This window comes from Urtica dioica, chromosome 8 (assembly GCF_054948205.1).
Source record: "Urtica dioica subsp. dioica isolate 48M chromosome 8, U.dioica_male_clone48M_v1_H2, whole genome shotgun sequence".
NCBI lineage: Eukaryota > Viridiplantae > Streptophyta > Magnoliopsida > Rosales > Urticaceae > Urtica > Urtica dioica.
The window spans coordinates 28,873,826-28,944,211 of NC_142763.1; the positions used below are offsets into that span (position 1 = coordinate 28,873,826).

Genomic DNA, 70,386 nt, shown 5'->3' on the forward strand with positions numbered 1-70,386 from the left:
AGAGTTCAGATGATTTTTTGTGACTTTTTCGAGTTTAGGGGGCAGTTCGTTACCGACCCTTGAGTTCAGGGGGTATTATCAAGGATAGTCCCATATCGACTGGGTATTACGATCTTGTGCTCTTTATAAGGCTTGTGGGTTACTCCTCTAATTATCAAGTTTGGTTTTAGATGGAACCCCACACCTTTAAGATGGTATCAGAGCGGGGCCCATTCTCGGTTGTGGGCTACCTGATCGGGCCTATAATTCACGCTTCCAGTGCCTGTGCCAATGTGTGCATGTGCCTGTACGCGTGAGGGGGTGTATCAAGGATAGTCCCATATCGACTGGGTATTACGATCTTGGGCTCTTTATAAGGCTTGTGGGTTACTCCTCTAATTACCAAGCTTGGTTTTAGATGAAACCCCACACCTTTAAGAGGTATTCTTGTAATTTATCCAAATAAAAATGATTCAACGCTTGCCCCCCCAAAAATAAACAAATCAAGTATTTGCCGAGCATTGTGCTGGTACAAACAATGTGATTGTTTGTTTAAATTAAAAATGATCAAGTGTACCAAAACGACTAATGGAAGAGAATGGAAATAAAGAGTATTTATTCATAGACTGACTTATTTGTGCAATAATATTAAAACGACTAATGGAAAAGAATGAAAATAAAGAGTATTTATTCATAGATTGACTTGATTTGTGGAAAAATATTTGAGTGAGGTCCCCTTATTGCATCTAAAATTTTATAACATATTCTTATCCTCGTAGCGAGGTGTATAAGATCGAATATTTATTTTTCAACATTGGAACTAAATAGAATGAGAAATTGAATCTAAATGTCTATTGAAAATTACATAAAATTATTTTTAAAAAATTAGATGTTTTGTGAATGAGTGAGCATGCAAAAGTACCACATGAAAAATATGTGGATTTTGTAGAGCTTATTTAGAATTCCCTTGACTAAGAGTTTGAGTCCCCAAGAGCGACCCAATTTAAGGGCTAGGATGCACACAAGCTATCTCAACTACATACATAAAGTGAGTGGATTGATTTAATTTAGGTCTATCCGAAAGACAAAATATTTTCCTTCCAATTTTAATTATTTAATTTAATCTTTGTTTTAGATTAATAGCTACGACTTTGATTTTTTTTTTTTTTTTTTTTTTTTTTTAACTAACCTTGTATGAATTTAAAACATTCATTGTTTTTAATTGATGAAACTATTATTGTTGAATGGTTTTGATAATTTGTAACACTGAATGGCTTTCAATGGGCCATAATGTGTGAAACGGTTTAGTTCAAAATCGACCAGGGTTTTTCACGTATATAAAGTGGTTAGTAGCTATCGTTTCTCTACACTGAAGCAAGTTTTTACAAGCTATCTTCTCCTAGTTCTAGAAATTGTTTCTCTCATTCCGTTGTAGTTCGGTAGCACTATTCAAAAACATTGTTTCAAATCGACAAATGTTGCTTCTAATTCACCTTTATAAGCGACATATGTCGATTTTAACCTTTAGAAAAAACATACCACTTCTAAACCTCGCTCAACTCGCATGAACACAAGGTTGAGAAGCGACATGTGTTGGGGTATCAATCCAAATCCCACATCGAAAGAATAGTCAATGATTGTCATGAATATAAGTGTTCCATCAACTCCATTAGTATGAGACATTTTGAGAAGGTGCAAAAAAAATCGTGTAGGTTTGGGCCCAAAACGGATAATATCATTCTAATGTAGAGTTAAGGTGAGGTGGCAACGAGGTGGAAGAACACTTATATTCATACAAATGGTATTAGAGCCAAAGGTTCAAGAGCACTGGGAGATTGGTCTCCGTTTGCAATGTGGTGAGAGAATCCCTCATTGTGATGATCTCGCGATGAGAGTGTCTTGTGTCGAAGTCCTCCTGACAATGATGAAAGTCAGGCGGGGTGACACATTGGTGATTAGCGGCGGTATAAGATGATTTCGCTATAGGGGAAGCCGTGTGTATGTGGTCCTTGTTTTGAGGGGATGATTGTTGGGGTAACAACCCAAGTCACATTTCGAAAATATAGACAAGGATTGCCTTGGATATAAGTGTTCCACGAACTCCATTAGTATGAAACATTTAGGGAAGGTGCCCAAAAATAAATTGTGCAGGTTTGGGTTCAAAGCGGACAATATCATAGTAATGTAGAATTAAAGTGAGGTGGTAGCCCAATGAGGTGGAAGAACGAGGGCCCCACAACATGTCTCTCAACTTGCCATTTCACGAAAATAGTTGTGGAGGGTCGGGGTTTCGGGTGGTGGGGTCGGAGTTCGAGTGGTGGGAGTCGGAGAAGGGGGTCACGGTGGTCGGTCGGAGGCCAGGGAAGGTGGTGGTTAGTCGGGGTGTGGTGCAGTGGTGGTAGAAGAAATTGAAAAATTTTAAAAGAGGGGGAGAGAGAAAGAGAGACTTACATGGTGGTGGCCAGAGTGGTCGTAGTAGTGGAGCGACAAAGCTCATGGAAGCGCGGCGGAGGTTGCAATGTAGTGGTCCGCTGCAGGTTCCAAGGGGGAGAGAGAGAGAGAGAGAGAGAGAGAGAGAGAGAGAGAGAGAGAGAGAGAGAGAGAGAGAGAGAGAGAGAGAGAATCCAAATAATAGAAATATTTTTTTTAAGAGAACTTAAATGAATTGAAGAGGAAGAAGAAGGGTGTGTATCGGGTATGATGAGGACAAATTAAATGTGAGAAAAACACATCGTTTTTTTTATTGGCCAAAATATAGAAGCAACATGTCACTTAAAAGTGTGGGAAACTTTTAGAACAAATGTCACTTTTGATCTTAAATTATTTAATTTTCAATCGCCGTGTTTTTAATATCTTAGTGGTACCTTTAGAAGTGACATTTCACTTCTAAAAGAGATTTTTTTTTTTGCTTATAATTAGAAGTGATGTGTTGTTTCACTTCTAAATGTGATTTTTGTAGGAGTCTGGTAGTTCCTTACCGTGTTCTTTTCGCCGGAGTAAGAAACTCTCATTTCTCTACGCCGAAGTAAGTTTTCATAATCTACCCTATCCCTCTAGAAATTGTTTCTCTATTTCTCTTGTAATATGGTGGTAGTTTCTGACCGTCGGAGTAAGAAGTTGTGGTGCTTCTTTTCGTACTCATCACCGTTGTATCCTTGAAAGCATTTACCATGATTTTTCAGCATATGTAAAAGAGCAATTATGCTTTCAATAGATTGTCCAACATGCCTCGATGAATCCCTCTCGTCTGCTTTATGTAATCGGTCAAGGTTGATTTTAGGTGTCATATATATTACGTTTCTACTATACATATTATTCAACTATAATTAGTTCAATTTAATTTCTTCATTTAATATTTTGCAAATTGTCTATGATCAATTCTCGCAAATATTATATGTAATATTGCTAACAACTGACTTGTTGGTATGACAAACCACCGCGAAGAGCTCACTAATCGAGCCGGTCCCGTTCTCGTTCTCACCCGATATCATGTGACATCATACTTCAAGTGCGCCTATAAGGCGCCATTCTCAGATGTCACCGCGACCATCATAAATGTCGCTCCCGTACACACTTATAAGCTTGTTTTACGATATCGTATTCGTATTTATAATCGTTGTTGACATGAAGATTTATTTTTATGAGTCAAATTAACATGTGACGCTTAATACTCTTACAGCACAAGTCATAAGGTTAACACATGCCAATATAAAGATATTCTAGAAACTAAGACAAGTTCTAACCAACTTACGCATACAAGATGAATGCCAAAAACTATTTTTTAAAGCACCGAGCATCCTAAATCATAAAATAGTTTGAACATTTAAATCAATTTGAACTCTCCTTGTGAGTTGTGAGAAATACCATTTCAGCCGAACTTAATTGTTTGATAAGTTTTCACTTTTTACTTAACAAAAGATTAATAATAGAACAGATGGAAAAGAAATTGGCGCTCATCCCCTCTACTCCAGAAACACCATCAATGAACCTTCTAGAATTATAGATTTTCCAAATATGTTACACAAATACATTGCAAGTAAAAATATTTATTTATTTATTTTAAAATCATCGGCGATGAGATGCGACAATATTCCAGAAGATAATTTTTAAAAATAAGTATATTTGTTTCTCAACTGTATTTGCTTAGTTTAGTTTATTTTTTAGTCTTTAAATTTCTGTGTAGATTTTTTTTGCGGTTCAATTGTAGTAATTGGGATTGCTACGGCGTTTCACCGTAAATATTTTTTTCAATGATTTTGGGATTTTGATTGATATCAATGATTTTATATGAAATATTATAAAAAATATATATTTTTTTATATTTTCTTAAAACTTTTTGCGATGAAATAACTTCGCAAATAATTGCATTTTATCGCAATTGATGGAACTTGATGCTATCCCGGCACAAAAAGGAGAATTGTCATTTCTCAATATATTGATTTCGGTCCAAGAAAAAATTACAAGGTCCAAAAATGCCAAGAAAACTAGAACTCATCACGACACAACAAGACAGTGAGTGAGTCTTACACTCTTACTCTTATCTCTTCCTTTCATTTCTTATACGAAATATAAGGAATCCATTAATTTGCCAGGTTGGTCAGTTGACCAATAGATGAATTTTTTTAATCTCTCTCTCTCTCTCTCTGATTAGTTTATTTATATCTCATCACCGATTACATACACTGACAAATATAATTCTTTGGCTCTCGCTCTCAAACCCCACTTCTTATATACAAGAGCGAAGAGAAAAGAAAAAGAAAAAAAAAAGACGAGAAGAGAAAAGAAAAGGCAAATTCTCAATCTCCATTTTCTTCCAATATTACAGGTAATCTTTATATGCAGAGGTCGTCTTTTCTTTCGCCACACAACTCAGCACGTGTCTTTCATAAACTCTGTATTGCTTTCAACACTTTCATATATAATACACACATTTATATATAAATATATAAACATATATGCTTGGTTTTCTATGCGTTACTTGCTTTTCCCAGCAACTTGTTTGTGACTACAAATTTCACCCAAATTAAAAAATAAAATAAAAAATATTCACTGATTACCATGTCTCGGGGTTGGTGGCGATACCGGTGAGTATTATTAATAAGAGATTTGAATAACATATTCTGATTTTATTATTGCTTGCCTATAAGTTCTGGTAAGCAATAATGAATCGAGTTTATAACTATGAATCGGCTTTGCGTGTGTGTGTTCTTGTCTTTAGAGATAATATCTATACCAACCTTTTCAAATCTCAGTAGCTGTTTTCTCTGCCAAGAGAAACATATTTTATAATCATAAATCTGAACTACTGTTAACTATTTTTTTTTTTTGTATTGGTGATGTTTGTTTATTACTACAGAAATAAAATAAACTTTAGTTTAAGACGGCAAATATATAATAAAATTCCAGTGTTCAAGATATTTGGGTCTCGTGCGAGGTAGGTTCATGATGTATATATATTTGTAAATTTTTTATAGCAAAATAATTTCCCATTATTTTCCCATCTTGTATAATGACTTATCACTAAACAATGAACAATAGTTACAATAAATATTAGCTAAACAGTAGCCAAGAATTTGTCTTACATATATGTAAACCTGGCTTACCGGGAGTTCCCGCGCCTCCCGTCCCGCCCCCGCCCGGACTCCCGTTAATTCGCCGAACGGGAGTCCCGTCCCGTTATATAACGGGACGGAGGCGGTAAATGTCTAACGGGATCCGCGGATCCCGTTAGGCAGTATAAAAAAAAAAAAAAAATTAAAAAAAAGAATTTAATAAATAAAATGAAAGGATTAAAGTGAAAAGATTTGGAATAAGTGGGTAGAAATGAAAAATATGAATGTTGTTAAATAATTAAAAATGGGTAAAAAAAACAATAAAGAAGAATGTGAAATTAAAAATGGGCCTCCTAAAAAACCTCACCGACCCCTAAAAAGGTGCGACGGCGAGGAAAAAGAGCACCCCTTTCCTCGTTAAATGTTTGAAAATGTATCCCGGACAAGGGCCGGGATATCCCTTTGTTATACACGATACTTTAACCATTTATGTTTACGTTTGCAAAATCAACTTCAAAATCGTCTAGAATATCGAAGCACATGAATGTTTCTTGTGCTCGATTTCGATGTTGAATCCAATCTTTTCCGCACGTCAATGCTTCGACCATCTCCGGTTTCAGGCTGCATCTTCTATCGTCGATGATCCGGCCCGCGCTGCTAAAAGCCGCCTCAGAGGACACAGTTGAAACTGGGATGGTGAGGATGTCTTGTGCCATAGATGACAAGATCGGAAACCTCCTCGCATTCTGCCTCCACCAAACCAAGAGGTCGATGGCTTCGTCGTCCGACCTGACCCAATCGTTCCTATCGTACTCTTGGATCTCCGGATGGGACCGTGCGTCGGTTGCGCTTGACCTCGTCTGACTTGTCCCAGCTTCTTGTTGTTGAGGAGACGGGCTGTACGCGGGCGCGTTGACGAAGACATTCGTGTATTGGTGTCTTCTCGGATATTGCGTCTGTGATTGAGAAGGTTGCGCTCGGTATTGCGGTAGAAGTTTCGCCTCGTAAACCTTGAAAAGATCAAAAAAAGCTTGCACGATCCTCGGAAGATCAAGTGCAACGTAATCTTGGTCCACAAAATGGTTTCTTATGTATTTCAAAAATTTTTTTAAACCTCCAATTTTACATCGGACGTCTAGAATGGCTCCAAAACCGTATAGTAATGGAACCTTTCCAGCCCCCCAATATTTTAAAAACTTTGCTGTCATTGCTTGAATAGAATCTTGAAAAATAGTTTCGTTTTTATTTTTATCAAGATGCACAGCTATTGCGGTCATAGTATGAAGACCGAGAAAAGAAGTGGGAGTGTAAACAGCAGAAAGATAACAAGTTTCTTTATAAAAAATGTCGAGAAAAGAAACAAATGATTCAACCATCCTAATATCCAAATCAGATATAGCGTTTTCGCCATGTACGCTGTTAATGTAAGAAACAATAACATCGACGTAACGCTCGGATAAGAAGTTGGTCAGCATAAGAAAGGTTGAATTCCACCTAATTTTGTTATCTAGGTGAAATGTGCGTTCTTGAAGGCCGTTTAGTCTAAGCCGTCTCTTAAGCTCATCTACTCTAGAGGTTGAACTATTTATCCAACTTATGTAATTCCTAATCTTGTTTATCGAAGGGTCGTAACTAGCGGCTCCGGCTTGAACTATGAGGTTGATGATGTGGGTAGCACAACGTTGATGTATAAGGGTTTCGTCTGCGTTAAGTTTTTGGGTCAACTCCCTAATCATGGCGTTGTTGCTAGTGGCATTATCTAAGGTCACAGATATAACCCTATTGTTCAAACCCCACTCAGCTAAAACACTAACTATGATATCTAAGATGTTCTCACCAGTGTGCGAACCTTCTATCCTCCTAAACGCTATGATTCGTTTGTTCAGGTTCCAATCGTCGTCTATGTTATGGACTACAACGCTCATAAAGTCCATCTTAGATTGACCGGTCCATATATCCGATGTTAAGGCTACGCTATATCTACCAGAGGATATTGAGTCTTTCATTTGTTCCTTTTCTCCTAAAAACCATTTTAGGATATCGGATCTCAAGGCTTTCCTAGACATTAGTTGTACGTTTGGAATAAAAGAACTAATGAATCTAACAAAGCCTTGAGATTCGATATGACTAAAAGATTGATCGGTTGATACAAAATATTCAACTAAATCACGTCTAAATCTTAAAGGATCGATGTTACTTACTTGGGTTGTAGAGGCTCCAGATTGTGTCCCCCCCTGGCAGTGTCTGTGATGACTCCACAATAGCGACGTCCCAACTCTAGTGTTATGAGCGCTAAAGATTTTGCCACAAACGTGACATTTTCCGGCTTTTTCACCGTTGGCAACCACCTCTTCAAAGAACGTCCAGACAACAGACCTCGCTCGACGTCGTGATGCTTGTGCTTGTTGAGGTTGTTGTTGTTGTTGCGGTGGTTGTTGTTGTTGAGGTGGTTGTTGTTGTTGTTGTTCTTCTCGGGCACGTCGTCTTTGTCGGGTCTCCTCTTGTTGCTCACGTTGTCGAGGTCGTGGAACTTGAGTTCGAGGCTGAGGTGGTGGCGGTGGGACGTCTTCTTCTTCATCCTCCTCCTCCTCGTCATCATGTTGTTCATTTGGATCTTGGGTTTCGTCGTCGTCTTCTTCTTCATTTGGATTTTGGGATTGATGATAATGTTCCTCGAACACTTGAAACTCTTGAAAAGCGGCTTCGGATGGCGGTATTTGTGCTTGATATGCTTGCTCGGGATCCATTTGAGGATAATATGGCATTTGTGTGTTTGGAATTTCGGTGAATTCCGTATTGTGGAAAGTAGGAGCAACATAATTTGGATCGAAAGAGTATTGGGTGTTTGGGTCGGGGGCGTTTTGAGACAAATGCAACCAATTTTCTTCAAAACGGTGCATTCGTTCACCTCGGGAAGTTCTTCCCCTTCGACCTCCTCGGTTGTGGGATGATGATGCCATGAGAAAATGAAAGCTTTAGAGAGTAAAATTGAGAGAGTTTGAGAGAATTAGAGAGAGAGATTGAGAGAATTTGAGAGAATTTGAGAGAGTTTGAGAGAGTTTGAGTGAAAGGTGTGAAGAAAATGAATGAAATGGGGGGTATTTATAGATTTTAGAAATAAGTGGGAAAAAAAAAATAAATAAAAAAACCTCATTTTCGCCTCCAACGGCTAAAATCCAACGTTCATATTCGAACGGCTCTTTTTTTTCGGCCGTTGGATCTTTGATCCAACGGCCGAGATTTAAAAAAAAAAAAAAAAATAAAAAAATAAAAGCAACGGTCGCTAACGGGATCCGCGGATCCCGTTAGCTACAGTAACGGGACGGGACTCCCGTCCGTTAGTCTTAACGGGACCTCCCGTCCCGTTACCTTCATTACCGGTAGCGGGGATTCCGTCCCGTCCCGCTACCGGTAAGCCACGTTTACATATATGTATAAAAAAAAACGTATTCGTCTTACTAATTTCTTGGAATGTGTGTACTGTGTTTTATAATTTATATGAGGTCCAGATTTTGCTGCGTAAACACTTTTCTCCCTCTCTCTCTTTCTCAATTATTCACGAGCGGAAAGCTTTCGTAGCTTTTTAATGATTTCGTTTCGTCATAAGTACGACTTTGAATGATTCGATAAATTTCCCATTCTTTAAAACAAGATTTTATAATTTTTGAAGTGTCTTTTTGTTGCGCTTTGCTCCAAAGAGAAGTTTCGATTTTCTCCGCCTCAAATATTTATTTTAATAAAGTAATGCACGTTGCTTCACAATCACAATATTTTTAGGACAATATCAGGATTGGGAATCTTTTCTTGGGCAGCTGCTAACATATTTTTTTAAGGGGTTGTTATTTCACTTTCTCTATAATTTTTCCCTTTTGTTTTCGTACGTGTAAAATAATGAAAAAAACTGTGGTAAAATAATTGTATCTTTTTAATCATATCCTTTTTAGTCAAATATAGAGCCACCATGTGTGTGTCCATTTCAATTTTGTCCACGTTCATGTTTGACCTTTGTGTCTCTTTCTTATAAATAGAAGTAATGTTCTTCCTCTCTTTCCTGCTACTTTACTGAACCGATAACCAAATAAAATCAGACCAATCCCAATATTTCCTTTTAAAAGTTTATATTTTTTAGTTTTTTTTGCTTCATTATCAACAAAGGCGTCCATAGGCGGTGAGCAATAAATTGCATTGCACTCAAAATCCCTTTTCCGCATTATCAATAATAATCGGGCTTTGCTTGTATTAAAGCCGTGAAAGGCTGACTTAGTCCATGTGTCATTATAGGGTAATGGAAAAATCACTTAAAAAAAACTGATTTTTCTTGTTCCGATGCTTTTTTGGCTTGTCTTTGAACGGTCATTTATGAGCTATTTATTGGCTCTCTCCAACCATCTCAGCATTGAATTGCAATGTGTCGTCTTTCGTGATCTGTCAGGCTCCTAGGCAAAATGATTTCACTATCAATTTTGTAATAATGTTTTTTTAATTTTTTCTTTCTTTCTCATCTCAGGGTTTACGCAGTTATCTTCTCTGTGCTCATAATAACTGTGTTTTATTTTGTGATGATTTCTCAGGGAACGTCAAAGGGAATCTATGCATGCGTTGATGATTTAGTGATTATTATCAATCAAAGATCACGTAATCAATGTCTTCATTACAGTGGCTCACATCTCTGTCGTGTTCTTCGTCGGAGAACATACACATCTCCGACCACTCGTCATCATCCGTGTCGTCCTTGATCCAATGGCTGAGATTCATTTTCCTGTCTCCGTGCCCGCAGAGAGCTCTGTCCTCGGCGATAAGCCTCTTGTTCCTGGTCTCACTCTGCGCCTTGGCCATCAAGAAGCTCTTCTCTAACCGCCGAGCAATCCTTGAGCTCAACAAGCCTCTCATCAACGGCGACGAAAGACAAAGACCGGCCGTGATCCGGACCGACTCCTGGTTCAAACTCTCGATCGCTGTCACCGTCGCTCTAGCGCTGTGTTACATCGCGGCCTGCGTCGCGGCGTTTTCCGGGGCTTCGTCGAGGACATGGAGGCTCGAGGACGGTTTTTTCTGGCTAATCCAGGCCGTGACTCACCTCGTGATCGCTGTTCTAATCGCGCACGAGAAGCGGTTCCGAGCCGTGTCCCATCCGACCTCTCTCCGAATCTTTTGGACCGCGAACTGGATCGTCACGGCCTTGTTCGCAGCCTCGTCGATCGCTCGCTTCGTCGCGATTCACGACCATCAAACTCTCTTCCTCGACGACGTCTTCTCGATCGCGTCCTTCGCTCTCTCGACGTTCATCGTCACGGTCTCGATCAGAGGATCGACCGGGGTCGTGATCGACAAGGAGAGAACAGCGACGACGACGACGACGGCGGAGGCGAAATCGGAAGTGACGGCGTTCGCTTCAGCGTCGATCGTCTCGAAAGCGTTCCTGCTGTGGATGAACCCTCTGCTGAGCAAAGGCTACAAATCCGCTCTGACGCTGGACCAAGTCCCTCAGCTCTCGCTGGAGCACCGAGCGGAGCCGATGTCGAGGCTGTTCGAGTCTCGGTGGCCGAAGCCCGGCGAGCGGTCGGAGCACCCGGTCCGAACCACGCTCCTGCGGTGCTTCTGGCGCGAGATCGCGTTCACGGCGCTCCTCGCGCTGGTGCGGCTCTGCGTCATGTACGTGGGGCCGGTCCTCATCCAGCGCTTCGTGGACTTCACCTCGGGGAAGCGGAGCTCGGCGAACGAGGGGTACTACCTGGTGCTGATCCTCCTCGGGGCCAAGTTCGTGGAGGTTCTGACGATGCACCAGTTCAACTTCAACTCGCAGAAGCTCGGGATGATGATACGGTCGACGCTGATAACGTCTCTGTACAAGAAGGGCCTGAGGCTGACTTGCTCGGCAAGGCAGGACCACGGGGTCGGGCAGATCGTCAACTACATGGCCGTCGACGCCCAGCAGCTCTCCGACATGATGCTGCAGCTGCACGCCGTGTGGCTCATGCCGCTCCAGATCGGCATCGCCCTCGTCCTCCTCTACACCTACCTCGGCGCCGCCGTCATCGTCTCCGTCATCGGAATCGTGGCCGTCCTCGTCTTCGTCGTCTTCGGGGCCCGCAGGAACAACCGGTTCCAGTTCAACGTGATGAAGAACCGGGACATGAGGATGAAGGCGACGAACGAGATGCTGAGCTACATGAGGGTCATCAAGTTCCAGGCCTGGGAGGAGCATTTCAACAAGCGGATCCTGAGTTTCCGAGACTCGGAGTTCTCGTGGATGTCCAAGTTCATGTACTCGATCTCCGGCAACATCATCGTGATGTGGAGCACGCCGCTGCTGATCTCGACCATCACGTTCGCCTGCGCGGCGGCTCTCGGGGTCCACCTGGACGCCGGCACCGTGTTCACCACCACCACCACGTTCAAGCTCCTCCAGGAGCCCATCAGGACCTTCCCTCAGTCCATGATCTCCATCTCCCAGGCCATGATCTCCCTCGCCCGCCTCGACCGCTTCATGGTCAGCCGCGAGCTCTCCGACTCCTCCGTCGACCGCGAAAACTGCTCTGCCGGCGCCCCCGCGGTGGAGGTCAGGGACGGGTCCTTCGCGTGGGACGACGAGAGCGCCGTCGCCGTCCTCGCCGACGTCAACTTCGCCATCAAGAGAGGAGAGTTGACGGCCATCGTCGGGACCGTCGGGTCCGGGAAGTCCTCCGTCCTCGCCGCAATCCTCGGCGAGATGCATAAGATCTCCGGAAAGGTATATAGTGAATTCTTTTGCAAAAAAAAAAAGTCTGAACAGGGTGAGATCTTTGTCTTGATCAATTGTGAACTTTTTGCGGATTTAGGTGAGAGTTTGTGGGACAACGGCGTACGTGGCACAGACGTCGTGGATCCAGAACGGGACGATAGAGGAGAACATACTTTTCGGGATGGCGATGAACAGGGCAAGGTACACGGAGGTGGTGAAAGTGTGTTGCCTGACAAAGGACTTCGAGATGATGGAGTACGGAGATCAGACGGAGATCGGAGAGCGCGGGATCAACCTCAGTGGAGGCCAGAAGCAGAGGATCCAGCTCGCCAGAGCTGTCTACCAAGATTGCGATATCTACCTCCTTGATGATGTCTTCAGTGCCGTTGATGCTCACACTGGATCTGAAATCTTCAAGGTAAAAGAAAAAAAAGCAAGAACACACATATGTATACGTGGAATATATAAGACGGGAAAACCACGAGGAATTCATTACGTCGAAGAAAAAAAAATGGCTACAATTTGAGAAAGCACAAAAGAGGAGAAATAAATTCCAAAGGGAACTATGTCCTGTAAAAATCAAATTGTACTGCGGATTTTTTTTCGGAGCAGAGCAAATCGCATTAGGGTTTACCAAGGCATATTGATGTTGAACAAGCTGTTTGAATTCAAACCATAATTCACTCACTTCTTTCTTTTTGTTTGTTTGTTTGTTTGTTTTTGACAGGATTGTGTTAGGGGTGCTCTGAAGAACAAGACAGTCATTCTAGTAACTCACCAAGTAGACTTCCTGCACAATGTGGATCAAATCATGGTATGAAATGTTATCCAAATCTGCCTTGCCCTGCAAGTCACCCTCTTTAATCAGTGTTTCCCTCTCTGTGTGTGGGCTAAAAAATACATCAGGTGATGAGAGAGGGGAAAATAGTCCAATCGGGTAGGTACAACGAGCTGGTGCACTCGGGCCTGGATTTCGGAGCGCTAGTGGCGGCCCATGAAAGCTCAATGGAGCTCGTCGAAGCCGGAGCCAGCAAGAACGGCGACGGAGGCGAGACCACTCCGGCGAAGCCCCAGAAAACTCTGCGGTCCACGTCAATGGAATCGAACGGCGAGGCCAAGCGGTCCTCGGAAAAGGCCGAGAATCCCGGGACGTCGAAGCTGATAAAGGAAGAGGAGAGAGAGACGGGGAAGGTGAGCGGACAAATCTACAAGGTGTACTGCACGGAGGCGTTCGGGTGGTGGGGAGTCGCGATGGTGCTCGTGCTCTCGTTTGCGTGGCAGAGCTCACAGATGGCGGGAGATTATTGGCTCGCCTACGAAACCTCTGCCAAGAACGCCCCGTTTTTCAGCAACACCAAGTTCGTCTCTGTCTACGCTGGGATCGCCATTTTGTCGTTCGTCTTGATCGGGATCAGAGCCTTCTCAGTCACAGCCTTAGGCCTCAAGACCGCGCAGATCTTCTTCTCGCAGATCCTCCACAGCATCCTCCACGCCCCCATGTCATTCTTCGACACCACGCCTTCCGGAAGAATTCTCAGTCGGGTAAGTAACGAAAATAACGGCTTTTTAGCACACCAACAACTATTCTGCGAGTAGCATTTTGGCCTTCGAACTATAGTTTTTATTGCATTTAGTCAAATTTTTTTCATGAATGAAATTTAATACCTAAACTAAACAACCTGCTTAAGATAAATTTTGACACTAGAAAATACAAAAATAAAGTTAAAACAGTTTTGAGTTTTTGGCGAGATTTTGTTTAAATGATACTTTTTGAAATTGTAAAGTCAATTAAGCTGAAGTTTTTAGCGAGAATAAAAAAACGGTTCCTTGGTCTCATTTCGGACATGATCGCTGGCCAGGCATCGACGGACCAAACGAACATCGACCTGTTTCTTCCGTTCTTCATAAGCATCACGGTGGCGATGTACTTCACGCTGCTCAGCATCTTCATCATCACGTGCCAGTACGCGTGGCCCACTGTCTTCCTTCTCATTCCGCTCGCCTGGCTCAACCTTTGGTACCGGGTACGTAATAAATAACTACAATAATAATAATAATAATAATAAGAGAGAACTGCCTTTTTCATGACACACTTCGCCGCTTTTTGGTGTGATATTCAGGGGTATTACTTGGCATCGTCTCGGGAGCTGACTCGGCTGGACTCGATCACAAAAGCGCCGGTGATCCACCACTTTTCGGAGAGCATCTCGGGTGTGATGACCATCCGGTCCTTCAGGAAACAGAGCAGCTTTTCGTTGGAAAATTTGAGAAGAGTCGACGAAAATCTGAAGATGGACTTCCACAACAACGGCTCCAACGAGTGGCTCGGATTCCGCTCCGAGCTCCTCGGAAGCTGCATTCTCTGCGCCTCCGCTCTTTTCATGATCTTACTCCCGGCCAACATCATCAAGCCAGGTCAGCATTTTTTTTAATCTTTCTGGCCCTTTTGGTGAACTCGTTCGAATCCTTCATGTTTTATATAAATTTCTTTTGCAGAGAATGTTGGTTTATCGCTTTCGTACGGGTTGTCGCTGAACGGTGTCATGTTCTGGGCTCTGTACATGAGTTGCTTCGTGGAGAACAGAATGGTCTCCGTGGAGAGAGTCAAACAGTTCACAAACATCCCGTCCGAAGCCGAGTGGAAAATCAAGGACCGAGTTCCTCCTCCTAGCTGGCCTTCCAAAGGACACGTCGAGCTCAAAGACTTGCAGGTTCGGTACCGATCGAACACTCCGTTGGTTCTGAAAGGAATCAGCCTGACGATCAACGGGGGAGAGAAGATCGGGGTGGTGGGAAGAACCGGGAGCGGGAAATCGACGCTGATCCAGGTGTTCTTCAGGCTGGTCGAGCCTTGCAGAGGAAGCATTGTCATTGACGGCATCGATATCAGCGTTCTAGGGCTTCACGATCTCAGGTCCCGTTTCGGAATAATCCCTCAAGAGCCCGTCCTCTTCGAGGGCACAGTCCGGTCCAATATCGACCCCATCGGGGACTATTCTGACGATGAAATCTGGAAGGTACATATATTATACTGAACAATGTTTCACCATCTACTATAAACTCTATATTGAAACCAGAAAAAAATCTGATAGAAAACGAATAAGAATCTTTATATTTTTCTTGTGTTGTTTGAACTGAGAAAATATACGTCTAGAATCATGCTTTCATTTTCTGTGGAAAATGAATATCCAAGCACATTCCCACGCCCGGCGGATTTTGGTTTTCTCACGGATTTTGATATTTTGTTGGACATCCTATCACACTAGATTATTTTTTATTTTTCGTCTTCCTTTCAAATTTTAACTTTATATCGTAAAATCCGGGTTCCAAACATAGCTTACATGACCAATTTCATCAATGTGTTCTCGTCTACACAGAGCTTGGAACGATGCCAACTCAAGGATGTTGTAGCTTCGAAACCAGAAAAACTCGACTCGCCAGGTACACAAACAAACACAGAATCTCTTATTTTTTGCTCCCAGAAAGAAAAAAACAATAAAAAGACAAAAAAATAGTCATGTGTGCTTATCTCACTAAAACTCTGATCGAAACGCCCAGTCGTGGACAACGGAGACAACTGGAGCGTAGGACAAAGGCAGCTTCTGTGCCTGGGACGGGTCATGCTGAAGCGGAGCGGGCTTCTATTCATGGACGAAGCCACGGCCTCCGTTGACTCTCAGACCGACGCGGTGATCCAGAGAATCATCAGAGAGGATTTCGCTTCTTGCACAATCATCAGCATCGCTCACAGAATCCCCACCGTCATGGATTGCGATCGAGTCCTAGTCGTCGATGCAGGTAAAAAAAACAACAAAAAATAAAACGTTTAAGTCAATGCTTTGGTCACTTACATTTCGGTTGACTTTGGGCTTTGCAGGACGAGCGAAAGAGTTTGACAAGCCGTCGCGGTTGATAGAGAGGCCGTCGCTGTTCGGGGCTTTAGTTCAGGAGTACGCAAATCGCTCAGCCGGGCTATGAAGAAACCAAACACAGAGTAGTTAGTCGCTGAGGACACTAATCTTTGGCAAGTGAAAGTTTGCTCACAGCACTGCGTCCCGATGATTCTTATTGTTCACTTGTGGCGGTGCTGTCACACAAGATGAGAGAAAAAAAAATATCAATGAATAAAAAAAGGGAGCGTTTTTCGTTTAAGTTGAGAGGATTTGAAAAAACTTGCCAGTGATAATGTCAGGCTAACTAAGCCACACAGTTTCGAATAAGAAAATTTAAAGTTAATTGATTAGAGAAGTTGTAGCTACAAGAGTTGTTACCCTGGATTTAGGAATCTAATTATATTTTTCACAGTAGAAGAAACATCTTCATTTTCAGCTATTAGAACCGAAATTTCGTGTTAAACAACAAGGATCTGTAAGAATTTTCCGTCAATAGTGATTTATGTTCCTGCAAATTCAAGAGAGGATTTATTTATGGAACATTTTGAAGTTGTAAATCTGAAATTTCAACGTTGCTCAAGTTCAAATTATTCATCATCACACACAAGGACCAGCACTGGAATTTTGAACCATTTCTGAATTTTCTAAGCTTAACATCACTAGGCAACATTGTGGTACAAATCAATATCATTAAGCAAAATGTTCCAAGATTTGTTCTTTTCTTAGAACATTTTACTCAAGTATAGCGCTCCGTCTATCAAAACTCGGTCCCCACCGATTACGGCTCTAGCAAGCGTGAATCCAGGGAAGGGTCGGAGTTTCGTCCACGAGCTGGCTCTCTTGCTAAACACTTGCAAATTCTTAACATCACTATGCTTAAGAAGTCTTTGCTACAAATCAATATCATTAAGCAAAATGTTCCAAGATTTGTTCTTTTCTTTTTCAAATCATTTTTCAATAATATACTTTGGTCTAAATACAAAACAAGCTTGAAGATAAATGTCCCCCAAAACAAATTCTAAATGGATTATATTTCTTCTTGTATTCTAACAAACACAAACTACAGTATCCACAACATCCCAAACACAATATTCAATTAAACACATCCGAAAAGAGCAAACAGGTTTGCCGCAACGAACGAAACACAAAATAACGCTACATACGCACACTATGAACTCGACGGAGGAGCTACCGGCGACGATGAGGTCTCGCGGCGGAGCTCCTTGACGACGGCGGCGAGAGCCTCGGGATTGAGACCCAAATCGCAGAGGCCGATGAGCACAGAAAGGGTGTGGCGATCGAGACCTGTCTCGAGTACATTCGACATCTGAAACGCCAATTCCAGAGATTCTCTCGCATTTTTCGCTTCCTGTGCGTCCATAATTCGATTAATCCACGAACACAAAATAGCCTGCCCTTTGACCTCACCCCTTAATCTGCGAAACAAAAATTTCGGAGTTATCAAAACCTAATCATCATTCTACCTAATAAAGCGATAGATTTACTATTGAAAGTCTTTTGGAATTTCAGATGAAGAGGAAACCAGATCTCCGGTTATCCGATCAAATTACCTCGCACCAAGGGGATTACACCGTCGTCGTCGGCGATGCTTCTTGATTCAAGTTCTCAATTTTGAGTGGGAGAGTGACGTGTGTTCAATCAATTTGCCGTCTACGCTTGAAATTTTGAAATGGAAAAACTAATGGGCAAAATTGGTTCCTAAGCTTTAATTCTGTTACGGTTTTGTTGTTCAAACTTCAAAAATGTCTAATTTCATCCACGGAGGAAATGGCGGCATAAGTGCCCAAAGTTTTCGGGTTTTTACATTTATGTACCCAAACTTTTTTTTTTCGCGGCATAAGTATCCAAAGTCGGGTCTCCGTTTCGCTTTTAGTGTTTTGGACGTTAAATATAGATGGTCTTTGAAATGGACGATTGTGACTGATTTGCTTAAATAAAAGAATTTTGAAATGAAAAAATAGAATAGTTTTGAAATGGAAAATAAAATAATTTTGAAATGAAAAATAAAAAAAATAAAATCCCTAAATTCGCTCCTAAGTAAAATCCCTAAAAAATAAAATCCCTAAATAAAATCCCTAAATAACCAAACCAGATCGACTAAACCAGAATCCATGGCTGAAGCAGCGACGCGACTCGAGGAAGCACCGACGCGACTCGAGGAAGCACCACCACCACCGCGACTCGAGGAAGCACCACCACCACCGCGACTCGACGAAGCACCACCACTGGTCGACGAAGCTGCGTCGCGGGTCGAGGAAGCATCAGCGCGGGTGGAGGGAGCAGGTTCGTCGCGGGTCGAGGAAGCACCACCGCGACTCGACGAAGCACCACCACTGGTCGAAGAAGCTGCGTCGCGGGTCGAGGAAGCATCAGCGCGGGTGGAGGGAGCAGGTTCGTCGCGGGTTGAGGAAGCACTACCAGACTCGGATTCAGTTGAAGAAGAGGCTGAGGTCGACGAATCCGACGAGGACGAAGCAGCAGACTTTGATCTTCATGAAGAAGAGTATGCAGACGAGGAGGCTGAGAATGATGAAGCCAGAGCTCAGTCACAATGGTGGGCCGACATTAACAACGTCTGCAACGACGTAGAACAAGGAGATGCAGAGTCTGATGGATTGGCTTCCGAGTCCGACCTCAACAGCATTTGTAGCAGCGACGACGAGCACATGACGAAGAGGACGAGGACAGCGTACAACCCTCGCTCATATCCCGCTGATTTCAAATTTAAACTGGGTATGGAATTCCCCTCTATGACTGATTTAAGGCATGTTGTGGTTGAAAAATTTATTAAGAGTGATCGAGAATTTACATACCTCTGTAACAACAAGAATAAATTAAGAGTACGATGCGAGGGTTTGGGTTGTCCGTGGATTTTGTATGCTCGGCTTAGGTATCCTGGCAGTTCCACTGTTAGAGTGAATACCTTGGTTGATGAGCACAATTGTGGCATCGTATTTAACAACAAACACGTCACTAGTCGATGGCTAGCGGGACATTTTCTTGAGGAGTTCAGGTTGAATCCGAGCATGGGGTTAAACCACTTCAAAGAGATTGCTTCATCGACAAAGTTTTGTTCTGTAACCGACCATACTTTCTATCGGACCCGAAAGTTGGCTAGAGAGATATTAGAGGGAACGGTGCTAAGTCAGTTCTATGTGCTTGAGGATTATTGTAAACAACTTACAAGTTCTAACCCAGGTATTTTTGTGAATTTTCTATCTAATTGTGAATTTACTACGTAATTATGAATTTACTAATTCATTGATTGTGATTTTACAAGCTCTACAGCTCTTCTCAAAACTACTCTTATTGACGGTAAAAGAGTGTTTGAGAGAGCTTATATCTGCCTCAAAGCTTGTAAAGACGGATTCAAGGACGGGTGCAGGCCTTTGCTTGGCTTCGATGGTTGCTTCCTCAAGGGTTATACCCACGGCATGTTACTAGCGGCAATAGGTATTGACCCGAACAACTCTCAATACCCTGTTGCATACGCTGTTGTTGAGAAGGAGAATACCCAAAGTTGGACTTGGTTTCTAAATCTACTTCGGGAAGACCTAGATATGCACAACACTTCTATTTTCACTATGATGACCGATAGGCAAAAAGGACTAGAGAAAGCTTTGGCGGATACATTCCCAGGGGCTGAGCATCGATTCTGCGTACGGCATCTTCACGCTAATTTCAAAACCGAGGGACATGGTAGCTTGACTTTGAAGCAACTGTTATGGAGTTGTGCCAAAGCAACGACTGAGACTGAGTTCAAGCGTCGTATGCAAGCACTCAAAGAAGAGGACGAGAAGGCATACGATTGGTTAATGAAGAGACCACCTTCGCAATGGAGCAAGTCAGCTTTCAGAGTGCACGTCAAATGCGACATGTTATTGAACAACATGTGTGAAAGCTTCAACTCCGCGATTCTGCCTGCGAGGGATAAGCCAATCATCACACTACTCGAGCGAATTAGGTTCTGGCTTATGTGTAGGTTTGCCACTAAAAGAAATGAGGTTCAGAAATGGGTCAATGTTGTTGGGAAGCGTATTATACTGATTATAGAGGACCACAAACACACTGCCAAGTACTGTATGCCAACCAACGCAGGCAACGGAAAATTTCAGGTATTTGTTTTGATTTATATTTGGCTTACTGATAATCTGAGACTTTTGTTGGTTGATTGAGAGTTCGGGCAGGTCATGTTTTGATTTATGTTTTTATTTGTTTTGATATTATTTGGGCAGGTCATGTTCCGAGGGACCGAGAGTTTTGCGGTGGACTTAATAGGTAAGACATGTACATGTCGCCTATTCGAGTTGACCGGAATCCCGTGTCCACATGCATTAGCATGTATTTGGTCATCGGGTCTGCAACCTTTTGATTATGTGGATGATTGCTACAAAAAGGATAAGTATGTAGCCGCGTACTCTGGCATGATCGCGCCTATGACGAGTCCAGACAAGTGGCCAAACTCCGGTCTCAATCCAATAGACCCACCGCTTGAGCAGCGTCTACCTGGGCGTCCAAAGAAGAAGCGAAACAGACACCATGACGAGATTCCGCCAGGAACTACTCACGCCCCTCGAAAAGGACAAACAAACCGGTGCAGCAACTGCAAGCAACAAGGGCACTCGAGAAGGACTTGTCTTAATGAAAAATCGGTAGAGGTTAGTTTTTATTTGACCTCTTGTTTGTTTGTTCAGTTTAATCTCAATTCAAGTTTAAAACACTACCTCTTGTTTGTTTGTTAGGACTCGGCTCCAAAGAAGAAAGGAAGACCATTCTCGGCGAACCCGACCGCCGAGACACAAAAAAGGAACGAAAGAAGAAAGAGGCAACGGGAAAGAGCTGCTGTTCCGGAGACTCGATTATAGGCATTAGATAATGGCTGCGTTATGGTTTTTTTTTTAGTTACAATATGGTGACCATTGCCATCTTTTGTTGTTTTGATTGGAATGAAAAATGTTACAGACTTATGTTTTGTACTATCAATATGGTGAAAAATGTTGGAATGATGTTTTTTAGTTACAGAATGATGTTGGAATGATGTTTTTTAGTTGAGGCCTCTTTGTAGTTACAGAATGATGTTGCTCCCGAAAGATGTTTTTTTTTAGCTGTTATCTTCATCAAGTTGACGCCTTTTTTTAGTTACAGAATGATCATAAGCCGAATGATTGGAATGAAAAATGTTTTTAGCACATTCATATGCCTCTTCAAACCCATATTTAACACATCAAGAATACAGTTGCTGCGAAAACAAGTTCATTACCATATTTAACAGCCAAGAAAAAAACAGTCAAGAAAACATATTTAACAGCCAAGAAAAAAACCAATTACAATTCCAAATAAAATTCCTGCGAAAATGTATCTAAAATTCATGCTTTGTGATTTCCTAATTGCTTGCTCTTCCTCTCTGCCCGTAGGTCGTCTGGATAGTTCGAATTCCAACTCGTTTACTCTCCTAAGTAATCCGGGTATAATTTGCTTTGATCTTGGGCAAATTTCTGGGTCTAACCATTGAAAAAAGCTGCATTGTTCCTCAGGCTGAATAAGAAGAGAAGAAAATCATACAAAACAAATATTATCTGTTGAAAGAAATCAAGAATCTCCACAAAAGCAAATCAGTCCACATAGCAGCTCAAGAATCTCCACAACAGCAAATCATATCAAACTTACTCGTGACTTGTAGCAGCTCAAGAATCTCCTCCCGGGATTCAAATCAGTCCACGAGGTCCTCTGGACGACTTCTACACCACACGAGCAAATCCAACCCCGAACGGCTCTCGACGTCATCGATTCTCCACTTCCGCGGGGAGAGCGGCGGCTCTTGGTGTTGCAGCGACTCCCGAAGGACGAATTCGATCCTTCCATGAGCTTAATTTCAGCGATTATCAGGTAGAAGAAGTATCCAAAATTTGGGGATTTAGGGTTTTAGGTTTTTTTTTTCTTCTCATTAGATGTGAACTGGTCTTTATATTTCGGGGGTTTTATTTCGCAATTTCCTCTACTTTATTCCCGTTTATTAAGTCTGATATTGTAGGATGAAGACACGTGGCTCGCCGTTTATATTTAACGTCCAAAACACTAAAAGCGAAACGGAGACCCGACTTTGGATACTTATGCCGCGAAAAAAAAAGTTTGGGTACATAAGTGTAAAAACCCGAAAACTTTGGGCACTTATGCCGCCATTTCCTCTTCATCCTCGTACTCTTATTTATTTACGTGGTATTTGCATCTTATGTCACAAATTGAAAATCCAATTGCAAATAAGTCACACGCAAAAATTTTAGAAAGTTTTAGCGAAAGATGAAGTGATTTTTAATGAGGTATTGTAAAAATTCAGAAGACATGGAGTAACTAATAAAAAGATTAAATGATGAGAGAGAGTAATTTGAAATTTGCACATATGACACGAATGTAAATACGTGACACAAATGCAATTTTGACAACTTTGTGACACAAATGCAAAAACCCGACGAATTTGTGACATTGACGCAAATTTCCCTTTATTTACGGCTGAAAAGCAGTACTCTTTTGATTTAAAGGTAATGATAGCAGCAAAAATACATAATATTTACAATTTAATACACTTAAATAAATTTTTTTTACAGCAAAAATAACTAATGTTTATAAACAGTAGCACCGTTGGTACTCATCCGTTAAGTAGAAACTATAAAAACACATGGTATCATCTCTATTGTCTAATAAATTATATATCTTTGCGTAGTCTCAGACTCATATAGTAGGGATGGATCCCGAACTAGTATGTCATAGACTCAGCATAGATCCCAAAGAAAGATCTATTAGACAAATAAAAAATCGTTATGTAGTGAAATATACACTTTCTTGAAGGAAGAAGTAATTAAATTAATCTCGAATACATCAATTCGAGAAACCAAATATCTAAGCTGGGTAGCCAATCCTGTCCTAGTTAAAAAATCGAACGGGAAATGGCGAACTTGTGTAGATTTCACTGACCTAAATAAGGCATGTCCAAAAGAAATCGTTCCAATGCCGATAATCGTTCAATTAGTCGATGTAATGGCAGGTCATGAACTTTTAAGTTTCATGGATACTTACTCGGGATATAATCAAATCCCTATGTATGCTCCTCTCGACTACGATCACACAACATTTTTGCCATTTCGATTGAAAAACGCTAAAGCAACTTACCAAAGATTGGTTAATATATCGTATGGTGATCTACTCGGAGTCACTATGGAGGCATACATTGATGATTTATTAGTAAAAAGTCGAAAAATCAATGAACATGCCGAGAACTTGAGAAGATCTTTCAAAATTTTGCGTAAATATCGCATGAAACTTAACTCTTTGAAATGTACTTTCGGGTGTCTCTGCAGGAAAACTTTTAGGTTTCATTGTTCACGAAAGAGGAATAAAAGTGAATTCAGAGAAAATCACGACTCTCCTGGATATGAAACCACCTCGGAACATCAAAGAAATTCAGAAATTGACATGCTGCATTGCTATACTCAGCAGATTCATTTCCAGATCAACAGATCGGAGTGTGCGTTTCTTGACCTCAAAATTATAGAAAAGTCCAAGATGACGAATCACTGCAAATATACATGGTGGTCTCGGAGCATGTGGTGAGCTCGGCGCACATTAAAAATGATGGAAAAATCAACTGCAAGTGTACTGCACATCAAGGCGTATCAATGACGCGGAGGGACGATATCCGGGTTTTTCGTGATCTTCGGATTCCTCGTGTTTTTTTTTCTTCGTCATGTTCTTTGCCTTAAAAGACAAGAAACATGAACTAGAGGGATGCGGATGAGTTTCCCCTGAGCACGCTCGGACGCTTAACATTAGTCGTGTTATATTGCGTTCTTTGTGAACGATTTGTGCCTGTCTTTATTTTCTAGAGAGAGAGAGAGAGTCGTAGTCTCAATTGTGTAGAGTTTTGACAAGTTGAGAGAACTTACCTTGTGGGTGAGTGGTAGAAGGATATTTGTAGTTTTTCATTTTGAGGTTTAAGTGAGAATTGGGGGCATTTTGGATTGGCTAAGGCTATGGAAGTTTGTCAATAGTATGCTCGTCGATAGTTTGATACCGATAGTATGCTCGCCTATAGTTTCACGTCGATAGTTTCATGCCTATAGTTTCACGCCGATAGTCTATAGCCAAACCCTCATCAGGACGGAGGATAGCGTAGACCGACTGAATGGTCTCTTGGACAGAAGCTTAGCGAGAAGGATATGGTCATTCGACGCCGCTGTCAGGTTTTCTAGGAATTCATCTGTCATGTCGAGCTCAGAAGCGAGAATCGAAGTTGTTTGGAGCACAACTTAGTCAATCTCCTCAGATTTCCATTCTTCCAAACCCCTATTCTCGTCTACAGATTTTCCCATCGAGAGAAAAGCAAAGTAACTTCCATTCCACAAATCAATCGCAAGATTATCTACTTCCGAAAACGCAAACCAAACCAAACTCAGTTGAAGAAAGTCTATTCGCACTATAGGACCAGCTTTTTCTTACTTGTACGGCTCGAAAGTGTACTGAGAGAAAACAATGTGACTTTTACGTATATTGACCTTCTATTCTAACATTTTTATTTATCTTTATGCAGTTTTTGTGAGGTTTTTCTTAATGTCACGTAAATATAAAAAATGTGTGATACATAATTTGGTCTAGTGGTAATTCCACAAAGTAGAGAGGTATTAGCTCAATCCCCGCCTTAAGCAAACGGCTTCTTAAAAAATAATAATATTAAAACGCACCGTTTAAACTACCAAAGATTACTAAACCCTAACGCAAAACCCTTCCGCATCCCCAATTCTGGTCCTTGCAATCAGAGACCGCATTCAGAGAGAAAGAGAGAGAGAGAGTGAGAGATAGCAGCCATGGGAGGGTCGCGAAGAAAGCTGAAGAGATCACGAACAAAAGTAAAGGTGGGACTCCCAAGGAAGAACCCGAACGTATTCAAGCCCGCTTTCAATCTTCCTCCGAAGCTCCGGTCTATGATCGCCGATGCCGAGCAGGCTCCGGAGTGGGACCACAAAGGCACAGTCATCAGCAACTACAAATCATTCGGCTTCGTCTCAAACCCTAACCTCCGTGGAGTCAGCTCCCGAACTCATCACCTCATCGAGAGCGAATCTCTCAACATCGCTCCTTCGCCGCCGCAGTGCGCTGGCGACTGCGAGTGCGACGGCGACGGAGAACCAGATTCACTCTCCGACCCGTTCGACGACGGAAGCGATCTCGAAGAGGACGGTGAGTCTGTTAGAACATTTGAAATCTCTGATTCCATGTTAAAAAAAAAAAAAAGAAGATTGCTTAAGACTCCCAAATTGATGTTGGACCGTCTGCTAAAAATGTCTTCAGAAAATTCTAGGTCTTTCTCGAAATCTCAATTGTTGAGTCTCTGCAGATTTGAAATCGGCGATGGGAAAGAAACGGAGGGACGGAAAGTCAGCTCCGCTTGAGCCGTTGACGGCGCTTCAGCGTGTTCATATCAGTCGGCTCGTTGAGAAGCACGGAGACGATTACCAGGTGCGAATTTGATTTCAAACTCGGTTTTCAGGATCGGTGTGTTTCGTTTATGCTTAAGCTGACTTTGTTTTTCTCATGTTCTTATTGGGCAGAGTATGTTCATGGATAGGAAGCTGAACTCGCTACAGCATTCTGTTGCGACACTCGAGAGACTTTGTAAAAGATATCACGAGAACAAGAACAGAAACCTGATGATCTTGCCAAGCTGAGGAACGTGATGTCAAACCCGGTAAACCCATTTTTGTGACCGGTGTTTTTGTATTTCTTCCAATAACAATACTATAACATGAGCTATACACCTCTTGAATTCTACCTCGGCGGTTTGATGGGAATGTAGACACTGTGTTTGAATAGTCGATTAATTATTTACCGTCTTCTATACACTGTTTTGAGTTCTCAGTATAAATTCAGTAGCTAGAATTCACCGTTTGTTTTTTGCACAAGAAGAATTGTTGATGAGATTGAGTTCTTAATCAGTTTGTGATTTAATTGCTTAGGAAGCTGTTTAATGATCCCACAACGTTTATAAGATTACAGGTTGTTCTTGTGCACTTAACATGTATGATGTATCATAGATCACAAAATATTTCACCACTCAGAGAGGACAAGCTGAAAATTTCACATAAAAAATATGACAAGATCTAACTAGCTTTATAAGGTCACAAGTTTAATTACTTTTATCGTCAATTGAATTTGAGATGGAAGTTCATGGTACAACAAATTTAACCACATCCAAAGTGCTTGACTCTCTGTATAACATGTGTGAACTTATGATATAAGAAAAAAAAAATAGTAGGATGGGAACACCGTAGGTTGTCGAAACTAGCCCATCCAACCCACATCCTTTTGACATGAGCCCCAACTATGAAACCATCTTTTTATATTTTATTTTGTTTTGAAAAGAGGGAACTTGGGGTACGTCGGTAGCTGAAGAAGCTCCAAGAAGCATCGAAACATTTCCGAAAAGATCCATCGACCTAAATAATCAGATGTAAGGTCGAAGAAATGAAATGCAGATAGTGGTCAATATATTGGTTTCTTTTTATCCTATAAAACGTTCGGAAAAACTTGCAATGACTCTATTGAGAAGGGGCAAAAAAACTATAAGTAGATACATAATTTGTACTGATCACACAACTAACTAGAAGTGTTACAATGATAAGAGGTATTGATGCGTAGATAAGATACCAGAATGAGGTACTCAAACCTAAACAAGGGAACTAAAAACATCACTGAAAAACAAACTGCAGCTCCATGATTTAGATTTAGATGGCTTGGATGACGTTATTATAAAATTGATACTTAACACTAATAATCCTTAATTTATTTTTTATTTTTATTTTTTTATGTAGTACCTCTTTGTTATAAAAGAACCGGGATAAGATGCAACATGGAAACAACCACCAACATAACAATAAGGGAAACCCGTGAGGCTGTGACTAGGGCTACTAATAGTTGATCAGTTGTATAGCGGCCCATTGTTAAACAAAGCATGAACCCTGTTAACGCTCAGTTTTTGGTCAACACTAGTGAGCCATTTGCGGTTCAACCTAGGACCGGACCCTGAGATTGCACGTAGGTTGGTGTCGTCAAACTCCTGAGATAACTGACCGCTTGGAGTAGTCGAGAGTCGCTCTTGTTACGAGGGGTAATAAACAATATATTAGAGGGGCGCGAAAGGTTTCCCTTCTTTACGCTCTCCGACGCTCAACATTAGTATTGGTAACGTTTAGGAGAAAACGTCCTCTTTAGCTCGGAAGCGTGAGAGAGTAGTCTAAAGAGAGTATGCATGTTCTTATGTAATGAATGACTTACAAAATTAGGAGAGGGACCCCATATTCATAGGCAGATGGACCTAAATCGTGCATGACATGATTTTCAAGAGACTTTGGACGAGACTTCTCTGGAGATCTCATGCGAGGGGGCCTTTGGATCTCGCTGTGGATGAGCGAGACCAGGAGAGGGGTCGCCCGTGTGAGGGCGGACCTCGCTGTTGGTCGGCAAAGCAGGCCTGCTCTTTGGCGGCGCCTCTGACGGTTGGGTCTCGCTCCTAGCTCACGGGACCTGCCTTTTGGGCCGGGGCCCACCTCTAGCTTGCAAGACCTGCCTTTGATGGTTGTGTCTTGCTCGTAGCTCGCGGGACCCGTCCGCATGTGGCTTGCGGGACCTGCCTGTAGAGGCTAGGTCTCGCCTTTTCCCAACAGGACCTCCCTAGGCGTGAAGGTCCCGCCTGAATTTGGTCGAAGATAGGTTCTGTGACGGTTTGAAATGATTTTGTTCCTCGTATTTTGTCTTTTTTCGAAGAGCAATTTTTTACCCTATAACAAACTCAATCTGAAATGATCCTGTTTCTCGTATTACGTCGCGTTTTGTCTTTTTTCGAAGGGCAAAGTTTTTACCCTATAATAAACTCAATCATAAATAATACGAGTCTCCATAGAAAATAACGTAAGGAAGAGTTTGTCCTCATTTGTAATGCAAATAGTCTTAAAATATTACATAAATCATTTTGCCTTTTTTTTTTTCTTTTTAAAAGTGAGTAATCAAGAGTTTGCAAACTATTGTTCAAATGATTGATTTTGTAACATTTTAGTCATTTTTTAAAAACGAAACTGAATACTTTTTACGAAGTGTAATAATTAAGACACCTAAAACATAGTTGCCAACTTAAATACTAGTTCTCCTTTTTTAAAAATTAGACTTTAATAACACAGCAAGGAAAATATTAAATTAAAGGAGTAAATGCTGTTTTGATTAACCTTTTTTAAGTTGTAAGCAAATAATTTAAGTTAAGTAAATATATTTAAGTTGTTTAAGTGTTTAATTTAACTACATTTTTTTAATGTAAAAGATGCTCAAATAAGATATTGTTGCCCATGATAATTTAGAGTTTAGACATTAGTCGCCTAAGAAAAACCTGAAAGAGAAAAGAAAAATAAGCAAAAAAAAAAAATGATTCCATAAAGCTTTCAAAATGATTTAAAACTGGTAATATAAAAACAATTAATATTTTTATTATCCCATTACGTTTCTATTTTGTGTGGAAACAAGCATGCCCACGTTTAGCAGCGCCACGCCTTTGAAACTATCATCTACCATATAAAAAACAATATCTCGAGTTTGGCATGACAAGAATGATATCGTCTCAAATTGGTTGTAAGAGAAGTCATAAACGCAACATGTTTCTATACACATTCATAGACGTGTTTTTATAGCTGCTTCCAAGTCTGATTATTATAAAAATACATATAATGTCATGAGAGGATCGATATTGTGACTGGCACTGCCGCCCATAATTAAAGCTAAGTATCGTATTTAGGAATCTAAATCCTAAACGTTTCAGACCATGCAGAATGCTAAAAATAAATTATTGAGTTGTTGAGAGTCTGCATTAAAAACGAATGCGAGAAAAATAAAAACAAAAACGTCCTCACAAAAAGGATAATCCTCCAATTTTGTTTTGGGAAGCCTTTGAGAAAAATATTTTAATCGGCTTCTTTCACTATCTAGTTGAATTGCAATTCACTTCTCGGTATATAAAAACACAATGACGATATCCAACGGCTATATTGCTGATTTTTTAAAATTTACAAAAGTCCTAAATATAGTGTCTTTTTGCTGATTATATATCAAGTCCAATAAGTTGATTATAAAATGCTAAGAAAGAATTTGTTGAAGAAAAGAAAAAGAGTTTCAAGAAGGGGACGTTTTCTTGATATATTCAGTGAAAGGGGCTACAATTATGAGTTAAGACTGACACTAGAATTAAAAGATGATATTTTCAAGTGAGAGACAAGAGACAAAGGGTCCTTCAAATGGCCAAACATCTACAGCTAATAATGCCACTCTCCGGAGGAAGGCTGGGCAGCCAAGAACACAGCACCACTCCTTTCACATTTGAAGACGTTCCATTTCCAACATCGACTGCGATCGTGCTCAGACACTCTCCGACTATGAATATGGTGTTTCCGACAGCCACGAGCTGGCACACCGAACTCATCTTCTCGGCCAAATGCTTCCAGACCGGGACCCACTCGCGGGTCTCCTCCTTCCACATCAGCAACACGCAGAGCCTCTTTTCAACCCAATCATTCTCGTCCATTTCCAACATGTAGAGCCTCCGGTCAACCAGCACCAACGGGCCCCGCCGCTCCGACGGAAAGTCAGCGTCCGGGCTTTGCCACTTGTCGCCCACCAACGTGTACCATTCACCACGTGTCCCCCACAAGTGGCTATGGGCTCTGATCTTTCCGTCCATGACGAGCGAGTCCTTGATTGTGTGTACGACATCGCACTCAGGGTGGGATGTCGTCTTGCCCGTGAGAGGGTCGTACGTTTCCCAAGATAAATTTATTGAAATGTTCTCGTCCAACCCACCAAAGATGTAGATCTTTTCGTCTAGAGCATGACAAGCGGAAAAGGCCCTGAAACAAACGAAAGAACGGTCGTACGTTCAGTGCTGGATATCGAACTTTCAAGATCTCCACAAAGAATCCCACTAGTAGTCTCTCTCATACAATCTTCATGGATTTTTTTTCATCTAATCCCTCTTATCTCTACTCGTTATTATCATTCTCTTACATCTAAGGTCCTAACAACAATGTTCCGTATTTTCACTAAAATCAATAACTTTTAAAGTCAAGATATATATATATATATATATATATATATATATATATATATATATATATATATATATATATATAAATACCTTGGAGCTGCAAGGGGAGGAGCTTGTGACCAAGTGTCCGCAGAAGCATCATACGAGTAGACTTTATCGGAAACACCGGACAATGTTTCACCGCCCATCAGGTAAATCTTCTTCCCCAACACTTCAATGCACGTCCCTATCCGGCCCTTGAAATGGCTGGGAACCCGTTTGATCGGCGCCCAACGCCTTATGGGCGCGCCCGGATCCAAAACATAACACCGAGGAGTATTACACATGCCTCGACACAACGCGTATATCCAAGTTTCCTCGAGCTTTTGCTTTTTCCGAACAGAGTACAAGTCCTCGCTGCACACCAAGTCTCGCCATCTCCTCGAAACACGTCTCAGAGTCCGATGATACTTCCGAGGAACTCTCGCCACACACGAAAGTGCGATGTCGTCTGGAAGCCCAATTATGATCGGTTCCTGGGTCACTTGAATCTGGTCTTGATCTCCCATCGAAATCTCAGTCACTATGAGACCTGAACCAGATATATGAACAGATTTAGTAAGAAATACCATTAGTTGTGTAAAATGACCATCTAGTTAACTTTTTTACTATGGAATGATCTTTTTTTTTTTTTTCATTTGCACAAATATTCCTATTTATGCTGGTCACAACTCAGAAGCACATCAAACCATTGTGCTATTACCCAAGATAGCTATAGAAAGTGCATCTGATCAAAATCAGTCTCCAATTCGATCTCTGAAGTAAAGGAAATCAGATTTTCCCATTGCTACTATTATCAAAGGTTGCTGTCCAAAAAAGCCTTTTTCCGGTTCATAAGCAACTCACGAATAAACAATTTAATCGGTGTTGTAAATTTCTGACTAAATCTGAAACCTATTTGCATCGGGAGGTCAATGAATCGAATAAAATTCATACAATGTCGGAAACAAAAGTTAAGAACATTGTGAGTGTAAACCTCCGAGAATGGGTCAAATTGTTGGTTCCAAATTCACCGGAAAAACTAGTTTGTGGAAAGAACACCAGTGAAGCTTTCTCTGTTACACCATGTTTCGTTAATTGGTAATTTCTGACTATATCGGAAACCTAGATTGTCAAGGGAGATAAATGAACCGAATAAATCCATAAAATATCGGAAACTAAAGTTAAGACAATCGTGTGGACTAATATCCAAGAATGGATCTTAGGTTTTAGGGTTTAAACTTTAAACTAAACAAAAAACAGATATCAAACAAATATTAGACTATACCTTGAATGGTTCTTCGTTCTTTGATAAATAGATACAAAAAAAAAATTACAAAAAAAAAGGAAACATTTCATTTTAAATTTCAAACGATAGATAAATAGCGCACATGGCAGAAAATATATTCGGCCTAAATAACTAAACACTATAATATCCAGAGAACCAGAGAAAAGAAATCACCGTATACTTTTGCGGAAACTTAAGAAATAAAGAAACATTTAGGACATGATAAATCTTTGTTGCAGCGCAGGACGATACTTGAAATATCTAGTAATCAAGGTCAATAGCTATATTATAAACACACGAATGAAAAGAAAAAAAGAAAAGAAAATGTAACAAGCGAAGATAAACCTGAAAGGAAGAGAGAGTTCGGTTCGAAGCGACCTAAGACGATCCGACTAAACGGAAAACCGCGTTTTGAATCCGAAAAAGGGTTTTCCAGAAAAAGAGGGTTTTCGAACCGAAGACTCGAGTCGAGAGGAAGAAGAAAGAGAGTGTCACAGTAAAGCGTGCTGCTTTTAAATAGTGTGATCGTACGACCTATGAGTACGATTGGATATTGAATGGCATTCCCCGCTCATATCCTTTCATTGTGTTTCTATATTGCAGTATTGTCGTTTGTCTAATTTGAGCATTACATAACTAGTTAATTAAACTAAAAGAGGCTCTAACCAACTTTCATTTTATTTGAAAAATAACTTATCATACCAAAATAAATTAATTTACATTGGTTTGAAAACTAGTGAACTGTATTCTTAATAAAATAAAATTTTAACATTTTTTTTAAATTGGACAATCGGACTACTAACCTAATTTCTTCTAAATTAAATGTAAATTAAAGGTGTTTTTACGCAAGAGTTTGATGCATTTAAATAATAATAAATTTTGTACAATTTTTTTTTTCATGAATAGTTTAATAAAGTCAAAACGTGTGTAAATTACATTAAAATACTCTCACTTTTCTGCCTTTCGCAAATTTATACCCTCACTTTTAATTGTGCAAATTAATACTTTAACATTTTAAATTTTTTCAAATTTATATCTTGCCTATAATCTCAAAACTGAAAAAACTATATTACTCTTATTTTATATTTACAAATAAAAATAAAAATAACGTAAACGTAAAAACAAATGTTCTTTGTAAAAATAAACTAATTCTTCGAGACCGCGTTTCAAACTGCATCGGGACAGATCCTATTGTCAAGTCTCGGAGAAGCTCCTGATTGCGCCACTATCTCCACATGAACGGTGATTGGTTCGTATCTCCAACATGATATGGCACAATAGTGTAGAGCTCGGCGAGGTTCCTAGGACTCGGTGGTAGAGCTCTTTCCTTCCTGGCGCACCTAACGACAAGGTTCTTCTCTTACTGAATGAATGCGACTAAGGGCCTGGCTACACCAATTGCGCCATCCAAAGACGCATTTGTTGGAAAAATATCACCAAATTAAATATTTGAATTTTTCCTAACCATCTTGTGCACAATTAATCCACCAAGCAAACCAATTCAAGCCAAACACAAGCAAAGCAAAATAATCCAACCAAATAAACAATCACAATCAACACAACGATTTTAGCGTGGAAAATCCCAAATGACGGTAAAAAAAAAACCGCTTAAGAAACCTTCCACTAATACTGTAAAATCAATTTATTACGATGGATAACTTAATTTCATTAAAAACATTGTCAATTAAGAACATGAAACTAAAAGAAAATATGATATGTCTAACTGAGAATAATCTTAATTAACTAAAGTGATACATTTAATTTACTTACAGATCACCGATCTTCTTCATAGATATATATGTTTTTTTTTAAACAGTGACTACAAATGCAATCGTTGTTGCTGTTTCTAAAAACTGATTTTTTATGAAGATGATCGACGGGTGATCACTTGTCAATCATCGCACGATCGTTTACATATCGCCCTGCAATCATTTGTCGATCATCGCACGATCGTTTACATATCGCCCTGCAATCATTCATAAAAACATTTTTTCGCAAGCAGAATTAGCGACTCCTTTTGTCTCGTTATTTCTATTTAAAAAATATATTTTTATAAATGTTTGGGTAATTTTCCTATTTATGATAGTCTAAAGGGGGATAATTTTTCGAGATAAAGATTTGAAAATGGGCATTGAATTCTCGTCTAGCAGAGATCGTATGGAATGGGCTATGAATTCGTAACGAAACAACATAATAATAAATCATCAACTCTTTATTAGAATCTTTAAGCTTATTTTTATACCTAATAAGAATAATTCAAAATTGCAATATATAAATCATGCTTTGATCTTCGATGATACTTGTATATATAGCATTTCTAGATATCGTCATCCGCACTTTCCCTCTAACACTCTTGATGATTCGTTCAAGTCAAAGCTCTAGGAATCGGTCCTCCTTGACTATACCTTTTTTACTTTGCTAGACTCGGGCGACTCAGTACTCTTGAGGCAGCAGGTTGTGTCTTCGAATAGGTCTTCCTCAACATAGTTGGACTTGTAGCCCAATTAATTAGCTTGCGGAATCCTGGTACAACAATGATCGCCCGACGATCGCGGGAGATCGGTAAGTGATCGCCCAACGATCAAATTGAAGTCTTGAAGTACGTATTTATATTTAACCTTAATTTTTAAATAAAAATCCTTAAAATATATCAAAACCTATCCAAAATCATAATTCTTATCTGCTAAACATCAATTCTAACATAAATTATTTCATAAACTTAAAGATTAAACAAAAACTAAACATATAAAATCAATCAAAATCTAACCTTCGAAAATCTTTAAGCGAGAAGTATACAAGAGTATTTTAGTCTTAAAATGTTCCAAAGGTCTATTTTTGCAATGTTACGCATTAGTAGTTCTACTCACGCGATTTCGACACTTAGTGAGTCTAAATTATCAAATTCCTCTAAAATTCAAAAACTTCTTAATATTCCTCAAAATGTCATAATTATGTGGAAACAAAACAATGTTGAATGTCTGTATTGGACTCTCAAAAGTGTTATAGACAGTAAAAATGAATAGAGTTATTTTTTTATATTATTATTATGGACATTTTTGTCCATTTTTTTTTACCAAAAATCTATTTTGCAAGTTTGAAAATAATAATATGTTATTAAGTCAACTCTCTTTTTATAAACTAGTTGATATATTTGAGTCATTCCGTAGGCCATCACCCAAAGCTTCAAATACAACAAAAATATCAGATTTTTCACAGATAAGATATCCAAGTGTATTCAAAATAGTCATCCAAACAGACAAAAACATATTTCTTCCCTTCAACACTTTTACATGCATGGGACCCACAAAATCCATGTGAAGGAATTCCAGCACATGAGAAGTAGTGAGATGTTGCACTATCTTGTGAAATATCTTGATCTGTTTTCCAACCTAGCACTCATCACATATCTATGCCTTTCTCAGAAATTATCTTCCTTGTGCTCCTCAAATTCAGATGACCAAGTTTCTGGTGCCACATCTTGGTTTCTTCAATCTTGAAACTAAGACATGGTTTACTAATGGAGTCTTTGACAGGATACCACAAGTAGCAATTATCTGAGGACCCGATTCCTTTCATCAGCTCAACTTGCTGTTTATTAGAAATAATACACTCCCCATGAGTAAAGTTAACAACAAATTCCTGATCACATAGTTGGCTAATTCTTATGAGATTAGCAGTGAGACCATCAACCAATAAAATATCATTCAAACAAGGAAGATCAGAACAGTTAAGCTGACCTTTACCAATGATTTTACCTCGAGCACCATCACCGAAGATAACATAATTGTTAGAGTAGGTCTTTAGATTGACAAGAAAGCTCTTTTCACCAGGCATGTGGTGGGAGCAGCCACTTTCAAAATACTAATATTCTCTAGAGGAAGCACGGAGAGAAATACAAGTAATATTAGCTCGATGATCAACTTTTAGTCTCCAAACTTTTCAAGTACGAGGTGAAGTGAAACCCACACATAAATGCGCCGATGCATCAACGCCATGAAAAATAACAATACTCATCTAAATAGGTTCTGTACTTCATTCTTAATATACAATAGAATATTTCCTATCTATCTATCTCTCTCTCTTATTCTAATTTAGTACTTTGTGACACGTCTCACCATTCATAAGTTATATATGATGAGCTCAACGTTCTATCATGTTATCCAAAAACTGAAGGGTGCGAACGTTATTTGTCATAACCAACTTATATGCTTATTAACTTATTTTAGATTGACGTAGTGTATTAGATATGGTTTAGAATGACCGGCAATAACTTTAATAAATATCTGTGAATTGATAAGCACCAAAATGGGTCCATTAAAGATTAAACTGGCGGTGTATATTGAACTATATGATTCTTTTTCCCATGGTACGAAAGCCGAGTCAACACGTTAACGTGATTTAACGTTTTCACGATTTTTTTTCTTTTCATACAACGATTTTTCTGGTGTGGAAGATCAGCATCAATCCTGCAACTTATTTTATAAGTTGTGCATGATAGGTACCTGTGAAAATAGGGGGAAAAATCACCTTATACTTTTCTTATTAATTCTCCTTTTTCTTAAGTATTTTAAAAACATAAAACTACTTTACAATCTCATATTAAGGTTTTAACTAAACCAGATTTGTAATCTCCAAGTAATTAATTTTGTTTTTCTAACTACCCACTATTCTTTGTTTACAAAACTTCTAAGTTTATTTTATACTAATATCTAGACATAGTTGTACAAGGTTTTTTTTTTTTTTTTTTTTTTTTTTTTTCAAATTAGGATGGTAGTGCTTTAACAACTGAGCTAACCCTTCTTTTCTATTTGTACAAGTTCAGCACCCACAAGTTTATTTTATTCTTAAATTATGCTCCTCACAATTTAGACATGTTTGTAGATTGTACTAGTTTTCTTCTCTTGGCAATCTAATGGTATATCATATTCATGTCTCATGAGACATGACTAATAATAATGGACATTTATCTATGAAAAAAATATTTGAATGAAATTTTTATTAAATTTATATAATGCAATTGACTACAATGCAATTTATTTACAGAGCCATGGACATATCAACAAATATTTGGTATAATGAAGAGACTAGACGCCCATGAAAGCCCGGCATTGGGCCTCCCAATGCTCCTTTGCTTGACGAAGCCGCTCCACTCTTTCCGTTCGAAGCCGCTCCACCCAATACTCCCGGCAACTGTCGGATTCGAGATTGTTTTTTTTTTTTTTTTTTGTTAAATTTAAAATATATAATGGTAATTAAGGACCAACTATTGGCGAAAGAAGACATAACAAATACAACGTACCTTCGGCTCAAAAGAATGCTGAGCTCTTCCAGGTGTACACTACCTTCATATACTCCTCTCTGCAAAACATACATTGCCCCAAAAATATATACTAATTAAATGCCAATACCAAATCAAGTCATTAAGTCCTCAATTGACAGATTTTTCGATTTTGTCGATGAAAATGTCAGTCGAAATTATATTGAGAAAATTAAAATGCCGTTTGAAGCTTTCGTCAGTTTTCGACGGAAATTTTGTTATTCAAAAAAACCGAAAAAATTGCAGAAAGTTCACTAGACTTTTGGATTTGACAAGAATTTTGGATTCTCCAGAAATTATCGAGAAAAATAACCCAAGTCTGACAGTGTCGCAATGTATTTGCCAACACCAATGAAGTTTCATAGAAAAATCACGGCCTTGATTTTTTAATCTCCGATAAGAAGAAATTATTACCGCTCGGCATAGAGGGCATTTCGCTTTGCGGTCAGAAGATTTAAGTCCATCAACAATCGTCACCGAAGCAGCCGAACAAGCACACATGAAGCAGAAGATATGGCCACATGTTAGCGCCACCGGATCAAAAACCGTGTCCTGTTACAAGAAAAAAAAAAAAAAAAAAAGTTATACAAAGATAATTGACTTGGATATTTTTTGTCATGCCAAAAAATGGGACGTACGTACCAAGCAGATAGAGCAAGTAAGTTCGATATCGATCTTGACGGAATCAAACAGCTCGCAAGTCAGTGACGGTTTTCCATCGCTGATTTCGAGCGAACATCCCTCAAAAAGCATCGAAGGCCTCCGCGGCTTCGCGTCAATCTCTCTCAGATTGATATGGAAAGCCATGAGCTCGCAGAGCCACGGACTCTGAAGAATCTCAATGTGAAGCCTCTGAGCCTCTGACTTGAAGGCCTGCCCTTGCTTCGAATCATGTATCTGATAATAAAATTACCAAAATAATTGAAAAAAAAAGGCCAAAATTTACAGGCATCAGATTTCAATCAATATCTTTGAAAGTGATAAATTGTCAATTTTTTTGTTGAAACGATTTGTTTCAAATGACTTTTTTTTTTGGTTGACGGACCTTGTCGTATTTTTTGAGTATTTTTCGGACGGCGATGGCGTTGATGAGGGCGTAGGTGACGAGGTCTTTGCCTTCTTGGATCAGAGTGACGTGGCTTCTTTGCTTGAGCTTTCCTTTAATCCAAACGAAGTACTTTCGGAGACCCGAAGCCAAGTGAAGTTGGAGCAATCTCTGAGCTCGATTGTTGAAGCAGCCCACTATTTCCGACATCTCACTCAGAAGCGAAGGAAAGAACGTCCCGTCACACACTGCAATTTTTGAAAAATGAATATATCCTGATTATTACTGTTTCGTGTAGAGAGGGATTCGATCGAGACGAGCTTATATGAGATCTATGTCACCTTCACAGTGGTCTGAAGAACAGGGTTGGGTATGGGAGCGAGAAGAGGATTGAATGTCTTGGCGACACTTCTTGAGCACTTTCTTCAGGTTCTTGAATCCCACAACTGGCAGATTCTTCTCTTGACACTCCATGTACTCTTGATATTTCTTGCAGAACTTCATTTCTTCTTTTTACGATCAAACAATTCAACACGGCTCTACAGAGATGATAAAGACAGATCAAATGATAAACGAGAAGAGAGAGAAGAGAGTTGGCACGACAGAATTGGATTTGAGCCGTATTTATAAGCTCAATGATGTGGAGTTTTTTTTTGTTTTTTTTTTTGTATGCAAAAACTGGTGTCTAGATTTTACGGTTTCAGAGCCGTCCCTTTTTGTTACTTATTTTATGAATTAAAAAAAAACAAAAAAAAAAACAAACAAATACTGATCAGGTTGGTATAGGAATCTCACGGTCAGACATATCTACAAACACCAGCCACAATATAATATACTCGTAAATTTATATCGCCGATTCTTTAGAACATACGTTAGAGAGGTTTCTTTCTATATATATATTTTTTTAATTTTTAATAGGTGTCAAGTTTATACACTTATTAGTGTATGATGGATATATGTTAGCGATTTTTTGTGTTTTGGTCGGGTCAAGCTGAATATCTTCGCAGTCCGATTTAAATGTTGCAATCTGAGTTCTTGTTGGGGCTTTTGATACGCTTGATTATTATTGTTATAATTTTTTTTAAGTTTTGAGAGAGACACGAAAGAAACCTAATAATTGTATACGATTCAAAGCTATGTTATAGGGTTAATAAGATCTTTTAATCACAACTAATTTTGATACATACATGGAAATCTATAGTCAACGAGCTAGCAACTAAAATGGCACATCTCATAATGTTTTCACGGAGCCAAAGTCTTAGATGATAACGTGGATGAAGAATTTTTGCGTGAGTCTTATCCAAATTTTCTTATTGAGTTGTGGATCTTATTGAATCTGTGTGCAAGTCATATAAATCCGTGCTAATAAAGTATTGGTATAATATCTGTTTTTGTGGGTCAATTGACTCACTATCCGGATGAGGACATATGGCAAGGTATTAATTTTATCATTAATTTAAGGGAAATAGATTTGTAATAAAAAAAAACATAAAAATTGTTTGAAATATAGCTAATGACTGTCACCGAATTAAAATGATAACATAATGTCTAGCTCTTTTATATGAACGCATGTATCGTGCCTTAACTAAGGCTGTATTTCATCAACTATTATATAATTAGGCCAATATTTTAATGTAAGTGGTCTAATTGGGCCATATGGCTAAAAGCTTAGTGATTCATCTCCTCTTACTTTTGTGATTTTTTTTTCTAGAGTTTTTGTCGTAAAAAATACTCCATATTTTTTATTTGTTGCAGTTTAATACGTATTCTGTAAATATTGCGTGAAAAATACTCAATATTATAATATCATTCATCCGCTAATGCATGTCCAGTAAAATAGATGGAAAAAACTATTTAAGTGAGCAAAATTAAAAACAAACATAATTTTTTTTATTATATGAAAAAACAAAAAATTAAAATTCTCTATAAAGCATTAAAAGGAAAAAAATACAATTAACATGAAATTTGTAAAAAAAAAAATGAATAAATCATATATATAAATATACATTATTTTTTAACTTAAAATTATTTATTTTCTAAAGCATTAAAAGGAAAAAAAATGCTATTAACATGAAATTTGTAAAAACAAAATTAATAAATCATATATGTAAATATACATGCTCATGGTGAGTAGAGAGAGGAGAAAGAATTTTAATTTTTTGAAGCATTAAAAGGAAAAAAAAAATGATATTAACATGAAATTTGTAAAAACAAAATTAATAAATCATATATATAAATATACATGCTCATGGTGAGTAGAGAGAGGAGAGAGAATTTTAATTTTTTGTTTTATTTTTTTTTTCCTTTTAATGCTTTAGAAAAAAAAATAATTTTAAGTTAAAAAATAAATAAAGTGTTTTTAACTCTTTATTTATTGTTAGTTTAATATATTTGTAATTTATTTAAAAATAAAGAGTATTCAAGCATTTTCAGTGTAAAATATTAAAATAAACGAAAATGTGTTGGAGAAGAAGATGATTCAGACCAAGGAGAGAGAGAGAGAGAGAGAGAGAGAGAGAGAGAATTTTTTATTTATTTTTTATATATTATAAAAATATATATTTTTATAATTTTTCTCATCTAGTTGGCTTACATGTGTCTTTCCATCCATTTTAACGGACATGTATTAACCAAGAAAAGATAATGTAACATGGAGTATTTTTCTTATAACTTTTAAAGAATGGGTATTAAATTGCAACAAATAAAAAATATTGAGTATTTTTGTCGTCAATAACTCTTTTTTCGATGGCTGAAATCTCTCCCTAAAACATTTATTGACAACGATCCGGGTATCTCCTTGTTGGCTTGTCTTCGGTCTTGGGGAGGGATGAAAAGAACAAAAGACTTATATGATTGATCACTCAAACCCGCTTTTTACATTTTGTCTTTCAGGGCTTGGGCTTAGGTCCCCAACGAAGCTTTCCTTTGGATCTAATATAACAATGTGTAGGTTGCTGATTTTTATTGTTTCGTTGCTCTATTTCGTTATATTTATAATACTGGCTGTAGTATTTTTACCTTATCCTCAGTCTCTAGTTTGATAATAGAGACTAGCGAAATCTTTTAGATTTTTTAGATTATTATATTTCAAGTACGATATAAAAGTAAAATATATAGGTACTGCAAGAATTTTATTTTGAGAAATTTTTTATTGACTGGCACTAATTCTACAGCTACAAGCAAGAAGAAAAAAAATATTTATAACCCTCTATTTCAATACTGATTGTGAAATTTCATCGCTGTGTCAGAAGAAGAATAGCTATACTGATTCGGTATACTCTAAAGAAACCCTTGGTACATTATTGACGATCTTACAATGATTAAATGCAAATTTTTTCATCTTTTACAGAGTCGATCCCCTTTTTACTGTACAAGAATAAGTGGAGCTTAACATGTCTGGAAGCACAGGAGAACGTTCTTTTGCCGATATCGAAGGAGGAATTTCCTCCGACCAAATGAGTTTATTGTGTTTGCAAAGAGCGAAAGTTGTCAATCCACGGTTAGTCATATTAGCTTATCAATAGATATCCGACAACTAAACTCCTCGAAAGACAGACAATAAACTAGATACTTAAAAAAATACATCCAACTTCGTTAATCAATGAAGAGTGGACTTCCAAAGTTTGGATTCTCTGTCTTTAAATCCGACTCCACAAAATGATGGATAGTTAAGTTCACAATAAGCCAGAGACATAGATCAATAGCCCCAGCTTGATTAGAAGTTGCTTGGAAGATTTTGTACTAATGCACTATGACAAAACATTCATAACTTCGTGGCAACTAGCTTGGTCTAGCGGTAATCCCACACACACCTCGACGGAGAGATCATGGGTTCAAACCCTCATGAGATGCAGAAATGCATGCCCCCTAGGATTTATTCTAAGGATAAATTTCACTTTTGCCCCATAAACTTGTTGACGAACCACAAACCTTATCCCAACTTACATTTTGTTACAACCGGTCACCATATAATTTTCAAACCCTTTCACGTCATGTCCTTCCGTTAAGTTGTGGTCGATTCTGTTACCATTTAGACCACGTGTGTCGCACGTGTGCCCATTTTAGAGGGCATTATCGTAAATGCTTCACAGAATTGAAATCCTGTAAAATGGGTCAGAGAAACGAAAAAAAATTTCCCCCGAAAAACCCTAAATTGAAATTCTGATACTCATTCAAACTGAGCGATGACGAAGAAGAGAACACCTCCGGCAAAGAGAACACCGAAAACGCCAACGCCACCTAAGAAGAAAACACCTCTGAAGAATAAAACACCTCAGAAGAAAACCCCTCCGAAGAAGACACGTGGGAAAAAAAACTCCAACGAAGAAGAAATGTCCGTCGAAGGAACTTGAACAGAATGTTGGAGACGGAATAAGAAGAACAACTCCAAACTATGGTGAATAAGAGTATATATAGAAAAGTGTTAAAGCTTGTCTCTTTATTCTCGGGACCACATTGCACGCCTATCTTTTATTTTGATTTCTTGCTCGAATCACATGGGTAGGGACCACATCGTTGAATTTTCTGTTTGTTGGTTGGTGATACATATTTAATGGTGCATTGTTAAGTATTTTTATTGTCTTGATATCACATTTTTTGTCTAAGCGTAGGGAACATATGGTCCAACAGCGTCCTTTTTTACTGTATATTCTATTTGTTTCAATACTGAATGAGTTTTTTGTGTTTCATGTTTTACAGCCCCTAGAGCTGGTTTTTTTTTACCTACGTGGTTCGCCATGGGGGTGAAATGGACTTCAAGAATCGCGGTTGGAGGTACGTAAATGGTACCATATCTCATGTAGACTACTGTGACATAGATAAAACCTCTGTGGTTGAGTTGGATGGTATTCTGAAGAAAGACCTGGGGTACCCGGTCGGGGCTATTTACTATTTTAAGTGTCAAGATAGTGATGATGTAGGATATATTTTAGATGATGTCACTTTGTTACAAAGGATTGGGGAAATACTTAAGACAAGTTTTGAAGTTGAAGTATGGTGTGGTCACTGTTGCGAATTTTCTCGCACACGCAAGTGCACGTGGTCGCAATAGTAATAAATCGTAAGAACGAGTCGATCCCACGAGGACTAGCTAAATTGAAGATTCAAGATTCACAAGCTAATATAGAACTAAATATAGTTGATTGGATTGTTGTCACAAAATTTAACTAACACGTCACAAAATTAAATAGCTAGGTGCACAAAAATTCTATTGGATAAAGGGAAGGACTATGGTTCACGGGTTCATAAAACAACTTGGATTCGCTGAACTAAGAAAAGAAATAAGCTATTGAAATTCACACTTTTCACTACTCATACTCACTTTAATCGAATTGATAGATCTCTCTCAAGCATCTAACAACCTAAACCGATACCGGAATATCATCTCTCGATCTCAACTCCTAACAAGCACGGCTAGCATTAAAGAACAAGAATATTATCACGAGTCTAGAACAACCTAGCTATATCTAGCCTAGGAATGAATTCTAGTAACCCACACAAAAACACAACAACCTAATCTTTCTCAAGCATTAGAGTTGAATATAAAACAAGCATGAGTTCATGACATTCATACAAGCATTAAGCATAGTTGTGGATTAAGCAAAAAGTGATGAGAAAAACAACAACCTAACAATTCTAATATCTTGAATCCTACATCGTAATGAACCCGCTACACCATAGCCCTACATGAGACTAGTTCATACTAATAACCATGACAATAAAAATACTTAAATATGAACACAAGAACAACCCATCATGAAACATCATAAGCATATGGAGAACTTGAATTAAAAATATAAGAGTTTAGAGAATAGAACACTTTTATTAGGATTGTAGCAATGGTAGAATTCTGCAGCTCTCCTTCTCTTCAAATTGGAGCCACAAAATATGAACAAGTCTGGAAATTTTCTAAAAAAAGAATGAAAAACAAAGGAAAAGAAAAGATGTTTTTGATAGAGTCTAAATTATCCCTCTCCATGCATGACTTATTCTGAAAGCATTGGTCTTTTTAAGGTTGAATGGACTTGTTTTCGGAGCAATCTAGGCCTTCCAATCACATCCAATGGCCAAAATCCGCTCAGAAACGCAATATTGGAAAAAGCTGATTTTTGGACCGCACGGCGCGCCCTTTTGTCTGCGCAGCGCGCAGACCATTTTTTCAGCTTCGCGCGGTTCGCGCGTACGACTCTGGAGGCGAAAACGGCGAAATTTTCGTCCGCGCGCCGCGTGCTTCCTGTTCGCTGCACACCGTTTTTTAAACGGTCGTAACTTCTAGCTCCGATGTCCGATTTCTGCAAATAAACATGCGTTGGAAAGCTAAGAGAGAGATATATCCAATTCTGGAAGTGGATCATCCAAAATCATCATTTAAATATCCCAAAATCGTGCGGAAGAGGACGTCGTTCCTTGTTTCGCTCCAAGTTGTCCAAATGTGTATGAATCTCCTTGAAATTGTTCGGAATCGTCACATGATGCGCTAATAACCTCCTCAAGACCCAATTGACCTCTTAAACCTGAAAATCACTCATAAACACACAAAAACTATCAAAAACACTTGAGGACTCGTTAGTTTTTAGTCCGGGAAATAGGAGTTTTACGCGTAATAAACACGCCTATCAAATCCCCCCAAACTTAAACCGTTACTTGTCCTCAAGTAACAAAAAGAACAAAAGCACACAAAAGAAGTTATCTAAACAAAACGGGTAAAACTTAGCGCTTGCAATACTCAACCAACTCGTGTTTGCCTCAATTAAAATCTATAGACTTACATAAACCCGGAAACCCACAATTTTAATGTTCAAACCAACTACCAAATGAGATAGAAATCATATGAGCTCATGTTACCTTAGACCGTTTGCAATGCTTACCCGTCTCACGAGCTTTCGGGCACCAAGTCTTGTAGCCTTTCCAACCTCCATCGAGAGAACATAATAATCGAAAATGAATATGAATTTGTTTTGATTCGACACACCCATATGCCCTCTCTTCTCCCTTGATCTCCACTAATGTGCACACATCATATCTAGCTCGTCAATTAGGTCTTAAAAGGCTTGTAATGTTCAAGGTAAGGTCAAAGGTATAGAATGGAATTTTTAGTAGTTCAAACATCAACCTTAGCGACTCAAATCTCACCAAAAATACAATCCTCACATGAAGTTCACTCACTCACCCATCACCATGTTCTTGGCATCATATTTCGCCTAACGAGAACGTTTTACTTAGTCTTTTATTTCCCGTGTTTTCCCCCCAAACTTCGACTCAACAACAACCAGCGACACGTCTCTAAAAAAAAACATAGAACACCACGCCAAAATAAAAATATATGAAATAAATAAACACTTTTTTTTCTTCTTTTTTTCTTTTCTTCTATTTTTTCAGATTTTTTTTCTTTTTTTTTCGGTACATAACAATATAAATAATCACCGGCGTGGTGTGTCTAGTGGACAATGTAATATCTAGAGACTAGTCGGAGAACATGTCATAAAATAGAGAAAATTTCACTCAACCATGTTACTCAAGAGTCGCTAAAGTCAATGGGGTTCTTTGTGGGATTTTCAAATCATCGGCTCGGCTTTTTCTGACTAAGTATCGAGAATGGATAGTGTTTGGCCTTTTGTGAGCGGGTTCTAAAAGATAAACAATTATGGGTTGGCTTTTTGGCTTGACGGGCTATTCCTAATGCCTAAATCATCCTTGCTAGATCAATGTGCACTCAATTTCGCTTTGATTAGAGATCGGAGATGGTTCTAGTGTGTTTGGTGTTTTCTTTCAAACGATTGGCTAGACTACTCCTCAAGGTTTCTTAAGCTTCGAGACATGCATTATTTGGGTCTAGTATGACAACAATAGAGCTAAACAACTTCTTTCACACAAGGTAGTTCATAGGTCAGACTCCAAAATCTAAGGCTTAAGATTATCAACATCCTTGGCAAACACATATGAATCAATCAAAGCAAGCAAGCACTTAGCTCTACCTAACACATAAAACAAATCTGAAAACAAACAACCAAAAGTTCCCGCAAGTCAAGAAAAAAAAAATTCCCCCCAAACTTAGGACGCTACATTGTCCTCAATATAGACTTGAAAAATGGGGAGAAAAGACTTACCTTGCGGGGGTGGTGACCGCCCCTACTCACGACCTTTTTACTTCACATGGAGGATCTTCTTTTTCCTCATCTTCCAATTTCGCTCGGGAGGCCTCGTCCATTGATTGACTCATGTAGGAATAAGCGAGATAGCATGATGGTTCTCCGAGCGTGGATAACTCGGCGGCTGTGGAGGCGTCGGATCGCGCCTTTTCTTTCTCCATGGAGGCGGTGATGGGCTTCTCTTTTTCCTCCACGACGGTGTCTTGCTTCGTCTCCAATGAGGTGGTGGAGGTGGACGAATGGGGTCGATGGAGATCGCCACAGATTTTTTCATGCTTGGCGGAATGAGGCACATGGGTTGGCCCTCATTTATGGTAGTTTCTCCGTGTTTTCTTGCCACTGAAATTGACAAGCGCCAAGGAATTTGCAGCTTCCAAGGAAGGTCTCCTTGAGGGAGCTTGAAGCTTGTGGCATGAAGGACGCAGAGACCATGCTTCTCAAGCGTCGGTGATGGAGTCACAACATCAAGGAGACGTTGTGGGCATGTCTTCTTTGGGAGAGAGAGGATTGGCGGTGGTGAAGTGGGCGGTGGATTTGTCGGTGAAGGATCCGCCTTGTTATCTTCGTCTTCACCTAGAACGTCCATCTCCTCCTCCTCATCTTCCTTAAAGGCAACCATGAGACATTTCTTCTCCACGAAGCTTGATATAGCTTCCTCTTGTTGAGCAATGAGGGCCTCTTGGCTTGCAATGAAAACATCTTGCCTATTTGAGAGCGCGGACATCCTATCAATCCCGGCTTGCAACAAGGCTCTGAGTTTGGAGTTGTCGTCTTGAGGAGGAGGGGAGTAGCGAGGGTAGTCATATGAGTAATTGTATTGACAATCCCACTCCTCCATGTAGTGGTACTCCGAGTGTTGGTGTTGAAGCTCATGTTGTTGTGGCGGTGGGGCGTAGTATTGTTGATGATATTGTGGCGCTCCCCACGCGTTTCACGATTGATCATCCCATGCTTCCGTGTAGTGGTTCTCATTCTCCGGCATTTGGTACGTTGGCCAATTGTAATTCATCGTTGGTTTTTGGAATGGCCCATGAAATAAGAGAACGAACACACGTTAGACAAAAATAAAAAAGAAAGTTCAAATAAAAACTTATGAAATGAATCCCAATTTAAAACTAATCCCCGGCAACGGTGCCAAAAACTTGTTGCGAATTTTCTCGCACACGCAAGTGCACGTGGTCGCGATAGTAATAAATCGTAAGAACGAGTCGATCCCACGAGGACTAGCTAAATTGAAGATTCAAGATTCACAAGCTAATATAGAACTAAATATAGTTGATTGGATTGTTGTCACAAAATTTAACTAACACGTCACAAAATTAAATAGCTAGGTGCACAAAAATTCTATTGGATAAATGGAAGGACTATGGTTCACGGGTTCATAAAACAACTTGGGTTCGCTGAACTAAGAAAAGAAATAAGCTATTGAAATTCACACTTTTCACTACTCATACTCACTTTAATCGAATTGATAGATCTCTCTCAAGCATCTAACAACCTAAACCGATACCGGAATATCATCTCTCGATCTCAACTCCTAACAAGCACGGCTAGCATTAAAGAACAAGAATATTATCACGAGTCTAGAACAACCTAGCTATATCTAGCCTAGGAATGAATTCTAGTAACCCACACAAAAACACAACAACCTAATCTTTCTCAAGCATTAGAGTTGAATATAAAACAAGCATGAGTTCATGACATTCATACAAGCATTAAGCATAGTTGTGGATTAAGCAAAAAGTGATGAAAAAAACAACAACCTAACAATTCTAATATCTTGAATCCTACATCGTAATGAACCCGCTACACCATAGCCCTACATGAGACTAGTTCATACTAATAACCATGACAATAAAAATACTTAAATATGAACACAAGAACAACCCATCATGAAACATCATAAGCATATGGAGAACTTGAATTAAAAATATAAGAGTTTAGAGAATAGAACACTTTTATTAGGATTGTAGCAATGGTAGAATTCTGCAGCTCTCCTTCTCTTCAAATTGGAGCCACAAAATATGAACAAGTCTGGAAATTTTCTAAAAAAAGAATGAAAAACAAAGGAAAAGAAAAGATGTTTTTGATAGAGTCTAAATTATCCCTCTCCATGCATGACTTCTTCTGAAAGCATTGGTCTTTTTAAGGTTGAATGGACTTGTTTTCGGAGCAATCTAGGCCTTCCAATCACATCTAATGGCCAAAATCCGCTCAGAAACGCAATATTGGAAAAAACTGATTTTTGGACCGCACGGCGCGCCCTTTTGTCTGCGCGGCGCGCAGACCATTTTTTCAGCTTCGCACGGTTCGCGCGTACGACGCTGGAGGCGAAAACGGCGAAATTTTCGTCCGCGCGCCGCGCGCTTCCTGCTCGCTGCACACCGTTTTTTAAACGGTCGTAACTCCTAGCTCCGATGTCCGATTTCTACAAATAAACATGCGTTGGAAAGCTAAGAGAGAGATATATCCAATTCTGGAAGTGGATCATCCAAAATCATCATTTAAAAATCCCAAAATCGTGCTGAAGAGGACGTCGTTCCTTGTTTCGCTCCAAGTTGTCCAAATGTGTATGAATCTCCTTGAAATTGTTCGGAATCGTCACATGATGCGCTAATAACCTCCTCAAGACCCAATTGACCTCTTAAACCTGAAAATCACTCATAAACACACAAAAACTATCAAAAACACTTGAGGACTCGTTAGTTTTTAGTCCGGGAAATAGGAGTTTTACGCGTAATAAACGCGCCTATCAGTCACCCGAGAATGCCTAGTACTCTGTATCTTACGGGGGTAGATGTGCCTTGTGTTGCTGAGACTGGTCAGACTAGTGAGCCTTGTTTTGCTGAGAGTGGTCCAACTAGTGAGCCTTTAGTGGCTGAGAGTGGTCCAACTAGTGAGCCTATAGTTGCTGAGACTGGTTATGTTAGTGAGCCTCGTGTTGCTGAGGCTGGTACAGAACATGGAGACCATGAGGACCTTTGTTTTGCTCAGACTGAAAAAGGGAGTGAACCAGGGGTTAGAGAGGATGATGAGGATGATGCTCTGCCTGATGTTGAGGTTGATACTGAAGAGGTTGTTGCTGAGGTTGCTACTGAGGCTCCTAATGATAATCAAGAGTCTGATAGAGATGATGAAGATGAGTTGGAAGAAGAAATCGGTTATGAGGCTAGTGCAGATGAGGTGGAAGTGGATGGGGATGGTGTAGACGCAAGTTTACGTGGGGGAAAAGGTAAGCAAGTGGTAAGTGATAATGAGTTAGAGGAAGATGAAGGAAGTGATTATGAGGATGAAGATAACATGAGGATACATCAAAACTCTTCAAGCGAGAGTGGAACAGATTTAGAAGATGAATTTTCTCCAAGCTCATCAAGAAAATGCAAGAAAAGGAAGAATGTGTTGCCTGACTTTCCGGCATTCAGAGAGGACACCGATATGGGTCAAGATTGTTTCAAGTTAGGATTAGTATTCCCAAACGCTAAGGTTTTTAAAGATGCTGTTAAGGAGTATGCAATTCGTGCTGGCAAACAGATATACTTTAAGAAAAATGACCCAGAAAAAGTCAGGGCTTGCTGTGGAGACCCTAACTGCAATTGGGTTTGCTATGCATCAGTCATAGGCCACACTGACTCGTTCTTGATAAAGACATATAGGTCACAACAGGTACATGTATCTTTCTATACTAAGAAAAGTTATGGGTAGTACTAAGTATGTGTTTATTTATGTGTTTATATATGTATTATGAAGGTTTGCAACTTCAAGGTGGTTGTCAAAGCATTATAGGAATCAGTTCCAAGATAATGAGAATTGGTCGTGTGGGAGCTTCATGAACAAGGTGCAGCAAGACTTCATCCTGAATTGCTCAAAGATGAAAGCCTATCGTGCCAGGAAGTATGCACAAGATTACCTAGAGGGGACATACAAACAACAATATGCATTGCTTTGGGACTATGGAGCTGAAATCAAAAGATCAAATCCGGGATCAACAGTAATGTTTGACACAACCTTCATAGATGGAAAGCCAGTTTTCAACAGGATGTACATATGCTACAAAGGGTGCATGGATGGTTTCAACGAGGGATGTCGGCATGTGATAGGCCTAGATGGTTGTCACATCAAAGGCCATCAAACTGATCATATGCTCACTGCAATTGGGATCGATGCTAACAACAACATGTTCCCAATTGCTTTTGCAGTTGTGGAATCTGAGTGCAGGGATAGTTGGACATGGTTTTTGCAGTTTCTACGGGAGGATGTGAAGATCCACAACGGTCTACATTGGACATTCATAACAGACAAACAGAAGGGACTTACAGAAGCATTAAATGGCATGTGGGTAGAAGGTGCGATACCAGCTGAGCATCGACATTGTGCTAGACATTTGAGGAGTAATTTTACCAAGGTAAGTATAATCCCAACTTTTAATTATCAGTAGCTACTCAATTCCTAACAATTTACTATATTGTCATCAATGCATAAGGTATTCAAGGGGCAATTCCTAAAAACAAAAGTCATGTTTGCTGTCATGGCTTACTCAATGGAGAAATATTTGGCTGAGATGGAAGACATCAAGAATGAAGATGTGAAGGCTTGGGAATGGCTGATTGACAAGGAGCCTCGTCATTGGGCAAGAGCATGCTTCAGAACGACTCCTAAGTGCGACATTGTCTTGAACCATCTTTGCGAATGCTTCAACGGGACTAGGGCTTTATTGATGGCTATACAAAAGCCAATACTCTCAATGCTTGAGAGAATCAGGATGTATTTACTACAGAGATTCACTAAGCAACGGGTAGCAGTAGATAAGTGGCATGAAGACATAGGTCTCCGAATTTCGAAGATCCTAGAGAAAAACAAGTTGCTCAGTGCACAAAACATGGCCCATTATTGTGGCAATGAGCAATGGCAAGTCCAAAATATGTATGGCAGCATGTACGCGGTGGACCTCAGACACGGGACCTGTTCATGCAAAAGATGGGACTTATCAGGTATTGTTCCTTATGCAAGTAACAACTTTTTTCTTTGGTTTTCATTGACGTCATTGGTTTTCATTTGTTATGCAGAGATACCTTGTGGACACGTGATCAGTTGTATTTGGAGTAATAATGAAGACCCTGAGAAATACGTGGCTGACTGTTGCAAAAAAGAAACGTACATGAAGGCGTATCGACACCAAATCCATCCACTGAACCCCATTGAACATGGCCAAAAACTGGGACGACACCAATGGAAATGCCTCCTAACAGATCAAAGCCAGCTGGGAGGCCTAGAAAACTGAGAAGGGTCGAGCCAGATGAAGTTTTGCCCCCTCGAGGAGCTACAAGATTGAGAAGATATGTCCTCATCAAGTGCTCAGCTTGTGGAGAATATGGCCATAACATGAAGACCTGTTTTTAGAAGAAAACAACATAATTTGGTTAGTGATCTTAACTCAATAATTATGCAGAGAGCTGAAATGAGAAGTAATCCTTTTTTTTTTGTTCTGCAGAGAGAATCAAAGAAGAAAGCTAGAGATGGAAGCCAACATTCACACGCAGGTCCCAGCGTAGGTTCAAGTCAAGCTGCAAGTCATGATGCATAAACTCAAGGCCCAAGTCAAGCTGCAACTCAAGGGCCAAGTCAAGCTGCAACTCAAGGGCCAAGTCAAAGTGCGAGTCAAGCTGCAACTCAAATTGCAAGTCAACGTCAACCTCAACTACAACTTAGAGTGAGCGATTACAAACAAGGCTTCGTGAATTTCTAAGTTATTAGTTACACACCCAATATTTCTAATTCATCTGGACTTGTTCTATTTACAGCGCAGTCCGAGATTCAAGACTGTTGATGATCCAAACAGGCTACAGACTCTTCGGCCAAGAAAATTATTCAGAAAGAATTAAAGCATGTTGCCCACAGTTTTTTAATATGTTTATGTTGTTTATTATGTGACCAAACATTATTTCCTAGGTCATTTTCTACACGTGTATTTGCATCTTTTGGTTTAACAACAGAATTGAAGCATGTTGCCCACATTTTGGAATCTGTTTATGTTGTTTATTATGTGACCAAACAGTAGTATTTTGAAGGTCAATTCATCGAGAATGGCATCACGACCATTCTGTTCATCGTCGTCATGAGTTCCATAATTGTAGCCGCCTTCATTAATCTTTCTCAGCAAGCCTGGAATAATTTCAACTGACCTACTACACATTTCAGGGTTGATCCATTGTAAAAATCCACAACCTGTATCTTTGTTTTTCTGCAAAATTTCAAACTTGATTGAGTCCAACAAAATTTATTTTCAGTTCAATAAAACACCTCAACATCTAGCCCTCGGAAATACCAAACTACGACAAAAAACCAACAATTTTATTCCCATTGAAATAAAAAAACCTTAAAATCTAACCTTCGGGAATATTTAAAAACCTTCTACCAAAAACCCAACACATATTGTTCTCAGTTAAATAGAAAATCAAAGGAAATTGATACGTACCTTATATTGGGGACAACCAAAAAACCTTCTACCCGGATTTAACGATGTCCACGATGTCTTCTTAGAGCAAACCAAGCCACAACTGCATCTCGGTGTTCCACGATTCCTGGTATGGGCTTCGTCGTTTCCGCCTGAAACTCGACGATTCCAAGAACTACTCGAGCTGTAAGTTTCCATGGCGTTTTGGTGAACTGGATTCGCGATTGGTTTGGTGAAACTGACGAGCCCAAACTGATTTGGGGATGAATCGAACCCTAAATCCCAATTTTGGGTTTTGGGTTTTTGAATTAGGAATATGGTATAACAATGGACGATATCAAAGGGCAATTCAATAATTTTGCTCTGAAATGGGCACACGTGCGACACACGTGGTCTAAATGGTAACAGAATCGACCACAACTTGACGGAAGGACATGGCATGAAAGGGTTTGAAAATTATATGGTGACCGGTTGTAACAAAATGTAAGTTGGGATAAGGTTTGTGGTTCGTCAACAAGTTTAGGGGACAAAAGTGAAATTTATCCTTATTCTAATAAGTATGTAATCTTGGCCCACTAGTACAAAAAACAGCATTGGATGCGACTTTTTTCGCACCCAAAGGTCGAAAGTCGCACCCATTGATACCTTTAGGTGCGACTTTAGGTGCGACAAAGTCGCACCCGAAAGTTCGCACCTAAAGGTCATGGGTGCGACTAGTCGCACCGGAAGGTCATGATTTTTAGGTGCGACTTTTAGGTGCGGATAGTCGCACCCATATTCGCACCCATAAGTCAGAAAAAATGTGCGAAAAAGTCCGCGCGAAAGCCATTGGGTGCGACTAGTCGCACCCATAAATTTGGCGGGTAGGCCAACGGGTGCGACTAGTCGCACCCAAATTCATTCGCGCCAAGTCTTTGGGTGCGACTAGTCGCACCCAAATTCATTAGCGCCAAGTCTTTGGGTGCGACTAGTCGCACCCAACTTCATTCGCGCCAAGTCTGTGGGTGCGACTAGTCGCACCCGTTGGCCTACCCGCCAAATTTATGGGTGCGACTAGTCGCACCCGATAGCTATTTTTAAGTTTTTTTTTATTTGCTATTTAATATTTATTAATTAGAAATTAATTCATTACGAATTCTATAATTGTAATCAAATAACTAAATAGTTTATTAATTAGAAAATTCATTAATTAATATTTATAATCATAATAAAAACTAATCATTTGTTTTTCGATTACAATAATTATATAATGTACGACAAATAATTAAAATAAATGTTCATTCTTTTCCCTTTCCTTTTCCTCGGTTTGTAAACCAATCCTTGAACATTTTACTCCCTCTCCCGCCAAATCTTCCTCCAGAACTGCTGCTACCTCCTCGTCCACTTCCGCTCGTACGCTCACTGCCGCTCGTACGCTCTCGCTGGTAATCTGCTGAACCTGGCGGCGTCGTCTGAGCATCTGCCATTGAAACGGATGGCGGCGTTGTCTGATGCATAGGATGCATCTGAGGCGGCGGCGTCGTCTGAGGCATCTGTGGCATCATGCCGGGCGACATCTGCGGCATCTGTGGCATCGTGCCGGGCGACATCTGCGGCATCTGTGGCATCGTGCCGGACGACATCTGAGGCAAGGGCGAAAACTGCTGCGTGAACGCGAACATTTGTCGCTGCATCTCCTCCATCTGCTGTTGTTGTGCCGCCATAGCGAGTTGTTGTGCCGCCACCTGAGCTTGGAGCTCGCCAACCACTGGATCTGGAACGCGGCGCCGCGACGAGCCTGAGCCTGACGACGAGCTTTCGTCCTGAGCCTGAGCAATAGCCCAAGATGTTCTCGGGACCGTTGGACCTATTCCAACGTACCAATCTTGACGGTTCCCGAGAATTTCTAGCATCGCGTGCTCCTCTGCGGCGTCCTGGTCAAAGACTACGCCTTGCTCTTCTGCTTGTCGCTGAAGATCCGCCAGTAGAGTAACTATCCGCGCCTTTACACATAAAAAAATTATTAAAAATTAATTATTATGTAAGTAACGTACTCTTAATTATAACATATGACTTACATGTGCTCGTCTCGCCCAATCTGTCGTCCATTCACCTTTTCTATTATGGTGTTTTTGCTCCCACGTCGTTAACGCGGAGCCCAAAGTCCCATCATCCTTACTCTGTAATTGTTATGAAAATATAAGTACTGAATTTATTTCAACTTAAGTATTTCAAAATTAGAATAACTTACGTTCAAATGACGATGAGCCAAGAAAGAAAGAGATCCTTGAGTCGACCTCGTCTTCTTCTTCTTCGAATTCTCCTTGTTGCGAGTAGATTTTTTCTGCAAATAATTAATTTTGTCATTATTCAATCTGATAAAGATATTGTGATTTATTACAATCATACATTACGTACCTTCCAATCGTCAGTCGCGAACTCGTCTACCACCGCCTCCCAATCCTCTTTCTTATATCCCGGTGGTGTTTCCGCCTTAGCGTTTTCAGTGCTCCCACAAAACTCCAATCTGAACTTCTCTGATAGCTTGGACTTCTGGTTGCGTCGCCTGATCTTGGCATTCCGAATGATAGCCTGATCAATCGTATTCTGAAAGCAATCCGCAGGCAGATCCTCGCCGGTGTCAAGATCCGTGTACACAAATCTGAACTCGGAATGAAGTGCGCTCAAAATAGCAGCCAACATCTGTGGCGTCACTTCACTCCAATCACGAGTCGTAGGCGGGATATGTGCTTTCACCAAAGCACCGAGGCGGTTGTTAAATAGTCCAACTTTTTTATTTTCTTTCCTTATCTCTTGGTAGAATGTTTGGTTTATTGGGTCCCACTTGACCACCTTCGCACCCGGTACCCCCTGTGTTGCTCGCGCCGACGTCGAGCCGGTTGTTGGTCCCCTTGATTTCTTAGGACCTTGGGACTCAGGTTCCTGTGGCGGACCTTGAGAATCCGGTCTCTGTGGCGAATCTCCACCAGAACCTGAAGTATTTTATTATACAATCTATACATGTTATTAAATTAATTCAAATTAACATAACATTTGTTAATTCAATCCAAACATATAATTTACTAAATCACAAACCTAAGCATTTTACTATAAAATTTAAACATGTTATCAAATTAATTCTAATTAACAATACTAAAATTAACATAACATTTACAATATAACATTACTAACTAAACTAAAATGTCTAATTAACATTTCAAATTAAGTAAACTAATGATATCATTTACAATTTACTAATGTTATATATTAAGTAATAATTTCAAATTACAATTAACATATAAAACTAACCTAACTAAACTAAACTTGCTATCTAATTAACTTTCTAATTAATAAATGAACTAAACTTTAGTAAATTATTACTAAACTAAATGAACTAATCTAAACTTTCTAATTAATTAGAGTACATATAAGAATATAAATAAATGAACTAACCTCTTGAAGAGCCGACGAGCAAGGACGGTGGCTTGAGGTTGCGGTGAGGCGAGCTCGGACGAAGCGAAAAAGGCTGTCGGAGTGGGACTGTCTCGCAGCGAGAGGCACCGAGAGCCTGTTTTGGGCAGCGAGGCTCGGCAGCGGGACTAGGCTGAGACAACAAGAGACGGGACAAAGAGTTAAATTGAGAGGAAGAGAGAGAGAGAGAGATTGAGAGGTACACTAAGAGAGAGAGATTACCGGCTGGAACTGAGAGCAGCGTCGACGGAGAGAAGCGCGGAGCTGGGGTTCGAAGCTGTTACGATGAGGTGGCGGAGCCGTGATTGGCCGCCGACAGCACGCGGGGCTGCTTCGGCGCGTCTCCGGCGGCGCGCCAAGGAACCGCGACCGAGCAGTTATGGGAGAAGAAGCGCTCGCAAGACCAGTGGCTCTTTGGCTGAGCCGCGTCGTTGTCGTTCCTGTAGTTCCAGACGTACACGTTCGAGTCCTCGCTGGCGGACACAATGTGGGCCCCGTCGCTCGTGAACTTCGCGGATATTTGACTCCCCGTGTTTCGCAGCCCTGGATATAACAAGACAAGGACACCTCACTATCTTGCTAAAAATTACTAAAGAAAATGAAAATCTAAAAAAAAAAAAATGTGTTTGGAAGTCAATGAAAGCAGAAAAAGCTTGGATTTCTTATTATATTCTCACATTGCTGCGGTGCTTAGAAAATTTAAAGATAACAATACTATGCAAAATGAAATCTTATGCATATGCGAATTTCTTTGGGAAATGGAATACAAGTTTACCCTGAAATTTCACGGTGGAGGCACGGCGGTGTGTAGCGGCTGAGAGAGAGAAAGAACGTGAGACCGGAGCTGGTGGCTGCGACGGGGTGGCCGGAGAGAGAGAGGGCAGTGGCGGCGGTCCTCGTGACGGAGGCTGAGAGAGAGAGGGTCGTGCCGGTCGGAGGAGCGTAGTGGTGGCGGCGGCGATGGGGTGGCCGGAGAGAGAGAGGGCAGTGGCGGCGAGAGGTTGGAGGTTGAGAGAGAGAGGGTCGTGGCGGCGGTAGGAGCGTCGTGGTGGCGGCGGCGACGGGGTGGTGGCGGCGACGGTGTGGGAGAGAAGGAGAGAGTCGGGAGATAGAGGCGTTTGTTTTTTTGGGCGAATTTGAGTTTTCAAATGAAAACCCTTCGAGCATGTGCTTTATATAAAGACTTTTAAATTTGGGTGCGACAAAGTCGCACCCAATGAAACTTTTGGGTGCGACATAGTCGCACCCAATGACATGTGTCAGTGGTTTCGGGTGCGACTTTGCCGCACCCAATGACATTTTGTAAAAAAAGGGGGAAGTTTTGGCCGCCGAAATTTTTTGGACATTTAGGTGCGACTTAGTCGCACCTATACCTTTGGGGACAGTATTGGGTGCGACTTAGTCGCACCCAATAGTAGTACTACACTATTGGGTGCGACTACTCGCACCCAAATTCAAAAATTTCCCGAAAAATTTTCAGCGCTTAATTGATTTTTGGGTCCGACTATTCGCACCTGAAAGTCTTTTTGGTGCGACTTTTAGGTGCGAATAGTCGCACCCAAAAGTCAACCGCACCGGAAAACTGTATTTGTAGTAGTGGCCAATAGTGCCACCTATTATGTAATCTTGGCCGATAGTGTCACCTGCGCTTTGCACTGCTAATATATCATGTAATTCTGGCCGATAGTGCCCCTACTAAAAAAAAAAAAAATCATAACTTCATATAGAAAGACTAAGTTATATACAGGAAGAACTTGCATTTCGAAAGATGATCAATTAACAAATTTGGAAAAGCAAAAAAGAGTTAATATGATATTCTTAGTTACATAAAAATAAAAATAAAACTTTAGGATTTATACCTAACATTTTATATACATTAGATGATCATACAACGATATGAACAAAAAAAATATATAAATTTCCGTAAAAGAAGTCTTATTGTTATATATATACACCAAAGATTTAAGTACTTACATAAAAAAGAACAAATATACATATAATAAACAAACATCAAAACCCACATTTTTTGTTTGTAATGTGAGTTTGACTATTGAGAAAAAAAGTATTAAATAAAAAACATATTGGGAAAGCCATTTGTATTAATTTTTATATCGTGATATAATTTTGAAAAGTAAAATTTTGACAATATAATTTTGTTATTTCATTCTCATATCTTAAAAAGTGAAATCGGATATGTATAAATATATTTTAACAGTAAAAAGTAGATATATAATTGTGTGACACATCAGTCGATCTTAAAATTTTTATTAAAAAAAAGATCTGTAATCATTTTGCAAACGTAATAAATTGTAATAGACAATATTTGTATTTATAAGACATTCAATGTTCATAAAAAAAAAAATAAAAAAAATAAAAAAAAAAAGAAGAAGAAGAAGAAGAAAAAAGATAGCCATTTTAAAGTTTGTATTTGACAAAATAGCTTAACTTTTTAAAGTTGAGGTAACATAGCCCAAATTTTAAAAAACCTCAAAAAGACCTTACTCTTATCCATTTCTCCTAGGGCTGTACAAAACCGAACCGAAAATCGGATAAAACCGATATCCAAAACGAACCGAAACCGAAATTTGGAGCCACGTCAGCTAACCGAAATTCGGATTCGGATAACCGATCCGGTTTACAAAACTGGACCGGATATCGGATTTGATTTTGGGAAAATCTGGATATCGGATATTTAACCGATTTTTTTTAATTAAAAATAAATATATATTAAAACAAATTTATGTCTCTATTATTAACACATGATGGTCAAGTTGTCATAGAAGAACAAACTTCTCATAGATCAACTCCTACTGCTACTATAACTTGATTATGTGATCTATAAATGTAACATACAAATTCAATTGTTTGTATGGTTTATTATGATCATTAGGGTAGTAATTTTAATTTTACATTATGATAATTACATGTGCAGGTAGTTGGAGACGAGTGTCCTTTTGAATTTTATCTTTTTACTCAGTTTTAGATTATGTATTGTCATTTTGGAGCTTTATAAGAGTCGTTTGTACTCGTTTTTTGAATTTTTACAAATCGGATTTGGATTTTAGAAACTGGATATCCATTTTATAAAACTGGATATTAAACTGGATCTGAAATTTTACAAACTGGATAACCGAATTTTAAAAATTGGATACTGGACTGGATACTGGATTTAAGAAACCGGATAACCGAATATTCGGATAACCGAATTTCGGTTTTAGACTAAATTGGACCGGATACTGGACCGAGTTTTTAAAAACCGAAAATTCGGATTCGGATACTAAAAATGTCAAAAACCGAATCAGTTTCACCCCTAATTTCTCCTATCTTGTTTACCCAAACATAAAAATTTTCAGTTCACAAGATCATCTTGACCTCTCGCCATGAAATCCCTAATCTGAGCCCTCGGAATCTTCTTCCGATCGCCGAACACCACCTCGTGCTACATAAGCTCGTCGCTCTCGATCATCCTCACGAACTCGGACTCCGTCACGAAGAAGTAGTCAACACTGTTGACCTCGTCAGGCCTCATCGGCCGAGTAGTTGACGTCACGACGAGTTGCAGGCCTTCACGGATCTCCCTCAGTCTTCGTATCACTGCATCTTTTCCGACGCCGCTCGGTCCGCACATGACGACGACAATCGGCAATGGATTTTGACCGGAGAGGCTCGGAGCTCAACGGCGATCCGAGCGAGGTCTCAAGTGATAGGACGAATTTTGATTTTTCCAGCATGGTGAAGGAGGAGCGACAGAGGGATCGAGGCCGGGCTTGCCAGAGATCGAAGGTCGGTGATATAGAGACGTCATCGTCGATTTCCGTCACAATCGTCTTCGATTACCATATCTGTCATCGTAAATCTCTATGATCAATATCGTCGTCGATCGTCATCACCACCATCATCACTGTCTTCTTCTTCTTCTTCTTCTGGTTTATCGAAAGTTGATTAACTATGTTGAAAGCAAGGATTAAAATCTCGCGCGAGAAGGGGGTATCTCGCGCGAGATCTCGCATTCTGGAAGTCTGCGAGAGAGGTACGAGTATATCTCGCAATTTTAGCTAAATCTCGCGAGATCTCGTGCAACTTCTCGCGTTATAAATACCCTCGTTTCTCGTCCGGGTGTAATGTTATTTTGCTCGTTTTTCCCTCATTTCCGCGTTCTTTCCGCATGAGAAGAAGAGAAGCTGAAGCTTCGTTTCTCGCGCGACCGAAGACCAAATCTGTGTAGATCTCGCCGGATCTCGCGCGGGAGGGTCATTTCTCTCCCGGTGGAGGCGTAAAGCTGCTCAAATCTCGCCGTGTACCGCGTCTTCCGCGGGGTAAGCTTCGAAATTTGAATTTTTTTTTTTTAATGGAATTGTTGAGTATTTTTGAATGGATTGTTGATATGGATTTATTATAATCCGAATTTAGGTAGTAATTTTGAATAATTTGATGATGTTGTTAATGTTGATTGGGATGAATTTTTTTTATTCCGAATTTGGGCAGTAATTTGAATAATTTGATGTTGTTAATGTTGATGTTGTTTTGATTTTGAAATGAGTTTTTTTTTCATCCGAATTTAGGAAGTAATTTATTTGATTATATGTTGTTGTTAATGTTGATGTTGTTTTTAAATGAGTTTTTTTTATCCGAATTTAGGTATTAATTTATTTAATTAGATGTTGTTAATGTTGATGTTGTTGTTTTGTGTGAGAACTCTCTATTACGTTTATCTGTATTTGTTTTCTTTATTTAGTGTGACTTTATTTGAGAACTCTCTATAACATTTGTATTGATTTGTACTCTATTTAGAATTTTATGTATGGAATGTTGAAAACTTTATTTTAAAATTTAATTTTTTGTGTATCCTAAATTTAAACAAAATCTTAATTAAAAAATTGTTCAAATACCTCGCGGAATACCCTTTTTTGGACAGCATATCCCGCGGAAAGCGGTATACCACACGGTACGAGATACCCCGAACGTTCATCAAATACCACGAGATACCACGGTACGGTACGAGATATCCCCAAAATTAAAAGTGCGGTACGACCGCGAGATGCGAGATTTTAATCCTTGGACTTGAAAGCAAGATTAAATATTTTGACACTTCGTTGCATTCTCATTGTAGATGGCTAGACTTCAAACATTTTTTTGCCTGTTTAGATGGTGGAATAAATATTTTGAAGGCACGATTAAATATTTTGAAATCATGTATCTTGACTGAAATCATGTAACTTGTTTGTGTGTTTTGAAATTGGATTAACAAAATTGAAGGCCTGATTAAATTTTTTGAAAATTTGTTGCCTAGTTTTGACGATGGAATTAATATTGAAATTATTTTGTATATATAAAATGTGCATTAAAAAATAATGGATTAAAATTTTGGACACCTAGATTAGTTATTTTGAAGTACTGAAAAAACAGGTTCACCCAAAAATTAAAAATATATTAGTAATTTTATACTACAAGTGACTAGAATACACTAATTTATGAAATCTTGGCTATTTTGCTAAATATTTAATTTGAACTATTTAGTTCGTACAAAAAAATCCTTGAAAAAATATAAAAGTAGGTAGAAACTGATAAGAGTTTTAATTTTGAAAAATGGAAAGAAAAAGTAACAAATAAAAAGAGTTAAAAGATGAGTGGAAATTTTAACCAAGAAAGACATTCAAAGTCTAAAAATCGAAATAAAAGTTGGTGGAAAACTTATTTTTTGAGAAATTGCTTCATTTGCCACCAATTTCATAACATTTTCCCACTTTCCACCAAAAAACTAATTTGGCCAAAAATGCTACCTTCTATGTCAACAATGTTGACATCTATTTTTGCTCTTCACTATTAGATGTCAACATTGTTGACATAGATGGTGACATTTTGGGCCAAATTAGTCTTTTGTTGGAAATTGGGAAAATGTTATAAAATTAGTGACAAATGAGACAATTTCTCTAATTTATATAATAGTAAAGTAAGATAATTATTAAAGATAGAAAAGCAAAAATTTTAATATATTTTTTCGAAGAATTCTCATAAAAGAAGACAATAATTTCCATACAAGAAGACAATAAACTTCATGTGAAAGATAATAAACTTCTATTTTGGTGTGGGTGGATTGATGCCAAAAACCAATTTATGAGAATTAGTAGAACAAAAGAAATAATAATTAGGACACTGTAGTTTAATAGCCAACAAAATTATTCATATTTTGGAAATAGCTAACATTTGCAAACTTTTAGAAAAATAGCCAAAGAGTCTATGTGGCATAAGTGATAGCTAATAAAAATTACTTTTATGACCTTAGGTTTTTAAATTCTTCACTTTCTCTCTCCTGGTTTTGAATTCATCATTTTATCTCTTCTACTTTCTTTCCTACATTTTTTTTTCATAAAAACTTCAAAAATCCATATGTATCTCATATGAACTCGAAATTGAGTGATTTCAAATCTTACGGATTCGCGAAGATTTCCAATGCACGTTCATTGCAAGAGAATGTAATATCTTGGCTGATTTTTTTTTTCAAAAACGAAATAAGAAATGAAGTCACTTTTAAATAAACTGACATCCAAAAAACTGCTCTTTTAAAACATTTGACGTCGTTTTTTTAAAAAGCGATGTCTAAACCACTGTTTGGTGTTTTGGTGGGAAGACTATTGGGTGCGACATGTCGCACCCAAAAGTCAAATACCCGCCATATTCATGATTTCCTACGGAAAAATAGGTGCGACTTCAGGTGCGATAAGTCGCACCCAATAGTGTCGCACCTAATAGTATATACTATTGGGTGCGACATGTCGCACCCAATAGTAATAGCTGCGGACTTTTAGGTGCGACTACATCGCACCTAAAGTCGCACCCGATAGTACTATCGGGTGCGACTCTGTGGGCATCAGGTGCGACTTTTGTCGCACCTGATGCCCATATTTGTAGTAGTGTCGTGACGCCGAGATCTTAAATTTTTTTCCATTTTGTTTGATGAAAAATCATGTTTAATGTGTCATGTTTACGTGTGTTTGTAATGACTTTTCCAGAAATATTCAATAAATTTCCATTTATTTTCATATGATTTTCGAAAATTTTCAGTTTTTTCCATATCTAAGGCGGTAACGTGATTTTTCTACATCTATGTCATTAAAAATATTTTTCATCCAACACAATAAGTCTATTTTTGAAGATCTCGGCTCCACAAATCTGTAGGATTTGGAATCACTCAATTTCGAGTTCATATGAGATAGATATGGATTTTTGAAGTTTGGATAAAAAAAAATGTTTGAAAAAAAATAGGAGAGAGAAAGTGACAAATTCAAAACTAAAAGATAGAAAAAGTGATGAATCTAGAAAAAAAAAACCGCTAAATTAATTGAAGGAGGAATTTTAACTCTTTACCCCAATTGGCACCTCATACATTTAGCTATTTTCCCATAACTTTCTAAACGTTGATTAAATCTCAAACGTTGAGATTAAGATGACTTAGTTAGTTACAAATTTTTAATAATTAGTGAGTTTTGGTGGTGGTGTGGGTGGATTTCAGATAAGAAAAAAACATTTGAAATTTTTTTTTTTAATAAAAATCATCTAAAAACAATTGTGTGGTTTAGCAGAGATGTTTTTATTTATTTATGAAAAAAGTGAAAGTCAAAATTTTGTGAAAAAATATTTAAACAAAAGTCGAAATAAAATTAAAAACTGAACCCAATAAATAAACAATTATGCCAATAGACCAATAATCAACCCTCATTTTAAAAACATAATCAAAGTTTATTTTATTAAGAAAATAGTCAATCAGTCCGATGTTAATTAATTAACTGGTTAGGTTAATTTAATTTACTTCGAAAAGTAATCCGTCAGGCTTAAGTAAATTAAATTAACTGTTTTAGTTAATTTGATTTACTTCGGGTTGGTGGATTTGTTTTTAATAAAATGAAATTTGGACTAAAATCTTAAAAAAAAAAAAAAAAAAAAAAAACTTAAGAATCGACTAGTTTCAACAAATTCTTATAACACCATTAACAAAAGCAAGTTTAAAATCCACACACAAAATCACCACCATTGCAAACTCAACAAAAGGTCATTATTTTCATTTTGAAAGCAAAATACATAAAATATAAAACTATAGACCATAGAAGGAAATATATCGAAAAATTAAAGTACCTCCTTGGAGCCATGGAGTTGGACAACAATGAAGAAGCGACAAGATTCTCCATTAATTAACCACCGGGTTACAGCGAGAAATCACAAAAAAATAATAAACTACGACATTCTATCATATCATGTATAAGTGAAGTTACATTAGAACAAAAACATTAAAAATATGAAAAACGCATAATCTAAAATTTGTGTATGAGATTTCTAAAAGAGAGAGTGAGAATCATGTAATTAAAAATGGAACAAAAATTTGATGATGGAAAGTCTGGAAAAAGAAATGTACATAACTCATAATGTCATTTGTTTTAAAATATTTAACATAAACAATATTTTAACTATTAAAATACTAAGCAGATCTATATTGAATGCGGGTTTCTGAGCTTAAAGATGTAAGCGGAGCTTGGAATATCCCGCTTATTACTGCAATGTTCCCCCCTGAAGATGTTGAAGCCATTTTGAGTATTCCGGAAAGCAGAGGTGGCGGACCGGATATGCTTAGGTGGCACTATACTAAAAATGAGGAATATTCGGTGAAAAGTGGGTATAGAGTCGCCTTAGAGGCGACCATCTTGGAGGGGCCGTCTAGACCGTCAGGGAATATCACATGGTGGAATAAGCTTTGGAGCCTCAAGGTTCCTCCCAAGGTGAAGAGTTTTGTGTGGCGGGCTTGCAGGGGGTGGATTCCGGTTCGCACGCTGCTTAACCGTCGCCATATCACCACGGAGACTAGCTGTCCGATGTGTGGGGCTGATAATGAGACCATTTTCCATGCGCTTTGGGGCTGCAAGTGGGCCAAGAAGGTATGGAAGCTTGGCGGGTTCAAGGATATAGTGCGGAAGCTTCGGCCCGGGGACATCATCGGCTCTCTTCTCCTTGCCTCGACGACTCTTAAGGTATGTGATTTTGAGTTCTTTATTATTATTATGTGGGAACTTTGGAATCACAGGAACAATGCGTGCTCGGGGAGGAATGTGTGGACGCCCGGAGCTCTTCTTGAATGGTCCGGGGGCTTTATGCGGGAGTACCAGGATGCTTGTTATGGGACCAAAGGCGAGCACATTCAAACGAAGCCAAAAGTTTGGGACCCCCCGCCGATGGATGTGGTGGCTATCTCGGTAGATGCGGCCATCCGTGCGAATGAAAGACGTATAAGTCTCGGTATCGTGGCTCGGGATGATAGAGGTGATATTCTTGGTGCGGAATCTAAACTTATACATCTTGGGCTCTCTCCTCAAATTGCGGAAGCTTCGGCGGTTCTTCAAGGTATGCTCTTTGCATTGGAGATGGGGTGGTCTAACATCATTATTCAATCTGATTGCCTTGAGGTTATCTCGACTATCCGACGAATGGCGGCGCCAAATACAGAGCTAGGTACGGTTATTAACGATATCCACTTGCTTTTGCATAGATTTGATAGTTTGACTTTTGTGTTTCACCCTCGTGGTTGTAATAAGGTAGCTCATGTTCTTGCTACTTATGCTCTTAATTTTAATTCGGGTGCCCGTTGGTTGGGATCGGCTCCTCCTTGTGTTTGTCAAGAGGCCGTGAATGACCTTCGGGGTACTATCTCGTGATTGTAAGCACGGTATTCCTCCGCCACTTAAGTGAGGGTTTTAATATAATTCTCCCGTGGTTCCGCCCATGGTTCTTCAAAAAAAAAATATTGAAAAAGTTCATAGTCGTACGAGGGGAGAAATAAGTTAGAAACAAACCAAAGGATTCCTTTAATTATTTGATGATATTGGGATTCGAATTAACAAGGGAACTTGAGAAACCAAACTTAATGCTACCTCACATTTGAAAATCAAACTCCATGTTGAACACTTTAGGAAAAATCAAGTTTTTGGGTAGGTAAAACGTCCATAAATATCTTTGTTAAGAAACTTCGAAACAATTCGAAAGATGAAGGAAAAAACAAACTTCGAAATCAGTAGAAAAATGAAGGCAAAACATTCGAAGATATAAAAATGAAGGAAATTTTTTTGAAAATAAATTATCTTGACACTAGTGAATTTGAAGTTTTTTGTGTTGATCTTTTTAATCGTTTCGAAGGTTCTGTCTTCATTTTCTAGTGATTTCAAAGTTTTTACCTTCATTTTTTTAGTCATTTCGAATTTTTTAAAAGAGTATTTTGGACGTTTTACCTACCCAAAAGCTTGATTAAGTGTTCAACATAGAGCTTGATTTTCGAATATGAAGTAACATTAAGCTTGATTTCTCAAGTTTCATATTAGCAAAATAAAAAACGCAAACAATGAAAACCATTATCACACTAAAAATACATGAAAATAACCAAACACTTTGTAATATATCTAACCACACTATGCTCTTCCATTAATTGAGGACCATGAGGAGTAAATCTCTGAGTGCAAAACCAGCAAATCTTTGTTCTGATGATGTTGGATTGTCGATTTGTCAGAGTTGAGGAAAGAACATGGGATCAACAAGTGGCATAATGGGCGACGTTGTTTGTGAAAAAGAATCTCCGGTTCGGGCATTGGAGATAGTTACACAGACAAGATTTATTACGTCATCAAGGGGAGACAGAGACAGACAGAGAGAGAGAGAGAATTAATTAAAGGTTTTCCTTATTTTTAGCATGAACTAGACCACTTCAAATGTGAAAATTTTATTCTAGCCAAAGTTTAAAAACATTAAACAAATAGCCATCAGACTAACGTGGCTAGTGAGTTAATCTATTTACATGCCTAATATACCCTTATTAATCAGTTAATTAGATTTATTTTTGCAACAACAACAAAAATTAATTTAATTTAAAAATTCCTAATTTCAGAATCTCGCGTTCTCTCTCTCTCTCTCTCTCTCTCTCTCTCTCTCTCTCTCTCTCTCTCTCTCTCTCTCTCTCTCTCTCTCTCTCTCTCTCTCTCTTGATGTAGTACTTGAACATAGTATTAAATATTTTAAATATTAGTAGTGATTTTTTAATGGAAACGGGCCAACAAAAACAATCTCAAAACTATATCTTATTTTGATTTGTTAGTGGAGGTCCAACAATCGTTGGCCCGACTATACTTCTAAATTAAATTTAATTTAACTATTCTTTTATAGCGAAAATTCAATGCAACATATTCACTATATAGTAGTAGTGATTTTTTAGTGGAAACGGGCCAGCAAAGATAACCACTCAAAACTATATCTTATTTTGATTTGTTAGTGGAGGTCTTACGATCGTTGGCCCAACTTTACTTCTAAATTAAATTTAACTTAACTGTTCTTTTATAGCGAAAATTCAACGCAACATATACATTATATAGCCAGATTATAATCAATGGCATATTTTATGCTCAAGATATTTAAGGATCACGTGTTTGGTGTTGACGCTTCCAAAAAAACTCTTTGATATATCTTTTCTTGTGGTCCTTGGTCACATGAAATCTCATTTTGAAGATACGTTTGTTGAGCATATTATGTCCATAATAAGATTGTATCAATATTTAGTTTAAAAATTCAAAATCTTGGAAATGAGATAGCACGTTTGAGAAACACATTAGAGGTGGTTCCAACATTAATATACTTTAAGTTTTAAGCAAAAGGGAAAATAACACATTTATACCCTGTGTTTTAGTGAAATGTCGAGTTTAACCCTCGGTTTTCAAAAATGTCGAGTTCATACCCTCTGTTTAACTAAAATGACGGAATTATACCCTCTGTTTAACTAAAATGACGAAATTATACCCTCTGTTTAACTAAGATGACGAAATTATACCCTGAAATAGACAACAGTGTCACAAATATTCTTTTTATTTATTTTTCATTGACGTTGACTATAATATTTATATATAAACACCAATTATCTTTATTCATTCGCGCCATATATGTAATTTATTTAAAAACTAAAAAATAAACAACAATCTCTTAATCGTGAAGAACACAGAAAGAGGCAAATGGGTAAACATCGATAGTTGATAGTCATCAAAATCGCATATTCGAACAGAGAATCCAGGATTTAAAGTTACAATTCGAACGCGGAATGAAGTAATTTCTTAGGAGGTACGAGTTTTATTATTTAATTTCAATTTAAGGCTATTTTTATTTCAAAATTGAGAATTTGGAAGTTAGAGCACTGATTTAGATTTGATTTGGTTTTTCTTATATAAGAGTTAATATCAATGAAAGGGAGATTTGTGACGCTGTTATTCATTTCAGGGTATAATTTCGTCATTTTAGTTAAACAGAGGGTATAATTTCCCTATTTTAGTTAAACATAGGGTATGAACTCGACATTTTTGAAAACCGAGGGTTAAACTCGACATTTCACTAAAACACAAGGTATAAATGTGTTATTTTCCCTAAGCAAAATGTGCTCTCAAAATTGAACCTAAAGATCAAGTATTATATTTGCTTCAAAAATTACGCCTCCTTTTTTGGAATTGATTATTGGAGGAGTTTTATGGTAGACGAATGATAACATTGGTTTGTTGTGAGAAACGTTTGAATTACTTTAGATGTGTTTCAACCATTAACTAATCACTTATGGTCGTTTTCATGAGTTGGATGAGATGCCTTTGTCATCTCAAGTAACATCGATGGAAAAAAAAAATCGAGGTTAAAGAAGAAAGAAAAGACTAATTAATTGGGACAAGAATGTCAGGGTGAACCGATAGGTTGAAGCTTGGCAGGCTCAGTCGAACGATGCCAAATTGGGTCAAACCGATGCCAACCAAAGATGGACAGGGTATCAACAAACTAGCTAGGACTAGATGGGTGGGAACCATGGCCGGATTAATGACCGCAAGCAAGGTTTTCCCATTGCACTCAATAATTTCATTTAAGTTTGAAATGCACTCGATGGTTTATTAATTAAATGAAGGAAAAAAAAAATTGTTTTAGGCCCCAAAAAAATATTGAGTTAGACTTGATGGGACCTAGAAGGCTAGGATGTGGTTGCATCAAAAGATGAAGCCATATGAATATGAAAAGGTCACGACAAGGCAACTTAGGGCCAAGTTTATCTAGTATGCATCCACAAATTATTAAACCTACACTCTCAGATGGTTGTGCAACTGATTTGCAAAACAACATGTTGAACTACTATTACTATTGTTACTTTATGATAGATCAAACAAGCACATAACCAAAGCAAATATTAAAAATATAATGGACATAGAGAATTGGTAACGTAGTTTCGTGATAAAAACACCTTGCTTGAGGGGTAGTGTGCTAATAATGAAAACAAATTCACTACAACAAATAGAAGTACAAGGACTCAAACCTCTCTCTCTCTCTCTCTCTCTCACATGAACCTCTCAATGATCATTCAACGATCAAATACGCCACGAGAAATCCTTTTCCACTACGGTGCGCACATAGATTGTCAATGAAGAACAAGATTAATGAATTACCAAAGCTAAGTCGGCGCATGTGACTGTAAATTCGATAATCCAAGCCCTATGAATTTTTTGTTAGAATCGAGAAACAAACTTTTTGTAGTATCGCGTAGATCGTTTAATCAAAGATATTTTAGTTCAATTTGCACAGGAAAGAACACGTGGCTAACTTTGGAGCCTTAAACAAATAGATGCACAACATTTTGAATACATGAGTTCCTCTAAAACTAAACCATGCGACAAATAGCGAACACATCCCGTAGATCTTACCTGACAATTCTAAATATATTTGTAGAAAATGATAATATTCTAATCGGCTTAGATAAAAATTGCAATAAAAAAATGTACAATTTAAATTGATAAATTAATTTCAGCCATGCTGAATAAAGCATAAACCAAATGTACAATTTAAATTGATAAATTAATCAATAAGAGACAAAGTTTAGCACAATTCTTAGCCAGATTTCACCTAGCGACGAAGTACGGCAACATTCTCAGCGAGATTGCCCCTCTTTGTATGATGTGAGAAGCTGAGAATATACAACTCACTGGCTGATTACTAATTAAAAAAAAAAAAAGATCAAAATTTTACTAAAAAAGGATCAAAATTAGGTATGAAGTATGAGCTATAATTTTTCAGATATTTCATGAACACGTATGTACCCATGCTAGTATAATTTACCATACGATAACAGAATCTTATCTTTAAAGTTATTTCCTAGTATTTTTTTGAAGGTTATAATTTGCGATATTAGCTCATGACTTTGCTTTTTCATGTTGCCAGTTCAATCACGTAACTAAAATATTCGGTTGTACTTATATAAATATCTATTGGCACAAATATTGAATCTGATCACACTTGCAGAATTTTGTTTTTTGGTCTTAATCTGCAGACACCTATATG

At 38.8% G+C, this 70,386-nt stretch overlaps 6 protein-coding genes across 9 annotated transcripts; 2 read left to right on the plus strand and 4 right to left on the minus strand.

The window, feature by feature from the left end:
* Positions 1-4,606: 4,606 nt before the first annotated feature.
* ABCC4 (multidrug resistance-associated protein 4) lies at positions 4,607-16,687 on the plus strand. Of its 3 annotated transcripts, XM_089621811.1 has the most exons (11): positions 4,615-4,804; positions 10,103-12,261; positions 12,350-12,670; positions 12,980-13,066; positions 13,159-13,794; positions 14,112-14,276; positions 14,373-14,667; positions 14,749-15,269; positions 15,630-15,693; positions 15,811-16,050; positions 16,130-16,687. In XM_089621811.1, exons 2-11 carry the CDS (start codon positions 10,174-10,176, stop codon positions 16,228-16,230), a joined length of 4,518 nt encoding a protein of 1,505 aa, XP_089477937.1. In that variant the 5' UTR covers positions 4,615-4,804; positions 10,103-10,173; the 3' UTR covers positions 16,231-16,687. The 3 variants fall into 3 exon arrangements, with proteins under 3 accessions (XP_089477939.1, XP_089477937.1, XP_089477938.1); XM_089621812.1 differs by lacking the exon at positions 4,615-4,804 and having other exon boundaries at positions 10,016-12,261; XM_089621813.1 differs by lacking the exons at positions 15,630-15,693; positions 15,811-16,050; positions 16,130-16,687 and having other exon boundaries at positions 4,607-4,804; positions 14,749-15,287.
* A 376-nt stretch (positions 16,688-17,063) lies between these two features.
* LOC149388953 (mitotic-spindle organizing protein 1B-like) lies at positions 17,064-17,912 on the minus strand. The gene is made up of 2 exons (XM_089623881.1): positions 17,717-17,912; positions 17,064-17,581 (listed from the first exon to the last, which is right to left on the minus strand). Exon 2 carries the CDS (start codon positions 17,524-17,526, stop codon positions 17,314-17,316), a length of 213 nt encoding a protein of 70 aa, XP_089480007.1. The 5' UTR covers positions 17,527-17,581; positions 17,717-17,912; the 3' UTR covers positions 17,064-17,313.
* A 7,012-nt stretch (positions 17,913-24,924) lies between these two features.
* On the plus strand, positions 24,925-26,056 carry LOC149388954 (nucleolar-like protein). The gene is made up of 3 exons (XM_089623781.1): positions 24,925-25,394; positions 25,552-25,673; positions 25,766-26,056. The coding sequence occupies exons 1-3, from the start codon at positions 25,022-25,024 to the stop codon at positions 25,880-25,882; spliced, it is 612 nt and encodes a 203-aa protein (XP_089479907.1). The 5' UTR covers positions 24,925-25,021; the 3' UTR covers positions 25,883-26,056.
* Positions 26,057-29,178: 3,122 nt separating this feature from the next.
* Positions 29,179-32,182, minus strand: LOC149388955 (F-box/kelch-repeat protein SKIP4-like). Of its 2 annotated transcripts, XM_089621817.1 has the most exons (4): positions 31,946-32,182; positions 31,775-31,861; positions 30,385-30,865; positions 29,179-30,097 (listed from the first exon to the last, which is right to left on the minus strand). In XM_089621817.1, exons 3-4 carry the CDS (start codon positions 30,840-30,842, stop codon positions 29,485-29,487), a joined length of 1,071 nt encoding a protein of 356 aa, XP_089477943.1. In that variant the 5' UTR covers positions 30,843-30,865; positions 31,775-31,861; positions 31,946-32,182; the 3' UTR covers positions 29,179-29,484. The 2 variants fall into 2 exon arrangements, with proteins under 2 accessions (XP_089477943.1, XP_089477942.1); XM_089621816.1 differs by lacking the exon at positions 31,775-31,861 and having other exon boundaries at positions 29,181-30,097.
* Positions 32,183-36,581: 4,399 nt separating this feature from the next.
* Positions 36,582-38,578, minus strand: NLA (SPX (SYG1/Pho81/XPR1) domain-containing protein). Its single transcript, XM_089621511.1, has 6 exons — positions 38,304-38,578; positions 37,963-38,210; positions 37,560-37,814; positions 37,332-37,469; positions 36,900-36,958; positions 36,582-36,790 (listed from the first exon to the last, which is right to left on the minus strand). The coding sequence occupies exons 1-6, from the start codon at positions 38,464-38,466 to the stop codon at positions 36,685-36,687; spliced, it is 969 nt and encodes a 322-aa protein (XP_089477637.1). The 5' UTR covers positions 38,467-38,578; the 3' UTR covers positions 36,582-36,684.
* A 13,038-nt stretch (positions 38,579-51,616) lies between these two features.
* LOC149388957 (uncharacterized) lies at positions 51,617-55,276 on the minus strand. The gene is made up of 6 exons (XM_089622536.1): positions 54,958-55,276; positions 54,791-54,883; positions 54,618-54,719; positions 54,107-54,542; positions 52,654-52,835; positions 51,617-51,769 (listed from the first exon to the last, which is right to left on the minus strand). The coding sequence occupies exons 1-6, from the start codon at positions 55,240-55,242 to the stop codon at positions 51,617-51,619; spliced, it is 1,251 nt and encodes a 416-aa protein (XP_089478662.1). The 5' UTR covers positions 55,243-55,276.
* Between the last annotated feature and the right edge of the window lie 15,110 nt (positions 55,277-70,386).

Bases quoted from the DNA above. Each gene is read 5' to 3' on its own strand.
- LOC149388953 (XM_089623881.1), bottom strand. From the start codon at position 17,526: ATGGACGCACAGGAAGCGAAAAATGCGAGAGAATCTCTGGAATTGGCG.
- NLA (XM_089621511.1), bottom strand. From the start codon at position 38,466: ATGAAGTTCTGCAAGAAATATCAAGAGTACATGGAGTGTCAAGAGAAG. The intron at 38,211-38,303 runs GTGACATAGATC...CAAAAATTGCAG, and splicing joins TTCTTCAGACCACTGTGAAG to TGTGTGACGGGACGTTCTTT. The intron at 36,791-36,899 runs GTACGTTGTATT...CGAATCCGACAG, and splicing joins AGCATTCTTTTGAGCCGAAG to TTGCCGGGAGTATTGGGTGG.
- LOC149388955 (XM_089621817.1), bottom strand. From the start codon at position 30,842: ATGGGAGATCAAGACCAGATTCAAGTGACCCAGGAACCGATCATAATT. The intron at 30,098-30,384 runs GTATTTATATAT...CGTTTGTTTCAG, and splicing joins CCTCCCCTTGCAGCTCCAAG to GGCCTTTTCCGCTTGTCATG.
- LOC149388957 (XM_089622536.1), bottom strand. From the start codon at position 55,242: ATGTTGGCTGCTATTTTGAGCGCACTTCATTCCGAGTTCAGATTTGTG. The intron at 54,543-54,617 runs GTAAGTCATATG...TTATGTGTAAAG, and splicing joins ATTGGGCGAGACGAGCACAT to GCGCGGATAGTTACTCTACT. The intron at 52,836-54,106 runs GCATGATGCCAC...ATTGGGATTTAG, and splicing joins GATGCCGCAGATGTCGCCCG to GGTTCGATTCATCCCCAAAT.
- ABCC4 (XM_089621811.1), top strand. From the start codon at position 10,174: ATGTCTTCATTACAGTGGCTCACATCTCTGTCGTGTTCTTCGTCGGAG. The intron at 12,671-12,979 runs GTAAAAGAAAAA...TGTTTTTGACAG, and splicing joins CTGGATCTGAAATCTTCAAG to GATTGTGTTAGGGGTGCTCT. The intron at 16,051-16,129 runs GTAAAAAAAACA...TGGGCTTTGCAG, and splicing joins AGTCCTAGTCGTCGATGCAG to GACGAGCGAAAGAGTTTGAC.
- LOC149388954 (XM_089623781.1), top strand. From the start codon at position 25,022: ATGGGAGGGTCGCGAAGAAAGCTGAAGAGATCACGAACAAAAGTAAAG. The intron at 25,395-25,551 runs GTGAGTCTGTTA...GAGTCTCTGCAG, and splicing joins AAGCGATCTCGAAGAGGACG to ATTTGAAATCGGCGATGGGA. The intron at 25,674-25,765 runs GTGCGAATTTGA...CTTATTGGGCAG, and splicing joins AGCACGGAGACGATTACCAG to AGTATGTTCATGGATAGGAA.